Source organism: Phyllostomus discolor, chromosome 3 (genome assembly GCF_004126475.2).
Source record: "Phyllostomus discolor isolate MPI-MPIP mPhyDis1 chromosome 3, mPhyDis1.pri.v3, whole genome shotgun sequence".
NCBI lineage: Eukaryota > Metazoa > Chordata > Mammalia > Chiroptera > Phyllostomidae > Phyllostomus > Phyllostomus discolor.
The window spans coordinates 190274621-190346709 of record NC_040905.2 but is presented as its reverse complement, the minus strand read 5'-3'; the positions used below and the strand labels follow the sequence as shown (position 1 = coordinate 190346709).

Below are 72089 nucleotides of genomic sequence, written 5' to 3'. Positions count from 1 at the left end.
GGTAATTGTAAATAATGCTGCAATGAACATAGGGGTGCTTATGTTCTTTCAAATTAGTGTTTTGGGTTCCTTCAGATAATTTCTCAGAAGTGGGATCACTAGGTCAAAAGGTAGATCTATAATTTTTTGAGGTATCTCCACACTGCTTTCCACAGTGGCTGCACCAATCTCCATTCCCACCAAGAGTGCAAAAGGGTTCCCCTTTCTCCACATCCTCACCAGAACTTGTTGTTTGTTGATTTATTAATGATAGCCATTGTGACAGATGTGAGAAGACATCTCATTGTGGTTTTAATTTGCATGTTTCTGATTATTAGTGATATTGAGCATCTTTTCATATGTCTATTGGCCATCTCTACATCCTTTTTGGAGAAGTGTCTATTCAAGTCCTTTGCCCATTTTTTAATTGGATTTTTGGCTTTATTTGGTTTTGAGTTTTATAAGTTCTTTATCAATTTTGGATATTAACCCCTTATCAAGATGTATCAATGAATATGTTCTCCCATTTTGTGGGTTGTCTTTTTATTTTGTTGATTATTTCCTTTGCTGGGCAAAAACTTTTTAATTTGATGTTGTCCCATTTGTTTATTTTTTCTTTTGTTTCCCTTGCCTGGGGAGATATCTGATAAAATATTGTTACGAGCTATGTCTGAGATTTTACTGTCTATGGTTTTTTCTAGGATTTTTATAGTTTAGTGCCTAACATTTAAGTCTTTAATCCAATACTTTTAGTCTGATTTTGGAATTGACATCATCTCCCTTTGCCACATTTCATTTGTTAGAAGCAAGTCACTAGGTCAAGGTCACATGCAAAAGAGAGGATTACACAAGAGCATGAGGAGGCAATAATCATTAGGAGTCATTTCAAAAGCTGCCTACCATAGACACTTAAACTGTCTTAAAAGGAGTGAAAAAAATGGCTGTGAAAATATTTAACATAGAAGGTGTTTCTTCTTAATGTTTAGTGTTATTAGTCCGCAAGGTATAGTTTATGCTCTGATCTCTAATTTGAATTCCTGCTCTAGCAAATGATCTGCTTCTCCCATATTATTTAATAATTGAAAGTTGGCTTGGTTCTGGCTGGTTTCACTCCTGGGAGTAGAGCCCTGCCAGGCTATTGACCACCAAGCACTAAGGTTGATGCAATTATTTCTAATGTCAGGCGTTGTAGGCTCTGCTTGCCTGGACATAGAGAGCTCTTTTGCTTGATTCCCTATTACTGTCTTATTTATTGGTTTTTGTCACTGGTTCTGTCCAGAGTTACCTGTTTCCTGAGCCGCTGGGGACCACACCTTATCTGTTATATCATTCCTATGGCCAGCCTTCTGTGCAAGTACCAGACTTGACAGAGGACCTGCTCTTCCCTAATTAAATGTGTGTTCTGTGGGTTGGGAGGCTTATTATGCAGTCCTCTATCCCCCCCTATGCTTGACCAGGGCTCCAGAATTAGACCATCATGGTTTGTGAAAAAGTGTATGACCACAGTATTTTTAATACTTCAGATATACAGGTATAGAATGATTCAGTGAGATTATTGCATATGCTCACACACTGTGGAAACAGGAATAAATGTGAGCATTTAAGGAAAAAAAAACTTGGTTAAAAATTCCTATGAAGTTGGAGAGATTATTTAGCAAAGGAAAATATTCATAATGAGTAACAGTTTTTCTGAGAAGACTAAATTCAGCATCCTGTGCTATTGGAACTTTGTCATTCTTAAGGTCACTTTCATTAACCCTGCTCTCTTTTGGGCATGCTCGGCCATTGTTCTCCCCAGCAGGACAGGAATTTGTAACGTGCGATTGCTTATGAAGAGTCAGTCCCGTAATTGGACCTTTATGTGCATGCGGAGCTCCTTTTCCCACTGGCAGTTAGTTGTTCAAGCATAACCTTCTTTGAGTTTAAGCTCTATCCAAATTGTAGAGCTTCCTTTGGTTTGTTAAATGATTACAATAATTTTAATAATGCCCTCCAGTCCTAGCTCAAATTTCATACCCCTGTTTCACATAAACCAAAAGCAAATTCCTGATTCTTTAGTAATAAATGACAAGGGTCTAAACTTTGGCAAGGCTTTAATAATGTTTACAAGGAGATTCTCTACTTCTGCTACTCATTGCTTGTTTTTGCCTTTCTGGACTTAGTAGTTCAAGGGTTACAGAAATGATATTTCCAGGCTTGAGGGGTACATATGATGAAGTCATGAAAAACTGAATCCTACTACAACCCTTTCCACCTCTCAAGAATCCAAGTCAAATCATTCCAGTACACAAGGATACAGTTACCAAACAACACATAAAAGTAGAAAGAAAAAGTAGAAGAAAAGAGTACCATCCAACATTTTCTTCATAGGCAAAACACTGTGTCTGCCTCCCCAGACAGTGGTAGGCAGATTTGTAAATTGGCCCTTAAAATTCCCACTCCCTCCCCAATTCACCCCTTGCCTGCTCCAGAGTACACACCCTGTTTAATCTTCTCCGCTTGAGTGTGCACGTAGCACGCGAAGATGACTGATGTCACTTCTGTGATTAGATTACATGGTACGGCGAGGGTGAAGGAATTTTAACTTATATGATTAAGGCCTTTAATCAGTTGACTTTATGATAATCAAGAGAGAGATTATCATAGTTGAAACAGATTCTCTCTCTCTCTGTCTATCTTGCTGGCTTTGATGAAGGAAGATGCCATGACCCCTACAGCTGCAATAAACGATGCCAACAACACAGGAACTTGGACGAGGGCCTCTAGCCCGGAACCTCAGATGAGACTACAGCCCCAGCTGACATTCTGATTTCAGGTTTGTGAGATCCTGAGCAGAAGATTCAATTAAGCTATGCTTAGACACTTAATCCATAGAAACTGAGGTAATAAATGTGTGTTGTTTTAAGCCACTAAAGTTGTGGTAATTTGTTAGGCAGCAATAGATAACTAATACAGATTTCGATACCTGGGAGTGAGATGCTGCTGTAAGAAATATAGAATATGTGGGATGGGTGAAGGCTAGAATAATTTTGAAGAGCATGACAGAGAATACATAAATGACCTTGAACAGATAGACTGTCAGAAGAACTATGGACCATAGGAATGCTGCCAGTGAGGGTTTAAAAAAAGCGAGGAACCCGTTTTTGTGTTAGTATACAGCTGATGTATTATAGATTTTACACTTGAAACAATGCAATCTTATCAACCAATGTCACCCCAATACATTTAATTAAAATATAAAAAAAAGAAACTTGGAAAAAAAGAGATTCTTGTGATATAGTGGCAGAAAACTTAGCCAACTTTCCTTCTGCAATTATGACAAATAGAACTGGTAAAAAGTAAAATTGGTTATGTAGCTAAAAGATTTCTAAACAAAGAGTTGGAGCTGCTGCCCGGCCTATTCCTGCTGCTGACAGTACCTTGTGAGAGGGGAGATAAATTTAGGGGGCCACTGTGATACAAAAGCAGCCAGGACTAGATAATTCAGAAAATTCTCAGCCTTTTTGGATGACAAAAGTCAGAGATGGCAGCTGGACTTGCAGCAGAGGAAAAGGTTGAGTGTGTGCGACTGTACCACCTTTTGCTAAAACTTCTGAAAGATCGAAAGGTCAAAATATTCAGCTACACAAAGGGCCCTTGTATTGAAATTGTGTGCCTTGAAGATCCCCTCAATCAAATAGGGGGACGCTGTGAAATTGAAGAGCATTTAACCCTCGGGGATCTTAGCAGGAGTGAAAGAGAGAAGGAATTATCTCGAAAAGATCTGTGGGTGTGGCTTTTGTTAAATGGAGTGAAAATCCACGCATGATCCTTAAAGTGCGAGAAAACACTTGTTTGCCAGCAGAAACACTGTCCGCTTGGACCAGAAGGGGCAGAGAGTATAAAATCAAAGGAGACTGTCAGAATGCCAGGATTCTACTGGAAGCAAGCAGTTAATAAAACTACTCAGCTGAAAACGTGTTCTTCTGTATAAAAGGAATCATGACCCGATGGGCAGAACCCAGAGCCCCAGGGGTGGAACTGAAAGCCATGGAAAATAATGTGCAGGCTTTGCAAACTAATCGAGGAACTCTGGCTGGATTTCAGAACTGCCAGGGACCAGTGACTCTGTTCTCCTCTTCATTTTCCCCCTTTTTAAGCTGGAATGTTTAGCTATTATCCTGTGCCTGTCTCACCACTGTACACTCACCAGTGAGGGTTGATTACTTGTCTCTTCAGTTCTACAAGTATGCAGATGGAAAGGGATGGAGCCCCAGATATGGTACCTAAGAGATAATATCTGGGAGCCTCAAGTTCACCTGCATTTATATGATGAGACTTCTGGACTTGGAGCCGATGCTGAAATGGGATGAGACACCTAGGGATCTTTAAAACAGGTGAATGTATTTTACACGTATAAGAAATGTGAATCATTGGGGCTGGAGTTTGGGCTGTTGTAGGCAAATTCTAAAATGGGTCCCAAGATTCCTATCCCCTTGGTATAAAAGTTTTATGTAATACTCTCTTTTAAATGTGGGCAGGGCCTGTGATTATAATGAATGTCATTCTCATTATTAGGTTACATTCTACAGTGAAGGTTATAGTTTTTTGCAGATGAAATTAATTGATTTGAAATTAATCTGAAGGAAGGGTATCTTGGGTGGGCCTGACCTAATCAGGTTGTGACAGGACAATAAAGAGCTAGAAAATTCCTGGGCAAGTAGAATAGAGAAACTGAAATAAGAAAATTAAACAAGGCCAAACAGTTTGAGCAGCTTACAACCAGCTAGTGTATCACAAGACCTTCTCTCCCCTAACCAAGGACATTCTAGAGCAAATGGTTCATACCTCTCCTCCTTAACTAGAGAATACAGGGCTTAAATCTCCCTGGTCTGGAAAACAGAGAACAGAGATCCAGTTAATGCCATTCTGCCAGCTAAACCCAAGGACAGATGAAGTCGGGGGAAGAAATAACAAAAACCTATGAAAGGCCAGACAATTCCAAGATAAAAGTAAAACAGTATAAGCAGTCCAAAGAATATTCTCGAACCCCCATATATGCTCATTTTGATGCATCAGCCAATGAATATTCTGCTGAAACCCTCCCATAAGATTCTCACCCATGGAGAAAGATAAAAAGCCCTCAGGACCAAGACTCAGTGTAGGCTCACTGTAGAGCATGGCCATGCACATTCCTGAGCATGAACCTTTTATTTCCTCCCAAACTCTCAGGGTCCTAAGGAGACTTGCACCCAGGCAAGCAGCAGGCAGCAGCAGCTTGGCTCAGGTTTACCCCTCATCCAGTCTCCAGGGCGCCCTTTGTCTCTGACTTTCTGGTAAGCAATGACAGCCCCACCTTGGCTCCCTTCTGTTTCTGTGACCTTCCCTTTCCAGTGAGCTGCCAGCAGCCCCACCTTGGCTCACTCCTTTCCTATAGCTTCTCTAGGGAGCCAAAGTAGAGCACCGCCTAGGCTCTCTCCTGTTGCATCTTTTATCCCAAGTCCTTCCTCTGTTTCACTGTCTCAGCCTTAATAAACACAATCTCAGAATCTCTTGGGCTTGTGTTGCGAAATCTTTCCTACACAAAGTAAAGAACCCACCCACTACCAGCTGGACTGGGGAAGACCTGCTCTGGGCCAATTCCTGTCTGATAACAAGGTGATCCTTTTAAAAGAGGGTCTAGAGGTCAGAGAGCTTTCCTGTGGGCCTTAAAGAAGTAAGATACTATATGTGAGAGAACAAGTGAAAGAGCTATGTAGCAAGGACCTGAGGCTGGGCTCAAGTTGCTGAGAGCTGCCTCAGCTAATAGCAAGAAGATGGGGCCTCGGTTTCACAACTGAAAGAAACTAAATTCTGCCAACAAACACATGAATTTGAAAGAGTGCCTTGAGCTCCATGAAGGAACGCAGACTGGCCAGCACCTTGATGACAGCCTTGTAAGACCTTAGCAGAAGATCCATTTAGGCTGTGTCTGAACTCCTGACTCGTGGAAATTGTGACGTTATATACATACAAGGTCTGTCCAGAGCATATCCAGCCATGTAATATGAAAAATACAGACATTTATTGAAGAAGATACAAGATATAAGAAACATTGTACACAGGACAATGGTGCTTCAGTCCCCTTCAAAGTAGGCACCTTGGGACCTCACACAGTTCTCCCAGTTGCCATCAGCTGCCCCATTCATGTTTTCCTGAATCTCATCAATAGTCTGAAATCTCTTCCCTTTTAAAGGTGATTTCAGTTTCGGGAAAAGTCAGAAGTCACAGCGTGCCAAATCTGAGCAGTAACGGGGCTGAGTCAGCCTGGGTGATTAGGTGTTATGCCCAAAGACTCTGCAAGAGACGTGATGCATGAGTGGGTGTGCTATCGTGATGATGCTGCCAGTCACCAGTTGCCCATAGCTGCGGCCTCCTGAATCATCCAGATAGTTTCCACAGGGGAATGTTTGAGCTTAACACAAAATTTGATGCAGATTCATTGCTTTCCTCACTCAGTCATTTTGAATGTGACAGCCACACAATCACACTCAACAGTGTCTACCGCTTCCAATGACTAGTTCAGTGAACTGTAATTGTTCACGCATGTGTATTCTAGTCCACTCTCCTTGGCTACCAGGTTACATGGATGTCATGAAAACTATTCTCATTAGATTAACAGTGGTTGGACTTTTCCCAGACAGACTTCATTATGTTGTTTTAATCTCCTATATTTGTGGTAATACATTGCACAGTAGTAGACAACTCATTCTATATTAATCAGGATTCGGCTAGAGAAGCAGATGCAGTAGGATATACCTTATGCAATTGTGGGAGGTGGCAAAGCAAATCTGTAATCCAGAGGACAGATAGGCAGGAAGGAAAAACCAAGAGTCCTCTATCAGATATATGCATTGAAAATGTTTTCTCTCATTCTGTGGCTTGTCTTTACTTTCTTTTTTTTTTATGTTGATATTTTTAATCCTCACCTAAAGGTATGTTCACGAATTTGAAGGAGAGAGAGAGAAAGATGATTGACCACCTCCAGTATGCGCCCTGCTGGGGATCAAACCCGCAACCTAGGTATGTGCCTGACTGGAAATCTGTTGTGTTTTTTCTAATGTGCTTTTTGTGCTCTATTTATGATATCTTTGCCTGGTTCAGTGCAATGAAGATAGACACACAGATTTCTTTAAAAAAACTTTATTATTTCACCATTCATATTTTGGTATATGTTTTATTTGGTTCAGTTATGAAGTAGTGGACATATTCATAGTTTTCCAGATAGATATTCGATTTATCTGACACTGTTAATAAGGTTTTAAAAATTATTCTGAAGTGGTATGTTTGTCATAAATTATTAGTTGTATATGTGTGTGTTCCTATAGTTTCTATAATGTTCCATGAGTCTATTTATCTTTGTGAAGTATCACACTGTCTTAATTACCAGGGTTTGGTAATGTATCTTCTTAGTGTATATTCTCTGGCTCTGTTATTATAAAGATCACCTTGGTTATCATTGGCCCTTTGCATTTTCATGGCAATTTTAAACTTAGCTTGTCAACTTCGACAGCTTTATATTGCTGCCTCCATGAAAGTGGTGTATCTGTTTGTTTGGCTACTTATTCAATTCTCTCAGTGTTTTGTAATTTCTAGAATTGTCTTATACATCATGTTTTTAGATTTATTTTTGGGTATGTTTTTGGTGTGACTATAACTGGTAGTACCATTTAAAAATTTTGTTTTTTTCTATTGTTTTATTATTTACATATAGTTCCAGAATATAGTTATATACCTTTACCTGAATCAGTGCCCTTGCTAAATTCAGTGATTACTTCTAATAGTTTAACTAGAGTTTCTTTTGGACCTGCTACAAAACTATGCATGTACTGTGTGCAGTAAGTCAACTGCATTCAAAGATACTAAAAATCAGGGAACAATTGAGCCTCCATGGTTATTTTGATTTACTTTTCTTTGGTTTGGAAGGGGAGGGCGCATAAGTGCAGATAAAGTTAAAATTATTATAAGAAAATAACACAATGCTATGCCAATAAAGTAAAATCCAGAAGAAAAAACTCAGAGGATATTGTAGAAAACATATGTCTTACAAATTGGCTCAAGAATTTTTGGTAGCTTGCCAGGTATGAGTTGCCTCAGTAGAATTGTAGGTTTGGTGGAGGATTTGAACAAAAAGGAGAAAGGACTCATGGACATGGACAAGAGTCTGGGGATTGAGGGAGGGATGGGGGGAGTATAAGGGTGTTAAATGGTAATGGAAAAAATACAATAAATTTTTTTTAAAAAGACACATTATGCACTAAAATTTTTCCATTCCTAGGAAGCCCAGTTCCCTGATCTCAACACTTCCTTTGTTACAGAGCAACATGATATTTCTTGCTCCTACCCCTCCACTTCCCAATCTGAAGTACATAAATATATATGTAGCATACTTAGGGGCAGGCCCTTTTTCACCGCCATGTTGGTATGGCAGAGGTAGATATGTCTAGCTTCAGGTGTGGGCAATGTAACTATAAAGACTTACACGCCCTCTACTACTTCTCTAAATTTTCACCTGATAAACTAAATTTTGTATGTGCATTACATATAGAGGTGGTAGATTTAGCAAATATACATATAGGGCTGCCAGTTAAATATGAATTTTAGATATATTTTCAGGTAAATCACCAATATGTGTATTTTACTATAAGTATGCCCATGCAAAATTTTACATATATGTCCTAAAAAATTTGTTTTTTGCCTGAAATTTAAATTTTACTGGGAATCCTATATTTTATTTCACCCCCTCAACTGCATAGCTTTAGTAGTGTGTCTTCAGCCCTTTATAGGACACTATACTGTATACCCTCTTTCTTCCTTTCAACTCTATATATTTGTGTTTCATTTAGTTTTGATTGATAGGCTAGTTAAGTTATTTTTTAAATACATGTTTTGCCATATTTTCAAATTTCTATCCCTGGATTTAATTACTTGTATTGTTTTTAGATTGTCTACTTCTTTTCTACCTGCTCCATTAATTCCTTTCTTTTTCTTTTCCTCCCTGTGGTTCATTAGTTGTTTTGTTTCTTACATCTATATTTGCAGGCTTAATTCATTTAAATTTTTTTTCAGTAATAAAGGTATATCCTGTCTCATCATATATTTACATATTCATTTTAGTTAGGTTTAATAGTTTTTGGACTCATTTTCTCTAAAATATTTTATTTTTGCAGTTTTACTCTCCTTTTTCCCCAGTTGGATCCTGAGATTAATTTTAAAGGAAATGATGATCATATTTAATATTTATCCTATTTTAAAACACAATCTATAGAGATAACTTAATTTGCTATTACTTATATAATTATCATTATTATGATATCTGTGCCTTGGATTATGATATATGATATTATAATCCTATCTATGCCTTGGATTGTAAATACTATTATAAAAATTCCCTGTCTTTGGTAAATATTCTTCAGAGTAGATGATCTTCTAGTCACCTTTTAAGCATTTCCAAGGCTAGACTTCATAAACTCCTTCGGCATTTCTAAATTAATACATACCTCTTAATGGTACTGTCTCCGGTACCATCTTTTGCCTTCAAGTATATTCCTCAAATTACCAATTAGTCTTTGCTTATTGCCTAAATATTAAGTGAAAAACAGAAAACCTGTGAGGTTGGTTGTCCTTGTATAAGTCAATCTTTTTTCTTCTGTTTTTTTTTCTTTCGTGTTTTCATATTGCATACAACTTTACTGTTTTCACAGCTCTTTAGCCTCAATTCATGATCACAGAAGGACCTGTAGTTTTCAGATAACTGAATCAAGGTTAAATAAGAGTATGGAGTCTGCCCAAAGCATTCCAGTAATTAATACATTACTGGCAATGGTGGCTATGACAGCTCATGTCATTCTTTAAGGAGTTAGTTCTTTGAGCAATATTCAATAACAACAATAGAACTATTTCTCAGAAACAAACGATTGGGAACAACACTTGACAAATTCATGGCTTAACTTTTTCTTTTTCCTCCCCTCCCCTCCCCTCCCCTCCCCTTTCCTTCTTCCCTTTCCTTTCCTTTTTTTTCCTTTTCTTTCCCTTTATTTAACTAGACTGCTGTACTTAACATTAAATCCTCTCCTGTGCTCCCAGCTAGTACTGCAAACACCGCTAATTGGGCAGACTAAAGTGTGAAACTAAATATGTATGTTGTCATTTTACTCAACAGTTTCTGGAAAATGTATTGCAGGTAAATCAGCAGGCGTTAGCAAAGCTCCCGAGAAAGTACACATGAGTATATTTAGCCTCGTGATGGATATGTTTCCCTGCCGGAGCAAAACAAGCATCTGACTTTTGTAGCCATTACTGAAGCAGCATAGATTAGTCATTCTGAAAACAAATGGGATTTCTCCCCTATGCAATTTTGAATGTTTTGATTGACTTTTGGGTAATAGCCTTCTCGATTCCTTTGAAGAATTTTTCATCTTCAACATTGTGTTCCACTCTCTTTGTCTTAAGAGCAATACCAAATATCTCCTATAGATAATTCCAAAATATAGTTTTAAATGCTTTTTGTTATATAAATTATATAGTAAGAACATGTGAAATATGTATCTAATAGCCAATAAATAAATAAGCATATTTTATTCATGTTGTGTTTCATTCTGGAGTTTCAGTGAGATAGATTGGACATCAGGCAACTAGATATTAAAAAAAAAAAAAGAAAAACTCATCAAGCTATGATATCTACTTATGTGACAAGATTTTCTGTTCCAAAGCTTTATAACAATGACCAATTTTCAATTAAAAAACATCACTGATTAATGTTTAACTTAGAACAGACCCAAGTGAATGACAGTGCAAGCTTTCTCTGTGTGACAATCTTGATTTATTTTCCATTCTTTTCTGCCCTACTCTGCCTCCTGTGAGGACACATTTTATAAAAGGCAGCATCCAGGCTCTCTTGACTTCTCACACACATTGACAGAAGATTGGAAGGCAAGGAAAGAGAGAGACTGGGTATCTATTTCCCTTGTTCCTTCCTCACCAGATTACAGTTTTGTCAGTACTCATGTGCCCTCCCAGACTGGGGCTCACGGTCTCTTCCCCTTGCCTGGGCAGCCATAAAGGTGTTAATGTTTCATAAAGTTGCTAATGTCTGAGCACTTTGTCATTCCTCATTGGTTCCCTTCCCCTCTCCACACATCTATAAATTATCCTTTCATTATATTTTCTTTAATTAAAATTTTGAAAGTGAAATCTGTTTTCTGAGAAAGTTCTGATAGAGAATATAATTGGTAGTTATGCCCAACACAAGAATCAAACCGTCAAAATGGGATTCTGCTTTTGTAACATATAAACTGGCTGACTAAATGGACAATCTTGACACTGGTAATTGATGTCATGCAGTAGCAACGAATATTTTAATAGTCACTATTTGTGGCATTAGAGAAGGAGTCAATAAGGCCAAGCCATCGAGAAGGCAATGACAAAGTGGCATTTTAGAGTTTGTGTTTCCTGTGTGCTGCATATGGTAGTTTCGTATTTTTGTCTCAATAAAAAGATGACAATGGAATCTGAATGGCCAAAATGGTGGGCCATACTGGCCCATCCCCATTTTCTTTTTTACCTAAATAGATTTTATTTGACCTCTTTTTCCACTGTCCTGTGCTTTAGGAAGCTGGCTTCTACAGACTGTATTTCTAGATAGCTTTGCTTTCTGTCTATTATTTGGGTTGTTTTCTCCCTCACCCATTATTCATCTCTGTAAACTGTCCTTTCACTGAACTCTCTTAAATTAAACTATTTTTTAAAAGATTTTATTTATTTATTTTTACCGAGGGGGAGGAAGGGAGAAAGAGAGAGAAAGAAGCATTAATTGGTTGCCTCATGCACGCCCTCAACCAGGGGGACCTGGCTGGCAGCCCGGGCATGTGCCTTGACGGGAAATGAACTGGTGACCTTTCAGTCCACAAAGAGATGCCCAACCCCCTGAACCACACCAGTCAGGGCTAATTAAACTCTTTAATGTGCTGTTCCTGCTATGACCCTAACTGATAAGGCAAATACCCTAAACTACAGATAGAAGCATTGGATTTTTGTTTTTGACTTTGCAATTTGTAACCTACACTATATTAAGAGACAGGGAGCCTGAAGTCATGTACCTCTACTCCATCTGTTTTTATTCCCTATGGATTAAGTATGATCAAGTGGGAGACAGAGCCACACTGGTACCGTTGAAAATACTGCCTGCAAGGACCTCTGAAAGGGGCAAAGATAGCCACATAGAACGTAGGGTGTATTTGAAAGACGACAGCAATGAAACCAACACGAAAAATAGGGTCTGAGTATGCAAAATGGAAGACGCAGATCGTGGGAAGTGCAGTCAGTTTTCCTGGCTGGGCAACTAGGAATCTAGGAACTGAGAAAGAGCCATATGTTTCTGCTTTGCCCAGGGGGTGCACCTGCTCTGCCCAGCGGGTCCATAACTGACTTGAAAGAGCAAAGAAAGTAAGAACTTCATGGCTGCTGTGAAGGTTAATTTTATGTGTCGATTTGAATAGGCCCGTGGTACCCAGATATCTGGCCAAACGCCAGTCTTGACATCCCTGTGAAGGTATCTTTTAGATGAGATTCACATTTAAATGAGTAGAGTTTGAATAAAGCTGATTACCTTCCACAGCATGGGTAGGCCACATCTAAACAGTTGAAGGCCTTAATAGAAAAGCACTGTGATCTCCTAGAAAGAGGGAATTCTGCCTTCAGACCAATTCAGCCTCTAGCTGCAATATTGGCTCTTCTGTGGGCTTCTAGCCTGCTGGACTGTCCTGCAATTTTTAGACTTGCTAATCTCCAAAATAGAGTAAACAATTCCTTAAAATTTCTCTCTAAGTATACACGTCCTATTGGTTCTTTTTCTCTGGAAAAACCTGACTAATACAACCTCCTAACCTGTCCTCTTTTCTTCACCTCACCATGAATAGGTTGCAAAATGAATATGTAAATTGGTTTTTAGTTAGCAGGAGGAGCTGAAGGAGTGGACTCATCAGGAATAAAGGAAAGACCACCCTCACTTTCTCCGGCTTCTCTCCAATGAAAGGACCCAAGTGATGGCAAGGAGATTTCCTTTAAATCAGCTTTGATTAATAATGCACATTGACATTTTCATAAACCTTCTTATTAGAGTAAAATGCACATAAAGAAAAATGTTCCAATTTTTTTCCTATTACAAATTTATACAGTTTGCTTAATTTTCACAAATGGAATACATCTCTGCAATCAGCACCTAAATCAAAAAACAGAACATTAGAATACTCAGAAATAAATTTAAGGGCCAAAACAAATAAAATAAATTTCCTGTCTGAGTATATCCTGTAATTCCTAATTGTTTAATGAAAAGTGTGGAGTTAATATTTCCTTCTGATTCTTCCTAATGCGAAGGCAACAAAGTTCGTGTGCAAGTGTGTGTACTCAACTATAAAAGGCTAGCATTTAACTGAAGAATTTGATTTTATGCCATAGGTCTTTTCTGATAATATATTATATATATTCAAATTTATAATGTTCAAAGAAAATTCAAATATCCTTTGTCATCGTTTTACTAAACTCACAGATTCCTTTAATTAATAGCTACCATTTTTTTCTGTCAAACAAAACATTGTCACTTCAGCAAAGGAACTACAGTAAATTTAATGCATCAATTCAGTGAGTCAAAATTTATTTTTCTGATTTTTATTGAATTAGTCTAGTTGCTGGAATGTCTTGCTATCATGTAGAAACACTCTCTAAATTTATGGATCAAGCTTTCTTTTTCCTATCCTAGGTAGGATTTAATAATAGCTCATATGTTGCTTTGTTTTGGTGTAATGTAATAATTAAAGTAATTAAAGAAAAATCACCTTTTCAAAGGAGAGAACACTTATAATCCATCATAAATGAGTGGTAAGGGTCTACTTTTATTAACAAGTTCCTATAATTAATTGTTTAATCCATGAATGGATTAAACAAATTGAATTTCATGTCTACAAATATCTCATGCTTAGGAAAAATTTTCTAATAAATTTCTGCATATGTTTAAAAACTCTGGCCAAGTTCTGGGCTATGATTTTTCATTAAATTTAAGCCTTATAAATAGATGGCAACAAATGAATCTGTAAATTGCCTATTCTAGTTAGCATAGCTCCAGGCACACTAGGACGTTTATTAAATATTGTTTGGTGATTTCAACCTGGAAATGAGGAAATGAATAATATATAACTCAGTAATTGGTGGCTTTAATATTTTTAGAGAGAATAAATAAATTGAGTAATAAAAATAGTTAGCATTTGTATGTTATTGTGCAAATGTTTATGGGACACTTTCATATTTTCCAGTCCATTGTCTATTATTATTAATACACCATTTTACAGATGAAGAAACAGGCTCAGCAAGATATTATAATTTTAGGATCCATGCTCTGTCCACATTATTATAAATGGGAAAGTTTTATTTTAATTAGACATACCAATTGTTGTTTCCATGGCAGCAGAGCAAAGAGACCGATCCCTCAGCTATAAAGGCTTCAGGATCAGAAAGGAAAACAATTCCTAGCTTACAGCATTGAATTTGCCCATTTCCAAATAAAATAAACATGCTATTTATACTAAATGTGATTTGAGAATTTAATGCTAGTATTAAATAAATTCTAGTTTACTTACAAATTCCAGGAAAAAGAAAATGCGTTATATACAATTGGTCTGAGATTCATTATTCTGATTTTTTTGTGCCCAGCTGAAATGGTCTGGATGTTTAATGGGGTTGACTTAGAAATGAGAATTTGCACAATTAGATCCCTAACTTAGCAACATGGGTTTACTAACTTTCTTACACCAGTTCCGGCTTATGTCTGGTTCTTGAAAAATACAGACCATTATGTTTTTAAACATATAATTCTTTCAACTACCAAGTATACAGTTCTTTTAACTAAGTTACAGGATGACAAAGTACTGTGGTGTTCTGTGGAATTCTCTACATTGAAATTTTATTGTAAAGTACATCTTTTAAGGATATTAGGTATTTTGCTAACCTGTATGCTACACTGTCAAAAAGGAAAACAGTATAATTAGCAAAAATAATAAAACACTCTAGCAAAGTGACATTCATAAAATATACAAATATCCCTATATATATATATATATATATATATATATATACAAATAAGAATTATGGAATATAATGGAAAACTGATTGCCTCTATAAATTTATAAGAACCATGGCAGTCATAAATTGGTAAAACATAAATTTAATTAGTAAAATCTGAGGCCTCAGTGAAGACAGTTACTAGATTATAAGAAGCAACAACAATTACATTTGAATAATTGTAGAACCATATTCACTTTGGAAGGATATGGTTCTATAATTTATTTATTTCTTGCATTAGTATGTTGGTTTATTTCAACTTAAAACAAACACCAGTGATTCCAAGCCATCCAGAGAAAAAATTGAGTGAGAATCACCATAACCAAGAATATTTTTTAAAGTAAGCAGATTAGTGTGATACTGACATAAATTATTCAAGTTACCTTAAGTTTAATAACAGACTAGACAACTCAAAACCATATCTTCATCTACATAGGATTCTGCATTTGGCAAAGGAGGCATTTCATAAGAATGAGAAAAAGAAGAACTCAATACTAGCTTAAACAAATATTTGAGAAAAAATCTAATTAGAGAATAATTTCTTATCAATACTTCCAGATAAAGCGTTAATACATTTAAAAGGGAATCGTAACATTTCTTTATTTCTTTATAAATGTCAATATGTAACTGACCTTTCAGATATAGATTAAATATGAGACCAATGTAAAAGATTGATTATTTCTGTCTCCATACAGTTTAATGTACTTTTATTATCAAAAGCCCCTGATTCTTGGAAATTGGTGCTGAGCACATGCTTGTGAATCTTTTCTTTTCTAGACTCCTGCTAAGTTGACTAGACCAATGATGGTCAATCAACAGAACAGGAAGGAATCTCTCCAACACACCTATGTTTTCTGTTTTCTGGAAAGGCTCAGCTTTCTCAGGAAACTCACTCTTGGGGATCATGCTATATAGACTTTTATTTGTATGAAAAAGGAGTAAACAACACTGCAAAGAAATAAGCAATGGCAACAGCAAAGAACTCATCGACTGAGAAGGAGATCATACTCATCATCCAGGATAAGCGTGTTTCATTACAACAGACTTAATGGAAGGAACAAGGAAATGAGAGAGGGCTTAAGGTGAATAAACAACAAAATAATATTTCTAATGCATAATCCCTATGGGCCTAGGAAGATAACAGGAAAAGTAGAGTAACATTAGCTACAGATCCATTCTTCATTTTTTCCCACCCCACCTTACCCGTGCCACTTTAATTTAAACAATCAAATTTTCAAGGGTTAAAACTGAAATTTTAGGTATTCAACAATTAAAGTCCTTTCTCTCCCAGAGAACAAAATGAAACACAGAAACAACTTTCAGATAGAAAGATATTCATTTCCTTAGCAACAGTTACTTTTATTACTGTCACACTTTACATATTACATTCAACATTTTCTTTAGAGTCCTCCAGAGTCCTGTGAATGTAAAGCTAGAGGATGAAACAAACAAACAAACAAAAAACCACAACAGATATGCAGATTTTAAATGATCCCGAAGACATCTGTTTAGTGTGTTTCCAATCAATGCAGTACCCGAGGAATAATGTAGTACAATGTTTCTCAAACTAGAGTGTACCTCAAAATCACCCAGTAAGCTGGTCAAAACACAGATTGCTACAGTTTCTGAGTCTACTGGTTTTGGGTTGGGTCAAGACTATGTCTTTCCAAAAATATCCTAGATGATATAGAAGATGCTGGTCCACAGATCACACTTTGTGAGCCACTGAAGGAGAGGCTGCTCTGGAGGCAACACTGGTAAGCTAAACACCTAATTCCATTCCTTAAGGGTGCAGCAAAATAGTCTATTTGATACCAGATCTATTTGAACCTCATTTTCTCATTTGTGAAAAGGGGAAATTAATGCCTATAACAAAGTGTTGTTATGAGATTTAAGTTAGACTAACACATATTAAAACACTTAAAAGAGTATTCAAAAAGGACAATTATGCAATAATATTACTTCTTCCTGAAAATCCCAATGTTTTGCATTTTGTTTTGTATTTAGGTGTGTTGATTTTCTTTTACATTCCATTTATTAATGATTTCCTCATGATGCATTTTAACCATGAAACAAAGTAAATACTGTAATTAAAATATTACCAAAATCTTTTCCAAGTTCAGGAAGCCAAACTTTTTTAAGGTTTCATTTATTTATTTTTAGAGAGAGGGGAAGGGAGGGAGAGAGGGAGAGAAACATCAATGTGCGCCCCCTACTGGGGATCTGGCCCGCAACTCAGGCAAGTGCCCTGACTGGGAATCAAACCAGTGACCCTTTGGCACACAGAATGGTACTTGATCTATTGAGACACAGCAGCCAGGACAACAACTTTAACTATTTTAGGGTTGTTTTTCAAGAGGGGAACAAATTTGAAGAGTTGAGTTTTATCATAGTTGTTAAATCTGGAATACATGTAGAATATTGGATCAATTCCAGAGTCTATTTCCTCCATTTTCACCACCAACTAAAACATATAAATTATTATTTTTCTATTATTCTGAGAATCATTTTTATTTTTAATTTTCCCATCAAATTTAAAAAATATTGAATTTATGGGGGTGATATTGGTTAATAAAACTATATAGGTTTTAAGTGTAAAATTCTACAATATGTCATCTGTATATCACACTATTTATCCACCACTCAATTAAAAAATGGGCAAAGGACCTAAATAGACACTTCTCCAAAGAGGACATCCAAATGGCCAATAGACATATGAAAAGATGCTCAATGTCACTAAACATCAGAGAAATGCAAATTATAATCATAACAAGGTATCACCTTGCACCTGTCAGATTGGCTATCATCAACACATTAACAAGTGTTGAGGATGTAGAGAAAAGGAAACCCTCATTTCCCACTGCTGGTGGGAATGCCGATTGGTGCAGTCACTGTGGAAAGCATTATGGAGTTACCTCAAAAAATTAAAAATGGAACTGTGGTATAACCCAGCAATTCCACTTCTGGGAATATAACTGAAGAAACCCAAAACAATAATTCAAAAGAACATATGCACCCCTATGTTCACTGCAGCATTACTTACAATAGCCAAGATTCAGGAGCAGCCTAAGGGCCCATTGGTAGACCAGTGAATTAAAAAGCTGTGGTACATTTACACAGTGGAAAATTACTCAGCCCAAAACAAGAAAAGAAAAAGAATATCTGAGTAGCATTTTAAAATTGATTATTTTAATACATAGAGAAAAAAATAAAAACAATCAGGTTTTGCAATTTTATAAATTAGCAGACTTATAGATATAAAAGAGGGTTTATTTAGGGATTTACACAAAGCTATATTTATTTATTTTTTTGTTATTTAATTTATTGGGGGTACCCAGGTTAATAAAATTATATAGGTTTCAGGTGTACAATTCTTAATTCATCACCTGTACATTTTATTGTGTGTTCACCACCCAAGTCATGTCTCTATCACCAACAGAGCTGTGTGTTTAAACTGCTATTACTTTTATTTAATAATTAATGCATGTTTATTTAGAAAACAGAAAATGATATTCACAGAGACATCTTTCTATTCATTATTAACATATAGTTTATGTCTTCATGGATGTTTCTCTCTCTCTGTTTTTCTTTTTCATGTGTATACTGAGAACATACAGAAAAGAGAGAGGCAGACACTCGTACCTTCTCAGACTGGGGTCAGTTAGAATTAGTAATTTTTGAACTTCTGGCAAGATGGAGGAATAGGTGGACGCACCGTATCTCCTCGCACAACCAAGAACAGAACCACAATAATTTACAACAATGATTTGCAGTCATAATATCAGAACTGTCAGAGGATTTATCTAAATGGAAGTCGGACAGCCAAGAAGTTGAAGTAGACCCGTACATCCAGACTGGTAGGGGACGACGAGCCGAGCTGGCGCGGGTCGCAGGCGCGCGTAGGTCGGGGGAAATTTGGCGCAAAATCGGCGCGACAGCCATCCGGGACGCGAGACTGCAGCGGTGATCCCTGAGTACGCAAGCAGCGGCTGGGGGAATCAGTGGGGCAGCGATTGTGGACCAGGGCAGAGCTCACGGCCCAGAAGCCCAGGGAAGTGTCTGGCTCCAGGAGAACGGAACGATCACCATTGATCCCTCCTGTCCCCGCTCCTGCCCCTGCCCCCACATATAACGTCACAATCTAGCAACTGGGGCGCCCAGCCCCAGTGAACACCTAAGGCTCCGCCCCCCACTGTAACAAGAGCGACCAGACTGGAGAAAAAATAAATAAGTAAAATAATAGGAGAGATAGGGAAAGACATAAGATATGTTTCCAGCAGAACAGATCAGTCCCCCAGGACTCATCCTTTTGAGTGACTAAGAAATAGCCAATCTATCAGATGCACAGTTCAAAACACTGGTGATCAGGAAGCTCACGGAACTGGTTGATTTTGGATCCAAATTACATGAAAAAGTGCAGATTACCATAAAAGGGATGCAGGAAGACATACGGAGGAGAGCCAATTGTGAAAGGAAGGAATCTGAGTCTCAAAACAACATAGTGGACCAGAAGGAAGATAGAATTAACCAAGCAGGAGAGCATGATGAAATAAGAATTCAAAAAATCGAAGAAAAGCTTAAGACCATCAAGGACACCTTTAAACATTCCAACATCCGAATTATAGGGGTACCAGAAGGGGAGGACCAACAAGTGGAAAAGTTATTTGAACAAATAATAAAGGAGAACTTCCCCAAACTGGCAAAGGGAACAGTCTTCCAAGAAATCCAAGGAGCGCACAGAGCCCCAAAGAAGTTGGACCCAAGAAGAAACACACCAAGGCACATCATAATTACATTAGCCAAGGTAAAAATGAAGGAGAGAAGCCTAGAAGCAGCAAGAGATAAGGGGACAGTAACCTACAAAGGAGTTCCCATCAGACTGTCAGCTGATTTCTCCAAAGAGACCTTACAGGCAAGAAGGGGCTGGAAAGAAATATTCCAAGTCATGAAAGACAAGGACCTACATCCCAGATTGCTCTATCCAGCAAAGCTCTCATTTAGAATGGAAGAGAAGATAAAGTGCTTTTCAGATAAGGTCAAATTAAAGGAGTTCATCATCACCAAGCCCTTACTTTATGAAATGCTAAAGGGACTTATCTAAGAAAAGAAGATAAAGAAAAGACATGTATAGTAAAAGGACAGCAAACTCACAATTATTAACAACCACACCTAAAGCAAAACCAAAAGAAACTAAGTAAACAACTAGAATACGAACAGAACCACAGAAATAGAGGGCACAAGGTGGGGGCTAGCAGTAGGGGTGGGAGGAGGAGAGAGGGGGAAAAGGTATAGAGAATAAGTAGCATAGAATGTAGGTTGAAAATAGATAGGGGGAGGGCAAGAATAGTACGGGAAATGTAGAAGCTAAAGAACTCACAAGTATGACACATGGACATGGACTAAAGGGGGGGAATGTGGGTGGGAGAGGGGGCACAGGGTGGAGGGGAGTGAAGGGGGAAATGGGACAACTGTAATAGCATAATCAATAAAATATATTAATAAAAAAAGAATTAGTAATTTTGAAAAAGTCACTTTATTCAGGGAATCATAAAAATACATTATTTATTTCAAATTAGGTTCAGACCTACCTGTTCATTGATCTGGTCACCCTTTGATGTAGGGCCAAGCAAGGAACACTCATGACATTAAAGTGGACTGAGTGAAATTTTATTCTGTTATTCCATAAGCTTCACTCCTAGAATCCCAATTTTAGGTTTTAAGACAAAGTAGAAAGTAAATAATTTATAAAGTAACATGAGTGTAGAATCCTTCTACATTTCTATAATTTTTTTCTAATCCGTCAAAGATGTCTGTATACTTGTTTACAGTATAATTTTTCATTACATTTACTTGGGACTTTGCAAAACATTCAACTTAGAACTTAGAGAAACTGAAAATTTTTACATTAATATTTTATCAGATTACATAAATCTTGTTAAAAAGTATGTCATCACAATAAAAAGTACCTGACAAAAACTGTTACAAGCAAACACAAGGAGCTATAGGTGGCCTGACCTGGTAGGTGCAGAAAGGCACTAAATACTCCTTTTGCTACATTAAATATGATGTTATCTTTAAACCTGATCACCAATGGGCAGAGAAATTAATATATCAAAAACAATTTATGCCTACTGTCATTTACTGTACTACAATCCCTTCTCTTTTACAATTTCTAATTTTGATTAATTGTCCTTGTTTATGCATTGCTGAGTAACTTTCAGAATGTGTGTGGATGGCATGCTTTTCAATGTCTCATATATCTGAGAATATTCTCTTTTTTTAAGATTTTTATTTATTTATTTTTAGAGAGGGAAAGGAGGGAGAAAGAGAGAGAGAGAGAGAGAGAGAGAGAGAGAGAAACATCAATGTGCGGTTGCTGGGGGTCATGGACTGCAACCCAGGCATGTACCCTGACTGGGAATCGAACCAGCGACACTTTGGTTCGCAGCCCGTGCTCAATCCACTGAGCTACGCCAGCCAGGGCTTAGAGAATATTCTCTTGATGTACTTGTGCACGAAGGTTAAATTGGCTCTGTGGTACCAAATAAATACCTTTATTTATTTTAAAAACCTTTCCTTTTTTAGATCTATGGAAAATTGTTATCTTTTGACTTGGAGTATTGCTATGGATATATTTCAAGATACACATACATTTCTTCATAGATATTCTAATCTCTCGTATTGGACTATTATAAATAGTTGAAATAGAGATGCATTCATATGCATAAATACATCCTTATGTTTATTTATGTATAATTTGTTTAAATCAACAAGTATGTCTAAGTGTTGCAATGTTTAATTAATCCTGCCATGTGCTGAGTATGGATGCTCATTTTCTGAGAGATGATATACTAAACTGCTTTAGAGCACAGATTGCAGAGTCTGACAGCCTCCAGTCTTATCCTGTCTCTACCATGTAGCAACTATGATCTAAGGCCGTTGATCTCTTGGTGTTTTGGTTTTCTTGTCTGTACATGGCATGACCAAGTCTTATTACATGAATATTAAATTGTCTTCTATTTAAAAAAATGTTTGCAATCATAACAGTAGAATCTGTTATGAACAGAATGTCACCCAAATGCTGTAAATATCAATGAATTTAAATCAAAATATATGCAGATAAAACAATTAAAGAATGAGATGTGTTATAAAATGTAAAAAATAGTGAGCTTGCTTGGAAAATATTAGAGGATATCTCCAAAAGCTCCACTAAAACATGGAAGAGTCAGTGACTAAAATGTTGAGGGACATTTGTATGTCCCCTTTGGGGAAGTCTCCATTCAAGTCCTTCGCCCACTTTTAAATTGGGTTGTTTGTCTTCCTGGTGTTGAGTTGTATAAGTTTTTTTATATCCTTTGGAAGTTAACCCCTTATCAGATACACCACTGGTGAATGTGTTCTCCCATTAAGCAGGTACTCTTTGTGTGTGCAGGGCTTTTTAGTTTCATGTAGTCCCATTTATTTAGTTTTCCTTTGTTTTCCTTGCTCTAGGAGATATATCAGCAAAAACTATTGCTATGTGTGATATTTGAGATTTTACTGTCTATGTTTTCTTCTAAGATTTTTATGGTTTTGCAGCTTACATTTAAGTCTTTTACCCATTTTGAGTTTATTCTTTATACATTTTTTATCCTCATGCAAGGAAGTTTTTTCATTGCTTTTAGAGGAAGGGAGAGAGAAACACTGATGCGTGAGAGAGCATTGATTGTTTGCCTCCCATAGATGCCCAGACCAGGAATCCTATGCACCACGACAGGGGGTGAAGCCAAAAGCCTAGGAATGTACTCTGACTGGGAATTGAATCTGCAACCTTTCAGTTACAGGATGATACTCCAATCAACTGAGCCTCATTGGCCAGGGCTCGAGTTTATTCTTCTGTGTGATGTAAGTTGGTGGTCTGTTTTCTTTTCTTTTCTTTTTTTTTGCATGTAGTCCAATTTTCCCAGCACCATTTATTAAAGAGACTGTTTTTACTCCATTGTGTGCTCTTGCCTCCTCTGTCAAATTATTAATTGACCATAAAGGTGTGGGTTGCTTTCTAGCCTCTGTTTGCCAGTACCAGGCTGTTGTGATTACAGTGGTTTGTAGCATAGTTTGATATCCAGTATTGCAATCCTTCTAACTTTGTTCTTCTTTCTTAAGACTGCAATAAAAAATGACTAAAATAAAGCCTTTAACTAAAAAAAGAAAAAATGCTTGTGGAATATGAAACAGTTAGTGGAAGTTCTCCACACAGTTTCCGATTTTATAGTATAATATGGGATGTCAGACTTCACGGAGTATACACATAGTTACACATTACATAATTATTATATATAATATATAGTTAATATGATATATTTTTAATGTTTACATTTTATATTTACCACATTTAAAAATAATTTAATATTTCTCTGAATTCCATATTAACTGCCAGACATCATTCTTCACTTTTAAAAATTTGTTTTGTTAATCTCTTAGTGGGAATATCCTGGGTTTATATTAAATGATTATTATTGTGTTTCTTTTGCGTCACTCTTAATAGACAATTTTAAATCAAAGATTATTGAGTTTGGGAATAAAAGAAGATTAAACACAGAGGCAGTTTGTCTTTTTAGAACAGGAATGCAAAAATATCAATTCTGTCATGATCAGAACGCATCGTGTTATCAGATGTTTAGCAACTTCCTACATTGACATTACCCTCTGAATCTAAGGGCATAGCAGTTTTCCTCTTGATTTAGTTAATTTTCTATTGATTCTCCCTCTTTTTAAAAAAAAATCCCATTCCTAGTTGGCAAGTTAGAAGTAGGAAAATAGGAAGAGGAAAGCTAAGAATAACTCCACCTTTTAACTAGGTCTTGGGTCATGTTTAATTTAGACAGGTCAAGAAAAGGAACTGCTTCATAGATGGCAAGATAACAGCTGTCAATGCTCAAAAAAATAAAATAAAATAAAAGAAGATAACTTGATGTGTGGGTCACCAGCCAGCAGTGATCATGGAACGTTGCGGATGGCTCGTTGAAACATGAGAAAAACATACACAGAGACAACCAGGTCCTGTGGGGGAATAGGAACAGCAGGGCCACTCCTCACATGAGGAGTGCCTTGGCCACCCTCTCTCCTGGAGGGCGCCATGGCCACCCTCCTTGGTGGGGAGAGCGCGCCGTTCCCCCTCCAGAGAGGCTTTTTATTGGTTTCATTTGCATAAGAATTCAGGTAAAAGCTCATTACTCATTGCTAGGAAGTAAGGATCAAACAATAGAAAACAAGGAAGTCTGAGGGCCTATTTTGAGTCAGCGTCAAACAGCTGTAAAACTTTTAAGAAACAAACTAACTTCCTCCTTGGACCCTTGTCATTCAACTGAGAGCATTCTAAACAAAGAAGGTTTCACAGGAATTTACCTGTTCTTTCTTAGACCTGATCACCCGGGGACCCGGGTCATTGTTTCAGGCTTAGGTGGAGCAAGGGAACTAAGGCAACAAAGAGATAAGGAGATTTTCTCCCAGACAAGGAGGACTCAGGCTATGTCAAAGCCAAGGGGTGAGGGTCCATCACCCCTTTTGCTGTAGCCCGCAAAGTCCTTCCTTGGGGGCCTCCCATGTGATCGTGCCTGTCTTAGATTGTTCCCCCCTTGGGGAATCTTACCCGTCTTTGGCTAACCGTCCAAGCTTGGGGGTTCAATTATGAATGAAGCAGCAGAAGCAGCGCTCCTGCCAGGGAGATAAGCTTCTGTCTCCTTGCTGGCTTACGGTTCCAAGGGCATTCCCTTAGCCTTAACCTAGGCAGGGGTTACAGCTGCTGATACCAGTCAGGGCAGTTCCCAACAATAACTATTGCATGAGTCACAGAATTTCAAAACAAAATTGATCTGAGGTGTAATCATTGAGTAGTCTTACTTAAGATACTTTGAATATTTATTGTTAACTGACTATAGTTACCATACATATGACTTACTAGCAAGTATGGGAATTGGTTTTATTTGTTAAATTATCTTACTAAGGTTGATGTATTATTTTGAAGTTTTCTACCCATTTTCTTTGAATTCAGTTGTTGTGGAAAATCCACCCACACACGGGGAGATAACGAAGCACAAACTTTATTACCTGGGGGCCCAGAGGGGGTGGTTAACATCCAAATCCTCTGAGCACTGATCCTCACTTTCCTGGGGTTTAAATAGCCCTGGGCTTCCTACCTATGTGGTGAAGCAAGGTTACAGAAGCTGAATGTGGAAGTTAGGTCTAGCTACCTTATATGAGAGACAAAGAGAAAACGCAGGAGAAATTTGCAGAAGCTACAGAGCACAGGAGCTTATCATGGGAGTCAGTGTACGACCTTGAGTAACTGGCTGTTGCTTTGGTTACGACTGGTCAGCTTCTACAGTCCTGTGTGAAATTTTGCAAGTGTTACAGTTACAGAGCATAAGAAACTTTCGGAGTTTTCTTTTCCTGCCACATTCAGTCTTGCTGCTTCATCAAATATCTTTCATTAATCTTACCTGTAGTTTTCTTTGTCCACTATCTCATTCCTCATTCTCCATTCATGGATATTCACATAAGTTTTAGCTATCTCAACTATATTTTTATATTAAGTGTTTTGAGTTCTTCCTTTCTGAAAATTATATGTACCCACCTCTTGACTGACTGATGACACATTTTTCAGTGAAACTTTTACTTTTTCAAATTATGAATTGTTAATAGGATTTAAGTAAATTGTCTTCTATTATATTATTGATATAAATGAGATTTTACAGTTAGCTCTTGATGACTGATTTTTATCTGTTCTCCTCTGCATTGTGTCTAGAAATCAAGGAGAAACTAGGAACAGTGCCAAACACATTCCAGAAATTTTTGACAAGATATCTCTGGCTTCAACATTCCATAGGTTAGCTCAGGGTGGCAGTAAATAAAAAAGCACTGGGTACTTCTATTCAAGTAATAATATTCAAGTAATATTTCTTGCAGCCTTACCCAGTTTCTTCAGTCTTCCAAGTCAGCTCTATTTGTATTTTGATTTACTTTCTAAGCAGTTTATTTTGATATATTGTTTCACAAAATCACACTTTCTTGAATTTCATTGAAAATAAATAAAAAATTCCTAAAATGTACTATTTATTTGTTTGTTTGTTTGTTTTGTTGTACAAGTACAGTTGTCTCCATTCCCCCCCACCACTCTCCCCTGCCCCTACTCATCCCCACCTCTCACCCTCAATCCTATCCCCTTTTGGCTCTGTCCATGTGTCCTTTATACACGTTCCTTGATGACCCTTCCCCTTTTCCCCCTGTTATCCCCTCCCCCTCCCCTCTGGTTACTGTCAGTTTGTTCTTTATTTTAATGTCTCTGGTTATATTTTGCTTGCTTGTTTGTTTTGTTCACTAGGTCCCACTAATAGGTGAGATCATATGGTATTTGTGTTTCACTGTCTGGCTTATTTCACCTAGCTCTCTAGGTGAACTAATGCTCTCGTCTTACTACTGTGGTAATCTACATGCCCTCCCCACACCGTAGTTTAAGTCTCTGCAGTGGAAAATTATTTCACAGGCTTATGTTTTGTTACGGTAATTTTTATTATATTTGTTCATAGACTACACAGCAATTGAATTTCTACATCTCATTTATATCAATAAACAGAATGAATGATGTTTTTCTGGTTCCCCTAATTGTAAACATTTTGCTATTAGAACTTTGTTTCAGTTTTTAAGCAGGGGAAATTTAGAAAGGTGGTAAAGTTGAATATTCACAGCTACTAACCATTTGGTACCCTTTATCTAATCTCCTCTTACTGAAACAAGAAGAGACATCCTGATACTTCTGCCTAGTTGTCTAATTATATACAGAGAAATATCTTTCTATATTATTTCAGAAGCTCTGAAGGAGAATTTTTTTTAAACAAAGGCTATCACATACAAATGTAATGAGAGCCACAAAAAAGCCACATATGTAATCAAAAATGTTTTAGTAACCACACTTAAAAAAGAAATAAAGCAGGTTAAGTTAGTATTAACAATATATTTTACTTTACTCAATACATCTAAAATATGTACTTACTCAATATTAAATACTTTGAAGGGATTTTTACTTTTTATAAAAATACAAGCTCCTCATGATCTGGTGTGTATTTTATACTTAAAACTCAAGTTGGACTAGCCACAATTCAAGTGCTTAAATGCACGTATGGTCAGTGGCTACCATACTGGGTGGTGAAGCTTTAAAACCTTACTAGGGAGAATGTATAAAGTATAGAATCCAAAGCATACTTCTCTCTCAGGTGTTCTATTTATATTCCAGGAAATAATTCATTATTACTTGGCTTCATCTGCTTTAACTGAGTTGTAACCATTGGATAACATAGACTTCAAATCCATATAGAGTGCTTTTCACAGGGAGGTGGTGTTGGCAGGTGGGGGGGCTGCTGCATTGTAAGGTAGAAAGTAAGTTAAAGCAAAACAATCCAAAACGGAATAAAATAAACAAGGAAACTTTTGGTCAGGGATGCATGGATCTCTCCCTCTGCTATCATAGGTGTGAATAGAAATGTCTTACCATGTTTTCCCCGAAAGTGTTTGCTCTGCTTCAGGACTCCATCCTTTGGTTAGTGAACACTTCTCTTTGGTACTGGCAGACAATTACTCAAGGCACTCACTTCCTAATGCTGTTGCAACTGTGTGTTTCCATCCATTGTTTTTGCGAGTAGCTTGATAGGAAAATGGGAGAAGATAAACAGAAACTGCTACAAAAACACCATTATCACCTGAAAGGGTCTGCCAGAATGCTTAAAAAATCAGAAAAGTTATTTTACCGTACAAAAGATGACTTGTTGAAATATTTATTTTCATGTCCCTTCAAGTTCAGTGACAATGTGATGATGATCTTTGCCACCTCCTCCTTTATCCTGAACAAATATTTAACCCTCTGCTCAACTTGTAAGTCGTATGCTAACCAGCATTATTGGGTAGGCCTATAATACTAACTTCTATGTTTTTTATTAATTTTAACCATCTTGTTCATTTTATTTTTATTATGTTTCTCCATAGAGACATGATCTGCAGGGAATTTTTTTTTCTCAATAAAATGCATGAATATGCAACAAAAAAGTAATTAATTCAATGAATTAATCATACCATTATGTTTGGTAGTCTGGCATGTTATATCATTTCTTTGATGTGAACCACCACTGGGAACAATCTATCTTATCTGTCATTGCAATGAATTTTATTAAAAATTAAAAGTCTCCAATCTGTAATAAAGCTAAAAGATCAAGGACATGTCTAATAATATTTTATTCACATTGCAGCTGTTCTCTGGCCTTTAAATACCTGCTTACTAGTGTGCCATTTTGAGATAACAAATCCCATATTAGATTCAAATCTCTGCAGAGAAGCAACTCAGAAATAATACCTCGTGCTTAAGCCTTTTGTTGTCAGATATTCAAAAGCAAGATCTTTTCTCAATGGCTACAATGATACATTTAACAAGATGACCGTAAGTAACACTCTACAAAAATATTAAGCAGCATTTAGCGGACATAAAACAAAGTACAAAATTGTACATATTAGGTCTCTCATAAAAGCCTGGAGAAGTCTACTCTAGTTGACATCACAAGACAAGACAAGATTAACTTAAAACCCTGACTTGAAGGAAAAAGGTGCTACAGAGAGCTTTCTCTGAGTTTCAAATGTGCCTGTTCATGGGGTGATCCCCAGAGAAAGCTAAAAAAGTATACCACCAGCTGGCTCTGTTTCAGGTGTCTTTTTAGTATAAGTTAATTCCTTATAAGTCACAATGTTTTAGGGTGCAGGAGTATTCATTAATTCAACAAAGCAATTTGCTGAGTTGTTCCCTGGAGATATGTAAGTAAAGCATAATCTCTACTTCAAAGAGTTCACAGTCTAGTGAGGAAGGTAGACAAATGACAGAACATTTTCAATAGAATGTATACGTACAAATAATGTTATTTTCAAAAATTCACAATTGAATTTTCCATTAAAACTTGGCAGTCATTGAATGCTTTCCTTGGGCTAAGTACTGTAAGTGACATTCTTTACATGTTATCTCAATAAATGCTGTGTGGTTGGTACTACTGCTGCCATTTCACATATGAGCAAACAGAATTTTGAACAGTTTAAGCAAGTTGCTCAGGTGACACAGCTAGTGAAATAATAGAGTTGGGGCATAAATCAAATTTTACGATTCTGCTGGTAATGAGCCTGTTACTTTTTTCTACACTTTCTCTCAGTGTTAGGTAGACCAACTGCAGGAGAAGCACCTGCCTGGCCAAAAAGTCAGAAATGATTCCTGCAGGAGATGTAATACAAACTGAATCTTGAAAGATGGAGCAGGAGTTATTTACCTGAAACAGCAGAGATGAGTGTTGTTGGCAGATAGGTCTTAAAGCCTGACATACGTGGTGGAGGGAAAGTGTAAGGAATGTGAACAGGAGGAGAATGGGGGAATGAGGAGGGGATGCATCTGTGAAGCAGGCCATCTACAGAAAACACATATCATCTAGGACAAAGGGAAACTTCACATTTTTAAATAAGAGGGATTGATCTAATAATATCTAAATTTTCACTTTTTATATAATAACCTTTTTCTTACCATTCTTTTTTATTTTTGTTTTTATTTTTATTAAGTTTATTGGGGTGACATTGGTTAATAAATTATGTAGCCATCAAGTGTACATTTCTATGACACATGGTCTGTATATTGCATTGTGTGCCCACCACCCAAAGTCACATCATCTTCTGTCACCATGTATTTGGCCCCTCTTAACCCTTTACTACCCACCACCCTGCACCCCTTACCTCTCTTACCACCATATTATTGTCTGTCTATGAGTTTTGGTTTGTTTTTCTTGCTTGTTTATTTCTTACTTGAAGTTTTATATTCCACCTATGAGTGATATCATATGGTTCTGAACTTTTTCTGAATTGCTTATTTTGCTTAGCAAGATATTCTCAAGGTCCATCCATGTTGTTGCAAATGGCAGTATTTCATTTTTCTTATGGCTGAGTAGTATTCCATAGTATATATGTAACATTTCTTCTTTAGCCCAATTGTTATCAAAGGGCATTTCAGTTGTGTCCATGTTTTGGCCACTGTGAACAATGTCACAATGAACATAGAAGCACATATATGTGTATCTTTGCAAATAAATGTTTTCAAATTTTTCAGGTAGACACTCAGAAGAGTTTCTGAGTCATATGGTTACCTCTTTTCTTAATTTTTTGAGGAACCTGCATAATGCTTTCCATTGTGGCTATACCAGTTTTCATTCTGACCAGCAGTGAGTGAGGATTCCTTTTTCTCTGCAATGTCTCCAATGCTTGTTATTACTCATTGATAGTAGCCATTCTAACAGGTGATACCACATTGCAGTTTTGATCTGCATTTAGCTAATAGCTAGTGAAGTTGTTGTCATATATATGTTGTCATTTGTATGTCTTTTGGGAGAAGTGTCTCTTCTCTGCCTATTTTTTCATTGGCTTGTTTGTTTGTTTGGTGTTGAGTTATATGGGTTCCTTATATATTTGGGATATTAACACCTTGTCGGAGCTGTTGTGTGCAAACATCTTTTCCCATTTGGTTGATTGCCTTTTTGTTTCACTGGCCCACAGATTTAGTACCTGTGTTTTTTTCTATGTAGTTTAGTGTGTCAGATCTTATATTTAGGTCTTTGATCCATTTTGAGTTACTTTTTGTACATGAGACAAACTGTAGTCTGGCTTAATTCTTTCACATGTGGCTTTCTAATTTTCATACCACTATTTACAGAATTTTCATTTTGACTCATATGATACAGGTTAAATTTATAGAGAGAAGTTATGCAACAATTATAGGAATAGAGATCTGATGTGATGAGCATTTGACTTAGGTTAGAACAATTGAGAGGTAAGAGTTGGCCAATCTTTTTCAGAAGATTGAGGACAAAATCAGCCTCTGAGCAAAACTGAATAGAAAATAAATAGGAGAGTTAGTATTGAGGATGCTTTCAGAATTGAATAGCAAAGTGAAAATCAAATAAGCTTAGGTCTGAATTCATCATCTACTAGTTGGTAAATTAGAATGAATGCTCAGATCTTAAATGATGGGTGCACAGATAGGTAAGAAGGCAAAAGAAAAATGCAATTTGCTTAAGAATAATATAGGTGAAGAATTCATGGTGAAAGAAGAAAAACAATAGACAGGGAAGTTTCTATAAAGCTAAATTTATCTGTCCTACAGGAATTGCTTTTATTCTCTAGAAATATTCTTCCTATTACTCTATATTTTACCATTAACACATTATTTCTTTTATGAAATTATAATAACAATAGATAGTGATTGAGACTGTTTTCATAGTTTCAACATCCTCACCAACACTTGTTATTTGTTGATTTATTGATGATAGTCATTCTGAGAGGTGTGAGGTGATACCATGTTATGGTTTTAATTCAAATTTCTGTGATGATTAATGATGTTGGACATCTTTTCATATGTGTTTTGTCATTGGTACACTCTTTGGAGCAGTGTCTGTTCAGGTCCTTTGCCCATTTTTTAACTACATTGTTTTTCTTTGTTTTCCTTTTTTTGCTATTGGGTTTTGCAAGTTCTGTTCTCAGTCTCAGTTCCTTTATCTATTCTGGAAATGTCTTATCAGTGGAATATTATAATAGGTGCTTTTGGTGTCCACTCATATATTTTGTTTGCTTTTATCTGAAATAGCATTTCATTTATTTCAAAGGGAAATTCCAGGTGGATTAGAGATTATAAATTAAAAAAAGAAGAAGAAGAAACCTCTTACTCAGTGTGGCCCCAGGGGCAGAAGCCAGTCAGGACCACTCCAAAGAATTCAAGAGGGGGGAAGACTCCCAAGCTCATTTTATTAGGCCAGCATGATCCTAATAATAAGCCAGATAAAGGCACTGCAAAGAAAGAATATTATAGGCCAATTATCCCTGATAAACATAGGTACAAAATCCTCAAAAAAATACCAGCAAACTGAATCCAGCAATACATTAAAGACATACACAGTGATCAAGTGGTCAAGTGGGATTTATTCCTGGTATGTAAGGTTGGTACAACATCTGCAAATCAATTAACATCATATACCACATAAAATGAAGGACAAAAATTATATGATCATATCAGTAGGTGCAGAAAGAGTATTTGACAAAATCTAGCACCCATTCATGATAAAAAAAAACTTTCAGCAAAGTGAGAAAGGAGGGAACATATGTGCACGAAATAAAGGCCTTATATGACAAACCTACAGCCAACATCATAATCAATGAACAAAATCTGCAGGCATCTCCCGTCAGTTAGGGGAAGAGGCAGGGATGTCCACTTTCACCACTCTTATCCAACATAGTAGTGGAATTCCTAGCCACAACAATCAGACAAAAATAGGAAATTAAAGGCATCTAAATTGGAAAGGAAAAAAGTAAAACTGTCATTATTTGCAGATGACATGATATTGCACAGAGAGAATCCTAAAGATTCTACCTAGAAACTACTGAAGCTGATAAATGGATTCAACAAAGTATCAGGATGCAAAATTAATATCCATGTTTATATGCCAATAATGAACTACTGGAAAGGGAAACTGAGAAAGGCATCCCACTTACAACTGAATAAAAAAATACCTAGGAATAGAGTTAACCAAGGATGTAAAATACAAGTCTCAGAAAATTAAAAGACATTGAAGATAGAAATGTAAGAAAATATAAATAAGTGGATATATATACCATGTTTAGGGATAGGAAGAATTAACACTATTGAAATGTCTATGCTACCCAAAACAGTCTATAGATTCAATAATTCCTATCAAGATTTAAATGACATAGTTCACAGAACTAGAACAAGTATTTCAAATATTTATATGGAACCACAAAAGGTCCCCCATGGCAACAGTGATCCTGAGAGAGAACATAGAAGAACCATGCTACCTAATATCAACTTATACTATAAGGCTGTAGTAATCAAAACAGCATGGTACTGGTATAAAAACAGACACATAGATCAACAGAACAGAAAAGAGAACCCAGAAATAAATCCACACCTACAGAGTCAATTAATTTTTGGCAGAGGAAGCCAGCACATACAATGGGCTAATGGCAGTTTATTCAATAAATAGTGCTTGGAAAATTGGACACATGCAGAAAAATGAAACTAGACCACCTTCAAGAATACATTCTGAATACATTCAAGTTGATTAAAGAATTAAATCTTAGCCCGCAAACCATACAAATCCTAGAAGAAAACATAGGCAGTAAAATCTCGGACAGTGCTTGTAACAATATTTTACCTGGTATATTTCCTCAGGTAAGGGAGGCAAAAGAAAAAAAAAATAAACAAATGGGATTACATGAAACTAGAAGGTTTTTGCACAGCAAAGGAAACCATTGACAAAATAAGAAGGCAATCCACAGAATGTGAGAACATATTTGCCAATAAATCTGTTATGGAGTTCATGTCCAAAATTTATTTTTAAAAATGTACAAAACTCAATACCAACAAAACATACAACCCAATTAAAAAATGGGCAGAGAACCTAAATAGACACTTCTCCAAAGAGAACATACTGGTGGCCAACAGATGTATAAAAAGATGGTTAAAATCACTATCATCAGAGAAATGAAAATTAAAACCATAATGAGATACTATCTCACACCTGGCAGAATGGCTATCGTCAATGTATCAATATACAAGTCATGGTGAGGTTGTGGAGAAAGTGGAACACCTTCTCTCTGTTGGTAGGGTTGCAGATTGGTGCAGTCACTGTGGAAAGAAGTATGGAGATACCTCAAAGGATCCATGAATCTTAAAGTCTGGGAATCTGGCTCTAATCTCAATTATAGAGAATTTTTTTAAGTTGGTGGGAAAAATTCACTTTTTCCAGTCTGTATTATAGTACCAGAAGATCTCTCTCTCTCTCTCTCTCTCTCTCTCTCTCTCTCTCTCTCTCTCTCACACACACACACACACACACACTTTACAAAGGATTATTTGACTGCACAAAAAAATTCTAAAGATGAGTACAATTATGATAGTTAGTTATTACTATTTCTAAGCAGGAACAGTCTGAATCTCAAGCTGGTGTATGTCTCTTTTTCAGGGCTTCAAACAAACCTGACCCAAATAAGTATCATGTAAGTCGTAGGCTGTTAGTGTGGGAAGGACTCCGGTTAAAGGTTTATGAGCAGAAAAAAGCAGATGTTGTCTAATAGCACCTGTTCAAGAAACAGTCTCGGCAAAACCCTGCAGCCTTTGTGCTGCACCTGCTGAAAGGAGCATCTGGAGGCGCTACCTTTTTCAGATGCAGGTTGGCATTTATGACAGGGTAACTTACATCTTTATAATATATAAGATCAATGACATTTCATTTTGTATAAGTTCTATCTTTTAGAGGAACTTACCACATCTTTTATAGGCTATTTTCTGATCATGTTTTCAAATTAAACTTGTCACTATCTAGTAATAAATGGTTAATGAATTTAATAAGAGTCCAGAGAAATGTTCTAGGGTATTATGTTCATCTATACAATTTGTGTGCAAAAACCTGCCTAACTCAGATCCCAGAATGCTTCTGCCCCAACCTGATAATAATGGCAGTGATGTCAGAGTCAAATCTATTGCTATGGATGGCTCCAGACCTGTCCTTATTGTGGTCTTGTTATGGCCTGTGAAACCTGAGTGCTAACCATGCCTTTAGGGGCTGAGAAGACCTGGATGATTTGGAGTCTCAAAGACAATGACTACAGCTGAGATACAAAAGCAGCAGAAAATAAACTACCCATGCATCATGGACACTGGGGATGTGGCCTTCTTGAAAAACGAAACAAATACTGAAAATTACCAATGTGCTCTTTAGGCTTACCTAGGAGGTTGGGATTATTATCCTTACTGAGTTATCTACACCAATGCTCCTTACTGTGCGGTTCTGAGACAGCAGCATCTGCCTCATTTATAATTTTGTGAGAAATGCAGAATCCGAATCTGTGTTTTAACAAAATCTCCAAGCGATTCCCATAAATATTGAAGTTGGAGAGTCACTTTTTATCACACCTTTTCCATCTTCTGCATTCCAGCTCACATTAGTTTCCTTAATCCTGCAAACTAGGGCTGTACGCTCTTTGACAGAATTCTACTCTCATCCTCTGACTCAGGCATTTTTTCCTTAAAAGACAGAGTGGGCAATATGTGTTAAGGAAGGCTTAGCTCTGATTACACCTCATTTTTTTCTTATCCTTCCCAAGCAAGCCTTAATTAGCCCATCATTATAGCTCGATTTTCATTCTGGTAATGTTTGCTGAGTAATACCCATCTTTACATAAGCACGGATTTACTGACTCAAGGAATTTAGTTCCATAAGCATTTATACCAAGTTCTGTCTAACATCTCTGCTAGGAGATATCCTCAGCTATGTCTGGGATCGTGTTCTAAGCATTTTGTCCTTGGTTGCACAGAGTGTCACATTACTAAAACTTTTCTGGGGTCTGCTTCAGGCGTACTAATAATTTGCTAAGTCTCAGAAGGTAATTTGTTGATTTGTCACAGTTATCTTGTTTGTGACCCCCTGCCACCTTAGCAGAACATTATTAGTAGAATTAATTTCCTGCCAGGGCTATGTATCTGCTCTGGAATCCTTTGTTGGAGGGAGGATCCTATCTATTTTAACTCTTCTGAAGCCTTAAACATAATGAATATGAATTATGACATGATTGTCAACTCTCACACTCCAGCTCTGAGTTGGGTCTGCCTTAGTGGGTCCTTCTGTCCCAGATTGTTCCTTAAAAGTAGTCCATACCACCTCCTTCTCTTCCTTTCCTACCACCAAGGAGAGTTGCAGTAGGGATGATTAGGACAATCCCTGCAGATCTCTTGTGTCATATACAGTTTTTCAAGCAGAATTTTACTATTAAGAGCCCCATTATTTGCTTTAATGAAGCCTGGCTCTTCCTTCTCTGCCAGATAGCTGTTTTGTATACAGCTCTTTGCAAAAGCCTCATACATTTTTTAACACGGGAGGAAGATTTTTCTTTTATTCTGTTGGTTAAAATGAGATGTGTGTACACTACAGGTGTTTCCAGTCTATAGATTTCTCATTTGATTGCTGTTCAGCAGCCTGTTGTACATGTACACCATGCAGCTTTTGCTGTTTTAATACTGTAAATAGCTTCTAAGCCTTGAGTGGCTCCTTGGCAGTCTTTTTTACTGCTCTACATGATGGTCCTGTTATCATTGTACATCTCTGTGGTATGGTCTAGCCATCATTTTCTGGCAATGCAGTTGCTGAGAGTATCCCTAGTTTCAGATGGTATCTCGGGGTTTGCTCCATTGTTTACCTACAATGGAAGTCTGTGCTGCAGGAGTTCTTTCTCAGGAGGTATGTTAAATACACATGTCTGAATAGTCCCAATAGCTTGATCAAAGACTTCCAATTCTCTTCCTGAAAAAGTTTTGATTGTAAAAGAATGTTTTCATCAATTGATAACGCTTTCACGCCAGCTTTAAGGGTTCTTCTTCATTCCTCATATTTAGGAGCATTTTGGAGCTAATTGCTCTCAGCAACAATAAATACAGCCAGGCTTTCCCTCTGGAACTTCCATCCAAAGATACCTGGGATAAAGGCTGTAATGTTTGCCTAAGAAAAGCCTCTAAAACCTTCTTTTGATTTTTTAAGAGGTTATTCAGTGAACTAACACAATCGATATTGTGCAAATGTAGACTTTCCTTCACCTTTCCTTCACCTTTCATCCAATAATTTAGCAGCCATTTGTGAGGATAAAATCTTGGATCAAATCTTAGGTAGTAATTTAGTCTTAAATGCAGATGGATTTAGCATTAAAATTTAAAACAATACCGGACAACTGCCATTTGTAACTCATATATTAACTGGGTTCACCCTGTCTTTCAAGATTCCAATAAAACTGGAAAACTTCTGTTTCTGCTTAGAATGTATGTATGCATAAAGACACAGCAGAATATTGCTCTTATTCTTTTGCTTAGATAGAGTAGGAAAATCTATAAAATCACAGTTTAAAAAAATGTATCAGAGAAATGAGGCCACAAAGAAACCTAATAAACTAGAATTCAGAAAGTGACAAGTTCCTCTTAGGATAAAACGGTGTCGTACTGCATTTATCATTGATGAAGAGGCAGGGTAGGTATGCTGCTATAGTTGAGGTAAGAAGATAAAAGCTGAACTTTTTAAAAGACTCGAGTGGTATGCCGGCATGTCTGTGAAGAATCTGCATGCTCCAAACACTCTTTCTCGTGGGCCTTAAAAAAACACACATTGAAGATGAAGGCAGGAGAACTGAAATAGTCTCTGAGGCATATGTGTGCCAGATGGGCTGAAGTAGGTGCAAATACTACAGAACTACACAAATACTCCGAGTATTTGAGAGACGATGCAGTGGCAGCTACCTGTTGTTGAAGAAGGGGGAGGACAGGTGACTGACTGAAAGAGACTCCCCAGTGAGGTCTGGGCACACAGTGTCTGTGAAGCCTGCCTGCAATGGACAGGAACCATACAGGCATCTCACTCTGATGCTGAGTAGGTAGCAGGGGCCATGCCTGGCTGGAGAGTGGCAGGAGAGCTGAGAGAGAACTCCTGGAATCATGGGTGCATGGGGCTCACTAAAACCTAAGGACAGACAAGAGCAATGAGAAAGCCTACAAGCATCTTGACTTTTAAACTGAGTATACGGCTGCCAGACTTCTGTGGCTTTGGGAGAGCCAGAAAGCTGATTGAGACATTCCTCAAGTGCAGGCACAGGGGACACGTGGTCAGCAGAATAATGGTCTCCCAAAGATGTCCAAGTCCTAACATTTAGAACCTGTGAATATGTTACCTTGACAGCAAAGGGAACTTTGCAGATGTGATTAGGTTAAAGATAGTGAAATAGGAAGATTACCCTGGATTATCCAGCTATATAAAAGTCATTAAAAGGGTCTCTGTAAGTGCAAGAGGCAGGCAGGAGAGGCAGTAAACTAGATAAAAAGGAGGGGGAGGGAAATGTGATAATGGAGGCAGAGCTATGGACTGATGCAATCACTGAGTTTAAACACAAAAGGGATGCAGGTGGCCCCTAGAAATTCGAAAGAACGAGGAAACAGATTCTCCCTTAGCGCTTCAATAAGACATAGAGATCTGTGGACACCTTCATTTTAGTCCAGTGGCACATATTTCAGAATTATAACCTCCAGAACTGTAACATAATAAATCTCTGTTGTTTTGAGCCCCTGAATTTCTGGTAGTTTGTTAAAGCAAGAATAGTGAAGTATGATAAGGCCTGCTAAGGTCTGAGAGCATAAGAGTTTAGAAAAGTCTTCCAGGCAGCCCTTACAACACACTGAGAATGAAGGCAATAGCTGCCTATTGCTGGGAGGGAGAGGATGTTCAAGGTAACAGATAGTGATCTCCTTGAGTTGCAAGTACACAGAGTCTACTAAAGGTTGAGCGAAAGACAGGAGAAATGAAAACCTTCACAGCATCCAGAACCCAAGCCCTGCTAGGAGGGAAGTTTTGAGTCTGCTCTAAAATAATTTGAAGTCTGTAGTAAATTAAACCTCACTAAATCTACCACAAAGCCCAATCCTAGCTCAGTACAGACCAGATTGAATCACCTCTTCCAACCATCAGATTACTGCCTTATAGAAAAACAGGCACACTGGATTCTGAGCAAAAATCTTATTTACTTTAACTTTTAATGTTATATCACATATAATTTGGGCATTAAATTTAAAAAATGAGAAATACAAAGAAGCAAGAAATATGATGTTTTGTCAAGAGACAAAAAATCAATATAGACAGACTCAGAGATGGCCAAATATTAGAATTATCATATAAGTACTATGATAATCTAGCTATAATAAATATATTAAAGGATCTAGTAGAAACAATGGACAACATGCATAGAAAGAGAGATAAAAAATGTTAAAAATAAGAAATATAACATCGAAAATGAAGGATTTTTGGATGGGCTTATCAATGGCCTAAATAGTCGGGGAATAATTAGTGAACTTGAAGGCAGGTCAATAGAAGTGATCTGAACTGAAAACAAAGAAATAAATGAGTAACAAATAAACAGTGCATCAGATTGCAGAGAAACTGTGTAGCAGCCTAGTGTGCATGTAATTATATTTCTAGAAGTAGATAAGAGATAATAAAACAAAGTAATTATTTTAGTGCATATTGGCTATGAATTTTTCAAAACTGATTAAAATCTTAGCCATATATTCAAGAGGCTTAAAAAACACCAAATTGGGATAAATACAAAGACAACCATACCTAGAAACATAATAGACAAAGTGCTACAAATGAAGAAGACACAATGTTACAAGCAGTCAGAGTAAAAACATATAGTACATAAAGGAACACCAGTATGAGATATGGCTGATTTCTAATCAGAAAGAAGCAGAGGCCAGAAGACAACAAAAGAGCATCTTGATGTGTTAAAAGAAAACAGCAACCCCCCCCCCCCCCCCATCAACCTAGAATTCCATATGTAGCAGAACAGGCTTCAAAATTGAGGCAATATAAAGACAGCTTTAGACTAACGATAACTGATTTTGTCACTAGGGATGTACACTACAAAACATGCTTAAGAACTCCTTAAGCCAAAAGGAAATTACACAGCTAGAAACCAGGAATTTTACACAGGAATGGAGAACCTTATGAAGGATAAATGTTATAGGATATAGAGGATCTTTATTAAAAAAATCTTTTCTGTCTGTATAAATATCTCTTTAAAGATTATTAATGGTTTAAAGTAAGAATACTATGAATATAATGTAGATTTTATAGTGTATATAAAATACATGACAATAAGGTCTCAAAGGGTGGGAGGATAACACTTGAAACTTTACTATTATAATATTCTTACATTGTTTACAAAGAGGTGAAATATTTCTTAAGACAGCAAGTGATAATTTAAAGGAACATATTAGAATCTGTAGAGCAAGCACTAGACAGATCACACAAAATAGGGTAACTACAAAGTTAAGAGGAGATAAAATATTGTTCTAAAAGACAATTCCTCAAAATAGTTAGGAAAAGAAACAAAAATCATGACCAATAGAAATTAAACTCCAACAGGATGGACTTAAGCCTAAACACAGGAACACCTACATTAAATGCAAATGGATTAAGTACCTTACCTAAGAGGCCAACTGTCCAACTTGAGAAGAAGACAAGGCCCTACTATATGCTATTTATTTACAGGAAACATATTTTATAAATACTGATAGGTTCCAAGTTAAATATGGATATATATATTTAAGTTGGCACAAACTCCAATGACATGGGCTGAGTTCCTCTAAATCTACCGAGGGATATTTTGGAGGGTATGTCTTCTCTTATCCTCTCTGATTTCAAATTCCTGTATCTGTGGAATTAGTTCAGCTTATTGGATTCTATCACTCACCACGTGCTGTCACCTTCTAGCACTATGCTGTTCTATGCTGAATAAAATCCTGACTACACATCAAATCAATGTCATAGAAGGCAACAGAAAGGAGTTTTTCCAAAAAAAGAGGAGTGGTTATCAGCGTGGAACGCTGTCCACAGGCGGTTAGTGAAGCGTGCATGTTGGACAGAGTCACAGAAGACAGTCGCTAATTTTGGGGATGGTATGGGCAGAAACTGAATGTCATAAAATTTTTAACTGCACTTGAACCTTAGTGGTTTTTACTATTTTTAGATCACCTTTAATTGTTCAATCTGTAAGATACCTTTTGCTTTGGCATTACTCACCATACAAGGTTATTCTTCACAGTAAGTCAACAGTTTCCCCTAAAAAAGATTCAACTCCAGTGCTGTCAGGTCTTTAAAAGGAGGGAGAGGAGGAGCCCTCTGAGGTGACCACGTGCCTGCAAGGCCACGGAAGCAGTGGTGAGGCGGGTGGGAGATGGCTGTGGGAGGGGTTACAGCATGCGCCAGAGCCAAGGAAATGAGGACTGGGGTGGTGGCAGGACAGCTGTGGAGGGGGTGGAGGTGGGGCCAAGAGAAACAGCAGGGCGCTTGACAAGTGAGGAGGTCAGTGGGGTGGGCCCGCCAGAGTCTGTGTGCTGTGGATGAGGCAAACAAACTCACATGGACTACTGAGTCCTGTGGAGAAAAAGGAACGGCTCAGCCACTCTCTCAAGAGGAGAGCATGTGACCCTTGCCTGGACAAGCTTTTATTGCTTTCCAGTAGCATTACATCAAAGAAGGTTCTCATTATTTCTAGATTTAGGTAAGTGATTACTTCTTACAGATAACAAAAAAAAAAGTTGCAAATGCAAGGGAATGATAAAAATGATTGATTTGGTTACATTTCATCTTTGGGACATCTTAGCACAGACTGTAGGGAGTTCCTTCAGAGATAAACATTAAACATCTGCAGTCTTAGCTCAGGGTGAGGGAGTTTTAGCAAAAGCAAGCCTCAAAGCAGCCTAGGTACACTGCCGGCCTGGTTCCCCGTGGGAAAGCCGATCTGTGGGCCTCACATTTGATTGGTTTTCTGGATGGATGCTGGGCTACATTTGCCACTGCCATGCTGATCGGTTCCCTATAGATAAGCAAGTAAATAGATTGAGAATAATAGGGGTCAGGAAAGGATTTATAGATATAGAAAAAATCTTGTGGTTTTTAACTGGAATTGGAGGTAGAATCATGAAAAGATATTTTTCAGTAATAGTCAGAGATAGATTTGGAAATACAGAGATGCATATATCAATTCTACCTGCCGAGAAGGCCTGGAAGCAGTGGTGTCTCAGTGGCAGTGGGCACACTGAGTCTGAGATCTCTGTTCAGAAGTACTAGCCTGAAAGAACCAGGGTTCCTTAGAAATTTGGATGATTCTAGGACTGGTCAGAGAAAGAATAAGGTGAGCTTAAAGCATATTGTGCCCGAAACAAGCAAATGCTGAAAGAAGATGAGAATATGCCAAAAAAGTCACAGGAACCATCTTGGAAGATATTAATTACACTGACAAAATCTGGAAAATTTTTACCATCAAAATTTGCTTTTGTATTTACCAGCCATAACAGTGGTAATATATTCTGGAGTCGTTAGTGGATATACTAAGGCTGGAGAATGGGTTTGATGAGGAACAGGATATTGATATAATCTTACAGTATCACCCCACAACATACTTAATTGAATAATGAAACCAAGTTACCCTATGGTAGAGAAAGTTGACAGGCAACACCTTTAGCAAGCGATTCAAATCCAGCCTAACAAGTGATGGCATGGGTCACCATGATGTGCCACCAAGGTGATGCTCTGAGAAAAGCATGTCACTTCCACAGTGTTCCAGCCCAGGGTACCTGGTCTGAGACTGGTCATGAAGAAGCATCAGATGGACCCTGGTTGATGGTAATCTTAACAGAATAAAATGCCTGTATTCTTTCTGACTGCCTGCATTACGAAAGACAAGGAGAGGCTCAGGAACTGTTTGTGATTAAAGGAGACTGGGGAGACGAGACAACTTAATGCAATTCAGAATCCTGGTTTGTTTCCTGGACCAAAAAGGAAAAGGAGGCATTGTTGACAGTTGGGGTTCTCAAATTGGGTTCTGGGGTCTGGGCAGAAGCATGCAATATGAGGGGGGACTGAAAAAAACAAAATTTATTTATTAAAAGTTGTGTATTTATTCTTACATCAGTCACCTTCAGAGTACTCTCCATTTGATGCAATCCACCTAATTGAGTTTTTTTTTTTTTCCACTGCTGAGCCCAGTTTTTGAACTTATTGATTTTGAGGCCTTTTAGAACTTCTGCTGTTTTTTGTTTCACCTCTCCCACATCAGAGAATATTTCCCTTTGAGGACTTTTCCATCAGGGGAAACAAAAAAAGTGGCTCGGGGCAAGATTGGGTGAATAGGGAGGGTGGGGAACAACAGTCTTGCTGTTTTTAATCGAAAACTGCTAACACTTAGCACGGTGTGGGCAGGTTTGCTCCAAATCACCCGTCATGAGATGGGCAAATACATTGAGAGAATCTTCAGAAACATTTTGCCGAACCCAAATGCAGCCTCTCACAAAAATACCAGCTGGTACACTGACACAGATCGGTTCCTAGAACACCTGCCTAGTGGGGGAAGCCTGGACTATGAGGGGCCCACCCTCCAGAAAAAATTCTGGGTTTTTTTTGGGTCCCCCCCTCCATACATGTTGATTTTCTGATTGGGAGAGTTAAAGAGATGTTATATATGAGTGTTCTTGTTTGGAGAAAATGCATATTGGCATGTTTGGAAATAATGGGCACCATGCCAGTGGCTTGATAATAGGTACAGAGAGAGAGGGGAGAGAGGGAAATATTAAAAATTAGGGAAACTAGGCATATGGGAAAGTTTTCACAGTTCTCGAAAGATTTGCAATTTTCTAAAAGTTTGAAATTAAATCAAAATAGATTATAAAAATAAATAAATACAATAACTTCCTACATGATTAAAAATAACTTCCATGAGTTTTATTTATTAGTACTAAATTTGTTGGGATAAAGTACTCAAAGTCAGGATAGAGAAACCACACAGTTTTATATAACAAAATCAATCAATCAACTATGATAAAATGGATTACTAGTAAATATTGCTTTCCATTAAACAAGTTGCTAGGCAGTAAACTAAAGATAAGTATAATTATATTTAAAATATGAAGTATCTCTTTCTAGCTTTTGGGCTTTTTGATCAAAATTATACTTTAGAAATAGTTGTTACTAGAATTAAATAATTAACATTTAAAATATAGAAGACGTGGCCTGAAGTTTACCCCAAATACCTGAAATGTAAGACAATGTGTCCCAATGACTTAGCACTGGAGTTAGTTTCTGCCTCCGTGTGAATTATTTTACTTGTAAATTAATCAACCAATTCAATAGAAGTGGAAGAAACAGTTATACTCTTAATAAAAACAGATGAAAATTAATGGACTCCACCAAACCAAGTTGTTTGCTACATGATGCTAATTAATAGTGTGACAGACATTTCTCCCCATTAGACTGATCAAATTTAAGGACAGCTCTGAAATGTCGCCACCATCTTCATACTTATTTTTCTGCTAAACTCATGAGGAACTGGGTAAAGGAGTTACAAAATGAGCAATATTAGATAAGATTAGAAAGTCTTTAAAGAAAAATATGAAAGGTAAAACATTCTAGGTCAATTGAAAAAAGAAGAAATGAGACCTAGCAGCTGTCTAGTATTTGAAATAAATGAAATTAAACTAAACCTTGGGTTTGTGTGTTAGGGAAACATGAAACTCAGTGACAATCATATTTCCCCCCCAAAAAAACCAACAAATCAAAACCAAACAATATGAAGCCCATTATTAAAGTAAAGATAAAAACAAGCACTCGATTTTCAAAATGATTCATTAGAAGTACCAGTTATGATTTTGAAAAATACATGAGGTACATCGTTCATAGCACTTTTAGATTATTTCAGTTAAAGCAGAGAAAGTGGCAAGAATGCAGAAGTGATGAAAGTATGACCAAGACTTTTTATGTAAAAAAGAGAAAGAAAATATTTCTTGTTCTGAGACTAGGGGGAAATAATTGACAGAAAAATCCCAATACTTCAGCTAAAAATTAGGCATTGATGCCCTGTAGCATCATTCAATATAATGTATAACATTTACTATATGAAAATGATACAATTGATTCAAAAGTATAAAGCATGTGTACTAAGTTATTTTTAAAATAATGGTTATTAACTGGTAATGGTTCAACAACACCCTCTGATCCCTGGCCATTTTGAGAATCACACCTATAATTGAGCTTCAGCAGAGTGCTGCTTTAATTAATTGAACTGATTGTCACAGAACAGTGAGTGGTGCTAAGAATATAATCCACAGACTAGCAGTATCATTGCCATTACCTGGGACCCAGTTAGGATGAAAATTCCTAGGTCCTACCTCAGATTGCTTAAATCAGAAACTCTATGAATGGAGCCAGCAATTCATGGTTTGACAAGCCTTCTCGGTGATTCTGATGCACTCTCAAGTTTGAGAACCACTATGGGAAAGTGACTTGTTTCTTTTTGAACTTCTCTAGGACTGTGGAGGAAATAAGTGTGGCTGGACATTTTTTTGAAAATATCTCTTGCTCATGTGAATTCATAGGTAATTATTAATATTTCTGTTGAAGGTCTCTCTTGCTTGAAAACACGTGCCCTTTATTTGGCATGTCCTGCTCAGCTTTCCTAGGAATTCCTATTATTTTGTTGGACAAAGTTAGAGCAAAAAAAAAAAAAAATTAAATAAGACTGATGGAGAACAAACATTAAAGTTTACAGATTATGCATCAAGGCTAAAAGTCTTAAAAATCTCATTAACATTGTCTGACTCAGTAATTTCAAAATGGAGAGAAAAGGGCGAGGCTTTTATTCCTAGACGTCAGGGTGGGTTTTTTGTTTTGTTTTTGTTTTTGTTATTGTCTGCTATTCCTAACACATGCCTCGAGTATTAGTTTTTGACCACTATGGCATGCCTCATAAAATACACTGGGTTCCCCCAGCAAGCTGCTTTCCTGCTTCCTGGCACCATCATATTCCATCCATCATGTTCTCACCATTTCCTTACTTTGCTTCTTCCCATGCAGCTTATGTAAAACTACCTACAATGTGCCAGTTATCATAGTGCACAAAACATACTTGGCCCTCCCTCTAGTGGAAATGTAGTGAATAAATAATTCCAGCAGTTACCCTGGTTACCCATTCCTTTGCAGAGGGCAATGATCAACTAATACCTAACATTTATAAGGAGCTTGTTTGGTATCAGGCAATGCCCTAAAAATTTTACTTCCAATTGCAAAATTAAAAGGACAGTATAGGACTTGATAAAGAAATAAACAAGATAAGAAAGTGAAACAAAGAATTTTCTAAAAAGAGAGGATAGTACAGAATGCTATCTCCGTACATTTATGAGATCAGTAGAGCAATAATTGCTTATATCAATATAATAATTTTTACCTTGAGCTATATTTGAAACACAGATGTAGTAGGGAAAACCGAACAAGTAGGTATATAAAGGATTTTTCCACATATTATAGTCATATATGAATGTAATAAAGAACTATAAAATATACAACACAAAAAGGAAAATATCAATACTATTTCACTGACTTTAAAATAAGTTAAATATCAAGTCAGTTTTCTGTATCTAAAAACTTCACTCCCAAACATTTTTATTTTCCTTTTTCCATATGCTTATTTTATAGATACTTTGTTTAGAAAGATAATATTTCATACCAATTGCTTGGATATCCTCCTTTTCTCTTTGAATCCTTTTACAGACCATGATGTACCTTAGTTTTATATTAAATAAACTATTCTATCCCTAGTGAATATTTAAAATATGGTGTTTTCTTTTTTCTTTTTTTTTTTAAAGAGTCCTCAGTTTTTTGTTTTTTAAGATTTTATTTATTTATTTTTAGAGAGGGAAGGGAGGGAGACAGAGAGAGAGAGAAACATCAATGTGCAGTTGCTGGGGGTTATGGCCTGCAACCTAGGCATGTGCCCTGGCTGGGAATCGAACCTGTGACACTTTGGTTCGCAACCTGTGCTCAATCCACTGAGCTACACCAGCCAGGGTGGTGTTTTCTTAAAAAAATAATTTTTTCCATAGTGCTCCAGAATCCATTTTTTTTTCTGTATTAATGTCCTGGCCCTATCACTTACTAACTGTGTGATGTTAGAAAAGTAACTTGACCACTTTTTGTATGAGTTCCTTCATCTATAAAATGGGGGAAATAGTAGTTCAGTTCTCACTTATTGTTAACTATTATTATCATTATATTATTATCAGAAATGAGTATGTCTGTAGCCTCAACTAGTAATTGCCTTCATATTATAGTTAATTTAATGAACTTTTTTTTCTATTTTTGAATGAGGGCTATAAGCATCTTTACATGTCTGCAGATAAAATTGCACTCCTGATGATGTATAGTTAAAAGTTTATTAAGTTATAGTTTACTTTAAAACAGTTGAGTAAGTTTATACTCAACAGTCTAGCCATCACTGCCTTGACCCTGGGCCTGTTTCCCCAGCTCTGTGTAGCTAGGGTTCTCATGTCCCTTCCAATAGGCTGCCCAATCAGCTGAGACTTGAAATTTAGTTCTGAGCAATGGGGTGGATGAGCTACTCTAAGACTTCCATTTGCCTCCTTCCCACTACAAAGTCTGCGTCATGCCAACCAAAACGAGAACTTCAAAACAATCAAACTTTTACCCCTGTTGAAGTCTGAATAACCGGGAAGCTCCAAATTTGAAGTCCATCCCCAAGGATGTGCCTCTGCATAAATTCTTTCTCCTTAGTTCTAGCCCAGTTACTCCGGCTACAAATACACAAAAGAATGTTAAAAATGGAAGTATACATTTAAATATCACCAGAGACCCACACACTAAAAGACATGTTGTTCTTTGTTTATGTCAGTTAAATTCATCAGGGTCAGAAACTTGCTGGAAGCCTGGAGTCTTTAGCAAAATTCCCTCCAATGGAGTATCACCCAGATGACCAGATTTCTAAAACTAACTTTTGCTTGAATTTTCTACTGTCTTCTTAAGTCTTTTCTTTAAAATTTTATTTTAATTGTTGTTGCAGTACAATTTTCTATCTTTTATTTCCATCCCAGCCCACCCACCCAGCCCTCCCCTTCTCCCTCCCATTTCCACCCACCCCTAGTTTTTATCCATGTGTCCTTTATACTTGTTCCTGTAAACCCTTCCCCTTTTTCCCTGAAATTCCCCTGAAATTCCCTCTCCTCGCCCCTCTGAACACTGTCAGTCTGTTCTCTATTTCAGTGTCTTTGGTGAAGTCTTTTTAATTGAATAACTGTGTCAGTGAAGTTACGGGATGTTAGATTTAAACGACTCCCAACATCAAGAATGGTCATGATTTTTTTCTTTCTTTCTTAAGGACGTATCATTTGCTCGGTGTTTGGGCACTTGGCCAAGGACGTGTATCTGTAGTGTGTAACTAGGGCATGTCCCTATCTCCACCTGTGCTACCAACTAAGCTACTGACTTCGTGTTGCCAAGAACATACCCTGTTGTATACATCAAGTCAAAAATGTTGTCACAGTCAGTGCCTTCAACGCTTCTCATACTTCATGTATCTAATGGCCCAGTGGCATCAACACACTTAATTTGTACCATTTTGTATAATGGCATGCAGCAACAGGGAATTAGAGGGTAATATTATTCTTGCTGTACAAATCAGACTACACTAACTTCTGAAGTATGATTTTAATGTAGTTATTTCAAAACAATGTGCAAGGATTCCAGAATTGAAAAACACCCTCATTTGCTGATGAAACACCTGGAATATAATGATAGTAAGAAAATCGCCTCTGGTTCCTGGAGATTTAGCAGGAACAAGCTGAGCTTACACCCAGCAGGGACTCAACGAAGGCTTGTTCAGTGCTGGAATGAGCACTAGTCTCAGCTTAAGTTATGGTGCTCTCTGAAGAACATGAGCCATCTGTGTCTTCTGGGCATGGTCTTAGCAAGCACAGTGGCAATCCCTGCATATAATTGTAGTTTAAGGGGTGTAGGAAAGGAAAATTTCCACTTTGAATTAAAGAGCATGAGTCCCTGTTAAGCAATCAGAGTGTATGTCAAGCATTCACAGAAATTTAAATCATGGCTTATTTTAACTTAGAGGAAGAACTGAAATCTCAGCCAAAGAGAATTATAACAGGCAACTACTCTGGGAAACTTTGTTGGCAAAGGCTAGATGAAGATGTACACAGATCAAAGAGAAGTTCACACGGATTCTTAGCCTTTGGGAGATGTAAAAATACTTTTTGGGGGAGTCAAAATTATAAGAGTTGAAAGTATATAAAAATAATACAATAAAATGATAATATTAAATTGTCACTAATAGTAATGTAACAATGTAACACATGGAAAGCAACTTACTTAAATAATCAGATAAAGTGTTTTATAACTATTACCCTAGTAAACTTCAAAAAGATACATATATAGTATTAGAAATAGAAATATAAACTTTGAAAAGAATTATAGTATTGTGGGCCATAACATGTATATCATTATATATAATCATTCACAACTCTTTGATTAAATTCAAGAAATGAAACATTATGTGCCTAGTTACAGTCTTTGTAGCATTTTCCATGCTTGCAAAACATAGATGATTTAATGTCTAACCTTAAAAAATTACTTATAAGTGTATTACAGAACCACTCAATTAAATGTTATGCAATGATTACATTATAAGTGAATTTATTGGAGTCATATTGGTTAATAAAATCATATGTTTCAGGTGTGCAACTGTATAATACAACATCTGTATATTGTGTTATGTGTTCGCAACCCCAAACTGAGTCACGTTCCACCACCATTTATCCCCCCTTTACCTTCTTCTACTTCTCATCACCCCCTTTCACTCTGGTAATCACTATACTATTGCCTGTGTCTATGAGGGTTTGTTTGTTTGTTTGTTTTGGCTTAATTCCTTCACCTTTATCACCCAGCCCCCAACCCACTTCCCTACTCACAGCAGTCAGTCTGTTCTCTGTATCTGTGAGTCTGTTTTTATTTTGTTTAATATATTTTGTTCATTAGATTCCACATATAAGTGAAATCATATGGAACTTGTGTTTCTCTAACTGGTTTATTTCACTTAGCATAATGCTCCCCAGATCCAACCACGCCATCACAAAAGGTAAACTTTTCTTTTTTCATGGCTGAGTAGTATCCCATTGTGTAAATGTACCACAGTTTTTTTATCTACTCGTCTACTGATGGGCACTTGGGCTGCTTCCAAATCTTGGCTACAGTAAATAATGCTGCCATGAATGTAGGAGTGCATATATTCTTTAGAATTAGTGTTTTGGGTTTCTTTGGATATATTCCCAGAGTTGAGATCACTGGGTCATAAGGTAGTTCTATTTTTTATTATTTGATGTAATTCCATACCGCTTTACATAGTGGCTGTACTAGTCTCCATTCCTACCAACAGTGCATGAGCATTCCCTTTTCTTCAGTTATTGATGATAGCTATTGTGACAGATGTGAGGCGATATTTCATTGTGGTTTTAATTTGCATCTTTCTGATGATTACTGATGTTGAGCATTTTTTCATATGTGTATTAGCCATCTGTATGTCCTCTTTGGAGAAGTGTTCATTTAGGTCCTTTGGCCATTTTTTAATTGTGTTGTTTGTTTCTTTAGGGTTGAGTTTTCATAAATTCTTTATAAATTTTGTATATTTACCACTTATCTGATGTGCCATTGGTGAAAAACTTTTCCCAGCAAAGGAAACTATAAACAAAATAAAAAGAGAACCCACTGAATGGGATTACATTTTAATTTTACAGGCTATGTAAGAACATGCACATATCCTTATAATGATAGGTAAAAATAATACATAAAATACATACACTAATTAAAGGGATATCAATTATGTATGTGTATAGACAAAGACTAAACAAGATTATGCAAAAATATAATTAGTACATAAACAGAAAATTATTTACTTTTTGTTAGGTATCTTTTTATAATATTTTTCAGATAACATTGCTACAATAAAATTTATATGTGTAAATAGATTGGTACTATATTTTCAATATTGTTCATGAGATTTTCAAGTAGCTTCTAACACTTATAATTGTCTGTATCAATTCTTTCCATTTGGCCAAAAGGGAAGTTGTACTTAATTCTCAAATTTATAGTAAAGCTGGGTTTCACATGTGAAAAAAGAACATATATGTTAATATATTTATATGTGTAATTATATATTTTTTTGCCAAATAATAAATTCAGGCTACATATTATCGCTCTTCTTCTTTTTTCAGAGCAATAAGGTTTAGAAATATTTTAATTCAGAGATTTCAAGTGTTGCTTTATTGAGTCTCATGTTTGACATCCTTGCTATAATTCAACTCTGTATTATAGCAAGTGATTCTCTATAACATCCCTGGAGACTCAATTACTTGGTGCTTTGTATGTATCTGGGCAAGTTGGAGTAACTTCTAATATAACAGGGACATATTTTGGGGGAATATTTAAAAAATATCATTATATATAGATATCACAGTAAATATCTTCTGAATCCACCAATGCTTGATTAAAAATAATACATTTAAAATACATTAACATAAAAATAGTATTTTGCACTAGAAATGTGAAAACTTGTTCATGTATCCACAGCCTTTTAGGAAAAAGTATAAAACCTCAATCCTCTCTTCCATCTGTTATACTCAATTATATGGTATGAAATATATTAAAATTCAAGGGAATATTATGAGCCCTTGACATTTCTGGAAAACACAAGTTAGGAAGCTTTGTTATTTTTTTTTTATTACTTTAATTTGAAAAATGTATTGGAAGCATGGTAGAGGAAAATCACAAGTAGGCCAAGAACAAATGTACAACACAAAAATAAAACAAGATAAAAAGAGGAGAATGAAGATAATTATCAAAAATTCTATGCTAAAGGTAATTCAATTGAATTATTTTTAAGCCCAATTTTGTTATAGTGAATAGAACATAAAAGAGACTATGATGGATTTCTGAACTCTAATTTTTAAAACAAATTCATGTGGTCAAACATGTTACTACTTCTCATCTTGTGAAATAATTTATTGCAGGTTTTATGCCATCTGATCCTTGCCTATTTTAGTAAATAGTAACTAGCTCCTGGATCCCTTCCTTTCTATCACAGGACAAATTCAACCCATTAGCAAGTCCTTTAAGGCCTACTTTCAAAATATACCCACAATCTGACTATTCCTGACTGCTTTCAAAGTTACTGTCTTGTTCCCAGACACCATCTCTTCACTGGATTATTTCCATAATATTTTAACTCGTCTTCCTTCTTTTGCACTAGCTCCTTTGCAATTTATTTTCAACACAGTCCAAGAGTGATTCTATTAAGCCCAGAGATTATCGCACTCCTCAGAAAACCTCTGATGCTGATATGAGGAAAGGATTATAAGGCTCTACATAATTAGGCCCCTACTACTTACTTACTTCCACTGTTTATTTTGATTGTATTCCTCTAACTGTACTGAAGATTATACAGTTCCTCAAAAACCCTGGGCATTTTCACACCTCCAGAGTTTTGTTCTTCCTGTGCCCTTTGCTTGGCATGCTGTCCTCCCAAGAGGTGCATGTCCCGCTCACTGCTAGATCTCTCCTTAGAAGCCACCACAGATAGCACCAAGCACTTTCATGACCATTATTGTAAAAATCACACTCCTCTCTGGAGTTTGTATTCTCTTTCCCAGCTCTATTTTCCTTCCTGAGCCTTGATTACTATATGCTTTATGTGCAAATGTAGTGAGTTGTTTATGTGTGGTAGGCTGAGAATGAGGAGAAACAGGAGAAATAAATACACGGATTACTCCCTAGCCTGGTGCTCTGCCGTTCTGAGGTAGTAGCTAAATGGGTTTCAAGTGGAAAGAGAGCCTGATCTTCCACATTTCTTACCGGTGAATACTTTAAAGTCATCTTAAATAAAACTCTCATCGCCACTCCCTTGATTATGCAGAGAGGGCCTGGGGGTGGGGGTACCACTGTGTTTTACATATCAGGCAGCACCTTGCCATATGGAACTCATACTTCCTGAGCACACCTGTGTTGTCTTAGGTCATGTTTATGGATCTCTTAACACCTTTAGCTTTTACTCTCCAGCAGCTGAGTTCCCGCCTCCCCTCATTTCCTTTCCTTTTCTCTTTTCCTTTTAAAACAATAATAGCCCCTTTCCTTTTCAGAACACATGAACTGTATCCTGCAGACTGAAATCTCTTAGCCTCTTTCTTACCATGGCTGGAAGGGCTCTCAACCTCTCCAGAGTTTGGCTCTGCATATTCAGAATCATTAGGTGAGCTTCCTGATCTGTTCTTCTGAACCACACTTGTGCTGTGCTGACAGGGAAAGTGAAATCATTTTCTGCTTTTGGTTAAACCGTTGCCTGTTCTCCATTATGGATATTATTGTGGCCTTTGGGATGGACAGAACCTTATTTTCTTACCACTTTTCTCTGATGGGCAAGAGGCTGCTAAGATGAATTATTATAGCTTCTGATTATATACAGTAAAGTGCCAAAGATTCACAGGTTTTTGTAGATAGGAATTATTTTTCCAGTGGCCTGTTAGTTTGAGTGTATCTTGAGGAGTTGCAAAATATATAGCAAGACCCTCTCCAAGCTGAGTTTTGTTCAGCCTTAGAGGTGTCATATGCCTTTTCTGCTATATATCATTATGGAGACATTTTATAGCTACTGACCACTGCCATTGGTGCTCTCCTGAATGCCAAAAAATAGGGGCTTTAAATTATAAATGCAACCCTTGGTAATGCCGATTGAATGGAATACATTTCATACATTTCAGAATATAATATATTTCTATAAATTTTCTTGGTTTGAGTATCCTTTTAGAGTGATAAAGAGGGGTTCTATAATTACCACTAATGTCATGTGAAAAATACCTATAGTAAGTGCCCTAAAAATCAATCCCTTTAGCGTAATCCTTGAGCTGCGTTTTCATGTGCCAATGTCATCATGTCAGGGCCTCTCAGAGGCCGAGAGAGGCCCAAGGAATTTCTGTTGTTGAGAACCTTAGTATACTAGAAAATAAAAGATACCTATAGCTAGAAAAAAATAACATTAATTATTCACATTTGCCAACTTAATTATTATATCCTATATAGTGAGAGTACTTATAGTTTATTCCCGCCAATAAGATAGTAATTAATGTCTAAAAGAAGCATCAAACTTGTGAACCTGATGTCCAGTATAAATGACCTGCTGACTTTATGTGATAAGGTCATTATTATGCATTATAGACATTTACATATATCTAAGGGATAGTATAAAAACATCTAATTGCTAAGTGAAATAAGCCAGTCGGTGAAAGACAAATACCGTAGTGTATGATCTCACTTATAAGAAAAATCTAATGAACAAAATAAACTAATGAGCAAAGTAGAACCAGAGGCATAGAATGATGAAACAGACTGACAGCTGTAAGAGGGGAGAAGGGAGGTGGGAACTAACTGAAAGAAGGTGAAGGTATTGTCAAAGAACATATATGAAGGACCCATGAACATGGACAACCATGAAGGGACTGATTATGGAAGTGGGGGGTGGGTTGGGTGGAAGGGAGAAAGGGAAAAAAGTGGGACAACTTTTAATAGCATAAACAATAGCATAAACAATACAATATTTAAAAAACATAATAGCATAAACAATACAATATTTAAAAACAAAACAAAAAACCCGTCTCTTCATAAGTGATTCTGACAATCCTGCAACAGAATGCTAGAGATTCTGAATGGGGTCAACTCTTACTATGCTTAAGAGTTAGATGATTTATTTACCTTCTCCTCTGGCCAGAGCTCTAATTTATCACAGTGCATTTTATTTCTCTGCCCACTGTGTTGCAATGATTGGCTGAGGATACCACATTCCAAGTGATACCCAATTGCCTACTTGACATCTCCATTTGAATCTCTAATAGGAATCTCAAAATTAACATGGCCAAAATAGAACTCCCCTTCCCAGCTTTTTTGAGGAATACTTGACAAGCAATATTGTATCATTTGAAATGTACAATATGATGATTTGACATATGTTTTGAAATACTTAACACAATCAAGTTACATAATTAACACATCTGTCGCCTCACACAGTTATCTATTATGTACATCTGTGGGGAGAATGCTTAAATTTACCCTTTTAGCAAATTTCAAGTGCAGGAGTGTCCAACCTGTGTCCTGAGGGCCACATGTGGCTCAGGATGGCTATGTGACCCAACACGAAATTGTAAATTTACTTAAAACATTATGAGATTTCTTTTGTGATTATGTGTCACAGTGTATTTAATGTGTGGCCCAAGACAACTCTTCTTCTTCCCATGTGGCTCAGAGATGCCAAAAGATTGGACACCCCTGCTACAGTAATAACTACAGTTGCCATGTTGTACATTAGATCTTCAAAACTTGTTCATCTTATAAATAAAAGTTCATATTTTTTTACCATCTCCCCATTTCTCCTCTTTCCCAGCCCCTGGAAACTACCATTCTACTGTGTTTCTATGAGTTTGACTTTTTTTGTCTTGACGGCTCCCATGTCAAACCTGTACTCCTCATCTCAACAAATAAGTGTTGCCATGTTCAAATTGTGAAAGCCAAAATCCTAAGCATCATCAGCAGAGGTATTTTTCTTAGTGCCTTTGTTGGCTTCTCCTCTACTTAAGTAAGGAATGTTCTACAACTAAAAGGCTCAGTTTTAGACCTTCCATAACACATCTGGAAGCCATCCTGAGCCTAAATATGTAGCCTAAATTTTTCTTAGGGAAATTCATCTGCTCCATGGCTTTATATTCAGTCTACACATCATCTATTTTTCTTTTCTTTCCTCCAAAACTGACATGCAAAGCATAAACAAATTCCCATGGCTCTACTTTCAAAACATGTTCCAAATCCATGTTTTCATTTTGCTTTCTCTGTGGCCAGCCTAATACATGCCTATGTTATCTCCTTGGAGGACTATTGCAATGACCTCCTAATTGGGCTCCCTGCTTCTACTCTTTCCCTAATAAAGTTTATTATTTTTATGGAAAAAAATTAAAAAACAAAATCAAGAAACCATAAGTGAGATTATATTCTCCTCAACCCCGTCTTAAAAGCCACCAGTGGCTTCCCATTACAATTATAATAAAATCCAAAGTCTTTATATTTACTTACAAAGTTCCATATGATATGATCTCTGCCAACTTTGCTGATCTAGTTTCTTACCACTTTCCTCTTCGCCCTCTAACTTTAGACATAATGGCCTTCTTCTTCTTTTTTAAAGATTTTAGATTACTTTATTGTTGCTCAGTTATAGTTGTCTGCATTTTCTCCCCACCCCAGCCAAACCCACCTCCCCCCCTTGCTTCCACCCTCCGTTTTTGTTGTTGTTGTTAAACATGGTAAACCTGATCCTTATCTGCACTCACTGCTTCCACTACCAGAAATGCTGACTCTAGATGGAGAAGACTGTCCTCTCCCAGCCAATGCAAAATCACTCACCTTTGTCCATGTCTAGTCACTATACATATAGTATAACACTGTTTTATTTTCTTCACATCACTCTCTCAATTGTCTTGTCTCTTGTCTGTCAATACACTTTAAGAATTTAGTATAAGTTCAGGTACTTTGTATGTCTTACTCATCCACCTACAGACTCCACAACAGGGCCTGGCATCAGGTAGGCACTCAATGCTTAATTTTCAGTGAATTAATGTCTGTATCTACTGGTCCTGCATCCTCACATTCTTTATAAAAGACTGAAAAGCTATTTACTCTTTTCATTTCTAGGGTATGACTTCAATGTGTATATAACAGATATCACTACTCGTTTCATGTCAAACATCTCCACTTTTTCAGTTTAGCATTTCAAAGAGTGACATTTAGATGTTTCCCCATCACCCTCATGGGCTCCAGGCCACCTGTTTGGGGGTTTGTAAGCACCACGGGCCTTGTGGTAGAGTCGTGTATGGAGCCTATCTGCAGGGAGAGTGCTATTACTGATGAAGCCACATTTTCGTGAGGAAGAAAAAGAAAAATCAACTAAGTGCAGACACTGGAGATTTTCTCTCTCTTCTGAAAGGGGGAGGCAGGCTCTGAGAATTTAGCTTCTACATGTCTTCTGGAAACTTGAACAATCCCATCTGCCCTGTTTTTTTAACTAGGTTGAGACATCTAATTCTTCCAATATAACCCTAGCACAATTTACCCTGCATAAGCTCCCAGGCATCCAAGGACCCTCCCCCCACTTTATTTAAAATTCCTAACCCTACCCTAGTGATCTCTTGAGTTCTCATTCACTTTATTCCTATTTCAGGGAGGAAAACAACAACAAAACAATGGAAAAACTACTAAACAATCAACTCAAGGGGACCCCACTGTCCCCTTGTTTCTTTTATAAGCAACCTTGTTAGCCCATTAAATTCACAGCCAAGAGTCATTAAAACATAGTTCCTCTTTCTTCAAGGTTAGATTGCAGGAATAGTTCCACAGGTGAAAGGGACACCTTCGCATAGGGTCTTTTAATGCAGCAATATAAAAACAAACTAGTTTTATTAAAACAGTCATTGTTACATATTTCAGACATATTAAAATAGCCTGAAAATTGATGTTATTAGGTTTAGTAAAATCCTTCCCCCTCAGTGTTGATGAAGAGGTGGACAAAAGCAGCAGAGAGGAAAGAAAATTTAGCCCTGCTCCCGTAGGGAGTTGCTTAGCCAAGTGATTCTTAAAGAGTGTAAAGAAGCCCATCTTGTTCCATCGGGGAAGTTGCAGAACTGGCACTGGATGGTGTCAGCTGGTTTGTACAAAGTGAGATTTATATGAGATTAAAAACTCTGACCCACAGGAAGCCCTGAAGCAGCACATTTAAAATGACCCTACATTCCTAATTCAGATGATGAGTGTGACCAAGGCAAAACAGACAGATCAGCAGTTCCCTACTCTCTTGGTTTCCCTGAGGGTTTCCATAAATGAGACTGGCCCTTTTAGAAATGTATTCTGACTGGGGCATGATGCTGCAGCATGATATCATAGTAAACAGGCTGGCCTCTTTTCCAGGGGCTTATTTTAATGATAATGCTGCACGGGAAAGGCCATACAGAACATAATCCCCTAAGAAGTTGAATCAAGGTGTGGTATTAAGACACTTTTATGCAGGGTCTCACTGATTTTTAAACCTTTCCTACAATTTTTTGAAGGCAAAGGAAACCTAAGAATAATATAAATTACTTGTCCTCAATTGTAATCACATACAGAGATTTGGAAAGATGGTTTTGTACGAGAGCTCATCTTCATCCCTTCTTAGATAATCAAAGCCAAGTCCTTCAACTTTGCTGAGTTCCAGTTGTCATAGCTATAATGGGGATGATAGTAATAATAATTCCATGCACACTTGGTGTGAGAATTAAACATTACATAAAATCTCTTCGCAAACTCTAAATCATCTTACAACTGTCACTCATTATTTTTACTTCTGTTATCACTCCTGGCATCCTGTAAGTAGAGGATTTAGTGCCTATGTTCTCAGTATGTGGTCTGCAATGTGTACTATCATCCAGAGAACACCACAGAATTTCAGTCTCAGGGTGGAAATGGTTTTGAGCATCATCTAGTCAAAGCACTCATGCAGTGCTTCAATCTTCTCAATCACCCACTTGAATCTCTTTAGTGACAAGGAGCTCACAATTTCAGAATAATTTGTCAGATGGGCTATTGGAAGGGCCACCTTCATCCCGAGCTGCAATTGATCTCCCCCATCTCACATTCAGTCATTTTCGTAGTACTCCTGCGGTTCATTTATTGCCTGTCTGTTTTACATTAATCTTTACAATATATTTCCTTTTCAGGGTATATTAGTAGTTAATTCATAATTTATAATTGTAGAATATAATAATTACTTTAAATTCATACTTCCAGACCACATTAGCAATATTTGTTATGGAAAACTGAATAGAAGAGTGGTGCCTTGCAGTGTATTTTACCCATTACGGGTGTTGTCAGGGGGCGCTGGGGAGGTTTGCACATAATAGGTAGTTACAAGATACACTCAGGAATTGCATAAACCTAAGGTTTAGGAAAGCATCGCCTTAATGCAAAGAATTCTACTCTGGGAACGAGAATTCTGTCACAGTAATAGCTGACAAGACAATGAGGTGAAAAAAAGGGCTATAGGAGATCCTAGTATTTCTTCATTTTATTTGTACAAAGATACTAGCCTCCTGGTGAAATTGTGTTGGTATATTTCACTGAATAGCTAATTTTGTAACTTGAAAACAATCATCTTTGGAAATCTTAACTTCCATCTTATAAATTGGAGTGATAGTGGTCCGTTGAAGTGATTATTAAAACCTAAGTTATATAGGTGAACTAACTTACTTTGAGATATCATAATGTACATCAGATTATATACACAAAAACAATTAATAATTATAATTATAAATTTATAAATATTTATTTCCCAGGGAATTTCTTTCACATTAAAAATAGAATCTAAATTTCCATTTTCATATGTCACAAGGTATTCATATCTTATAAGTGAGGAAAAAGAAACTAAAAATGGTTAAGTTGCTTAGCTCACATGGGTACTTAGTGATGGAGCTGTCAATCAAACCAATGACTATGTAATGTCAAAATCATTACCTACTGCTTTCTGTGCAAGAATATGTATACATATTTGATTTTTGATAACCTTATTTTATATGGTCTGTGCACGCAGACTGTTTTATTTTCTTATTTCTGAGGTCCAATTTACCTTTATTTGGAAGTGAAGACCTAACTATAGGATAAATTATTTCTAACACATCTTTATTAACAATACAAAGGACTCTTTTATCAAAGCTCCTGATACTGTTCTTCAAGATGGGGACAGGAAGCCCTGGCTGGCATAGCTCAGTGGATTGAGCGTGGGCTGCAGGTTCGATTCCCAGTGAGAGTACATGCCTGGGTTGCAGGCCATGACCCCCAGCAACCACACATTGATGTTTCTCTCTCTCTCTCTTTCTGCTTCCCTTCCCTCTCTAAAAATAAATAAATAAAATCTTTAAAAAAAAGATGGGGACAGGGAAATGATCAAAACAAACAAATTAAATTTTATAGTCCAGGACAAAGACAAAGAGGAGCTTTTTGAAAGCACAGTGCATTCCATTTCTACTGATTTATTTGAACTATACCAAACCTAACTTTAAAAATAAAAACACCTCATATATTTCAAAGACAAATAATTTAGTCTATTTATTCTCACCCCGAGTCAAATTTTAGAGAAAGAATGATTTATGCCTTTTATGTCTTGCCCAGCTCACTATTGTTTATTAGGTAGATAAATAAAACATTCTATTCTAAAGACATTACATTATCGAGGTGTCATTTAGTGGCTCTTCTTTTCAACAATCAATGAATGTACAGTACCAAAAATTATAAATATATTAAAATTGAATTCTATGCTTTACCTTGAGGCTGAGTTAGTATGTAAAACCCAAAGCAGAAGATACTTCAAAGTAAATTTGAAATAAATAGCTTTGCATGAATCATATACTACATATATGGTGTATCATTTTTCATTTCATTTTACTCACCTATGTGCACAGTACACTATTTTGAAGTGTGAGCAACAAAAATAAATTAATAGAAGAATTGAATACTATAACATTTTATCGCTAACTATTATAAATACAGTCCATCTGTTCTTTTCTGTGTTAAATATACTCTTATTTTGAATGCAGGCACACAGAGGAAAATAAATTGTCTGTTCCCATCACCATTTTACTTCTGGGCTTTTTCTGTTTGTTTCAAAAGAGTCTCAGATATGTGACTTCTGACTCCATTCTTTCTACAATAAAATGCTAAATCTGGTTTAGTGTGATATTAAGGATCTGGAAGTACAACCACATTTTCTCAAATACCTATTAAATTCAGCCAACAGCAACTTATCATTAAATGCTTCAAAATAAGAATGAAGTCAGATTCAGAATGCATAAGCATCTTGTGTGTATAGCAAGTCTTAAATATAATATAAATATTGATAAGAGAGTAATACAAACCAAGCTGTTTCTAGTCAGGCAACCTTTAGCAAACACCCCATTTCCCATCTCTCAAACCATTAATTTTGAATATTTGCATGGAGAGTATTCCTTCAGTATTATGAAATTTAACTAATTTAATTTATATGAAGGAATTTGATGATATGTGTATTCCAAGTTGCATGATTTACTTAAATTCAATTTAAAAACCCAATCTGCATTATTAAATGCAAACCAGTAAACATACGAAGTATTTTAATCAATGAATAAATACAGAAACATGTAATTAGATCCAAATATGTTACAAATTATACTGTAAATCTAACCATATATTGAAATTCCAATTTGAAATATATATTATTATTCATAAAATTAAATTTTCTCAGAAAAAACCTTATTTTTGAATAGCACAAAATAACTTTTATTGTGTCAAAATATTGTGTAAAATAATTTTGGAAACATGTATTTTCCTATACAAATTAGAAAATAAGAAGAATTCATAAGGGGGTTTAAAAGATACATACATGTATATATAAACTGTATATTTTGAATGGCTTGTTGAACACCAGGCCCTTCATTTTAAAATCTTATGTGTTCTGATCATAAAAACAATTTACGTTGATTGTAAAACATAGATATGGAAGAGTTAAGAAGAAAGAGAAAAATCAACCTGTATTCAATCACAATTAACTTTTCAAGCATCCAGTCTGTTTCCTAGTTTGAGATTGAGATAACCAATTTTTTTCATTTAAAATATAAATTTATGTCATATGTTCTGCTCTCCTTAATCAAAACACAAGCCTTTTCTCAAGTTACTGGAAAACACTTCATAAGCATAATTTAATGTTTGCTTATGTTCCATCAACTGAAATATTTCTCAAAGTGTTATCCACGGACAATCTGCAACAAATTTTTCTGGAAGTACCTGAAACAAAAATCATGGAATAGGGGCTCAGTAGTGTGCATTTCAAACACTTTGTCCAGATGACTTTATATATTCAATTTTGTGAAGCCACAATTAATTAAATGCACAATGATTTGTTTAACTGTTTTCTCAATATTTTAGAGACAGGTTGTTTCCAATACTTTTTATCATAAATAATGGCATAATTCAAATATATCACATACCATAAAATGCACCCATTTAAATGTATTTTGTTATATTTACAGTGTTGTGCCATTACCACTACTTAATCTTGGAATTTCACAACCCTCTAAGGAACTCCTTACACATTAGGAAGGAAACCACCTATTTACTATGCATCTCTGTAGGTTTGCTTTTCCTGGATGTCTCATAGAAATAGAATCAGTCTGTGGTATTTTATGACTTGCTTCTTTTACTTAGCATGTTTTTAAGGTTAATAAAAGTTCTAATGAGTCTCATGCTTTTTCCTTTTTAATTATGAAATCCTATTCTATTTCATTGTTATACAACCTTTTGTTTATTGATTCATCAGTTGATGGATATTTGGCTTATTTCCATTTGTTGGATATTATCAATAATACATGAACATATTTGTGCATGCTTTTCTGTGGGCACATATTTAAAGTTCTGTTAGATTATATACCTAGAAATAGTAGTGTTTAATCATATAGTATTTCTACATTTCACATATTGATGAAATACCAAATAGTTTTCCAAAGTGGCTGTACCATTTTGTGCTTCTATCATTAAAGTAGGAAGATTTTCATTTCTTCACATCATCTCCATCATTTGCTCTGTCTGTAGTTTTGGGTTTAGCCACCCCAAGAAGTATGAAGTGGTATCTCATTTTGGTTTTGACTTACACTTTCCTATTAAACAATTATGTAAGCATATTTTCATGTGTTTATTGGTCATTTATATATTTTCTTTAGAGAAAAGTGATTCAACTTTTTTGACTAATTAAAAATATTGGCTTATCTTCATTTTTTGAGTTGTAAGACTCCTTTTCCTGTTCTGGGTATTGAATCCCTCATGAGATATGTTTCTCAATGTTTTCTTCCATTCTGTATGTTGTCTCTTAACTTTTTGATGGTTTCATTTGCAGCTCAAAAGGTTTTCATTTTGATGTAGTCTGATACAGGATCCAGCAGAAGTAACGCCTACTTGAGTGTGGTGGGTAGGGTAACAATATGAGTGTATTAATTTATAGCTTTAATTTGAATATTTCACCTAAAATGTCATGTGGTATGCTTGAGTGTGATATTGTTATGTTACAGAATTCCATGCTTATGATTTTGTAATAAAATATTTTGTAATAAAAGGGGAGTTATTTGTGCTGAATCCTATATATCTATTTTTTCTTTTGTCATTTGTGCTTTTGGTATCATGATGTGTATACAAGTTGATGTCATTTGAAAATAGAGATAGCTTTATATCTTCCCTTCCAATCTGTATGCCTTTTATTTCTTTTACTTATCTAATTTCCCTAAGGACAACTTACAGTACAATTTTAAATAGAGGTGGTGAGGAGATATGTTTTGCTCTGAGTTTTTCATACGTGTCCTTTATCAGATTAGGAAATTCTCTTCTGTTTCTACTTCAAGTGTTCTTATCTGGGGACACTGTAGACAAGGGTTCTATCCACATCAAATGAAATAAATATGTAGACCTATGCTTCATTTTACACATATAGTGCATTACGCTGATTGATTTTCATATGTTAAACCTGTCTTGCATTCTTGTAATAAATCCTACTTGATTATTGTGCATAATTCATTTTATAAGTTGCTGAATTTGACTCACTAGCATTCTGTTGAGGATTCTTGCAGCTATGTTCCTATTGAATTGGATTCTAGTTTTCTTTTTTTTTCTTTTTTATTTATTTGATGTGTCTGGTTTTATTATCAAAATAATACCACTTCATATGATGGCTTGACAAATACTCTCTCTCTTTCTCAATTAAGAGGAGTCTGAAGAATTGGGATTAATTCTTCTTTAAAAGTTTGTGGAATTTACCAATAAACCATCAGGCCAGAGGTTTTCTTCATGGAAAGTTTTTAGTTACTAATTTGAAGTAAATATTTATTACAGTTTTATTTCTTTTTGAATGAGTTTCAGTAGTTTTGCCTTTCCAGGAGTTTGTTCATTTCATCTAAGTTGCTTTGTTGGAATACCATTATTTATAGAATTCCCTCGTAATCCTTTCAATTTCTGTAAGGTCAGTAGTGCGGTCAACTCTTTCATTCTTGGTTTTACTGATATGACTCTTCTTAATTTTTCCTAGTCATTTTAGCTAAGGTTTTATCAGTTGATCTTTTCAAATAAGTGACTCTTAATTTCATTGATTTTTTTTCTGTTCCTTCTTTACACTCTATTAATTTCTGCTCTAATCTTTATCTTTTCCTCCCTTTAGTTTATTTTGATTTAGTTTCCTCTTCTTTTTCTCTCATTTCCTCAGTAGAAAAATAGGTAATCTATTTGAGCTTTCTTCTTTTTAATATCAGCACTTATGGCTATAAATTACCTCCTAAGCCCTTGCTTTGGCTACAAGTTTTAATTTTATGTTGTGTTTTGTTTTTCATTACTACCAAAGTCTTCTTTATTTTTTTCTTGTGATTTCTCCCTTGACTTTTTACTTATTTAGCAGTGTATTGTTTAATTGTCACATATTTGTGACTTTCCCGAATTTTCTTCTGTTGTTGACTTCTAATTCAATTCCATTGTGGTAAAAGGAAATACTTTGTATGTTTTCAATCCTTTCACTTTTACTGAGGCTTGTTTCATGGCTTCACATACGGTCTATACTAGAAACACTTTCCATGTGCACTTGAATGTGTATTCTGCTGTTAGATGTAATACCTTCTGTGTCTATTTAGTTGGTTTGTAGTGTTATTCACATCACCTATTCACCAGCCCTCTGGCTATTCTATCAAATATTAAAAGTCTATGTTATACATTCCAGCTGTTGTTGAATTATCTATTTTTCCCTTCAATTATGTCAGTTTTTGCTTCACATATTTTGCTTCTGTTGTTAAGTACATGCATATTTACAACCCTTATAAATTTCTCATGGATAACCCACTTTATTATTAAAATCCCCCTCTTTATTTCAAGCAACAGTTTTTGTACTAAAGTATATATATTTTTCCAATATTAGTATAGCTATTCCAGGCTACTGTTCGCAATATACCTTTCTTTAATAAATATTTTATTTATTTATTTGTAGAGAGAGGGGAAGGGAGGGAGAAAGAGAGGGAGAGAAACATCAGTGTGTGGTTGCCTCTAGCACACCCTCCACTGGGGACCTGGCCTGCAACCCAGGCACGTGCACTGACTGAGAATTGAACCAGCGACCCTTTGGTTCACTGGCAGGCACTCAATCCACTGAGCCACACCAGCTGGGGGCATGATATACTTTTTAAAAATCTTTTCCTTTTTAATCTACTTCTATGTATGAATCCAAACTTTTTTATAGACAATGCATAATTTGGTTCATGTTTTTTTTATCAGTCAAGCTTAACCATTTTATTGAAGTATTTAATTCTTTTGCATTTAATTTAATCACTGATACAATAGGACTGGCATCTGCTATTCTGATATTTCTTTTCTATACATCTTTTGTCTTTATTCATTCTTGCTCCATTATTGCCTTTATTTATGTTAAATTGATATTTTATAGTATGTTATTTTTATTCTCTTATTGTTCCTTTCACTATATTTTAAATTATTTTCTAATGGTCATTGTGAGGGCTACAATTAATTTAAGATAAAACAATACAGCTCAGATTAATATTGATTTAATTTCATTAGTACATATAGTATTTGATTTACTATAGTATTCTCTTATTTTTCTTTGTGCTATTACAGTCATTCAAATTATATAATTATACAGTATAAATCATTCAACACAATTTTATAATTGTTTTATGTAACTAACCACTTAAATGAGATAGAGTAAGAAATCAAATTTATTAGTATTTTATTTTATATTTACCTTTATAGTTACTTTTGCCAGTGCTCTGTATTTTTGCATGTAGATCCAAATTACATCTACTCTCATCTTTTTTTAGCCTGAATTATTCCTTTTGGTGTATCATGTAAGGCAAGTCTCCCGGCAATAAACTGTCTCAGGTTTTGTTTAAATGGAAATGTCAAATTTATTTATTTATTTGTTTAATTTATTTACTTATTTTTATTCAGTTACAGTGGTCTCAACTTTTTCCCCATCGCTCACCCCTACCCCATCTCCCCCGACTCCCACAGTCAATCCCCCCCACCATTGTCCGTGCCCATGAATCCTCTATTCATGTTCCTTTGCTGCCCTCTCCCCTTCTTTTCCCTGTTATCCCCCGGCTCCTCCCCTCTTGTCTCTGTTGGTTTGTTCTTTATTTCCAAGTCTCTGGTTCTATTTTGATCATTTGTTTTGTTGGTTAGGTTCTACTTACATTATATCATTAACAGCCTCAATAATGAGCACTTATAGGCACCACCCAATTCCTACTTTTATTTGCTTGACAGCACACCCTTTCTTTTTAAAGCTACTCCTCATTCATTCCTATCAGTGATTCTTTTGGATGTTGCCAACTGTACTCCCCGTTTCCCTTGAGCGCAGGGGGTGAGTCTGACTAGGTCTTATATTGCTGCTTGAGGAATATTTATATGGGTAAAATTTAAAACCAAGGTAGTTTTAAACATGACCAACACCTCAGAAAGAGAGAAAGGATATATGCCAGTTATATGAAATATTGAGTAGAATGCTCTGTGCATACATATTAATGAGAGAAACATAATTCAAAAACTGATTTGAACCACTTTTCCCAGAAAAAGCCTTAGACAGAGCTGGAAGGACTGTGGTTTGTGTAAAAGCTAAGTAGGAATGGTGAAGAGGTAAATTGGTCAAGAATATTCAGACATATACATTTATCATCCATATGTCTGTTAGGGATGTGAGAGCAGCGCTGTCAATAAAAATGTGGGGTAAGTATGTGTCCAAAGGAAGCCTGGTAATACTGAGAGTAGGAGTGCGATATAGGTGCATTCCTTTTATCCCAAGACTACATCAGCTATGGGAAAAACCAAATGCCTGAACTCTGACCAGAGAGTTAAATGTTTTCTGAGCCACACTACTGTCGTCCTCCTTTATTATGAGGATTCTATGACCCGGCATAAATTTTTGTACTTCCAATGTTGTCGAGTGTTTCCAGCCCTACTAATGTCTCTGACACTTAAAGCCTGCTGCTCTGACTGCCCTCATTCAAGATCACGGTTCTTCCTGCCTGTGGTATCAAGAAGCTATTCTCCTGTGGCTGATCTCTCTTTAATAAAAAATTTTGGTGGGTTGTTTTTAAAGTCATTTAAAATCTTTAGGGTTTCTTGAAAATCAGCTTGGAAGTTTGAGCTTTATATACCATGTTTAAGGTTGTTATTTCCCAGAGGCTGAACCTTAACTTGCTGTGTTGTTCTTTCTATTACACTCTATTTAAGTGGACTGACACAGTGTTTTGAAATTATGACACTTTTCATTTCTCTCTTAAATGAACAATTAATATTCTATTAGGTGCTAGTGATATGCACCAATATTTCCTGTTCATTATTTTTCAGGGCACATGACGGGACTGTACTTTGGCATCTTTCAGGTTGTGATCATGTGATTTTTTTGGCCAATAAAATGTAAGCAGGAGTATAATTTGCATCTTTTTTAGGTGAAAGTACTTAAGGATCAAGGCACAATTCTCTGCCTCTTTCTTTCTCATGTAGTGGCCATGAAGCAGTTACAGATAATGGAACCTGAATCTTTGTTCAGAAATAGTCACATAAAAAAAAAAAAAAACAACAACAACTGACCTCCGTTGTTTTAAGCCACTGAGGTTTTGGAATAATTTTTACTGCAGCAAAATCTGGCATAACCTAATTATAGAGACAAATCTTCAAAATTATTTATACATATATATTTATTGATTAAAAAATATAAAGAGTATCCACAATACATGACATTGAGCACAGACTGATTAAACAGTAATCATGTAAGCTGCCCTTGCCAAGGGACTATTCAATGGTACACATACGAGGTGTCATAGTGCTCTACTTTGTGGCAATTCATTTTTGTCACAGACTCCAACAATTCTTATCACAACACCCTGCCTATTGTGCCAGCATTCAGAATGCTGGCTGCAGCACAGACAACTTGGTTGCCAATGACATAAAACACAGGCTGCATAAACTAGAGATACAGACTAGAAACGTCATGCACACACTTGGCATTTTGAAGGAATCAAAACTTCCATGAAGAAGATACAGAGGTAGACTTCAACAAGGTGACTTGGCAAAGAATAAGGCCTCAGTAATTAGTACCCTGAAGCAAATTGCCTTTCAGTGAAGACAAAAGAAGACAAGACAAATGCAGGTTTCATACCAGTAACCATACAAATTGATAGAACAATCTAAATTATACTCAGATTTAGACTTTTGTCTCATTTGTTAAGGCTTTTCACAAATTCTTTAGTAATAAAGCAGATGTAAGATGAGATCAGTATTAAACATCTTTTTTTTGTTGTTGTTTTTATTGTGGTAAGACATGAGATGTCTCCTCATAAAAATTTTTAGGTGCACAATATATTATTGTTAACTATAGGCACATAGATGTATAGCAGATCTCTAGAAATGATTTATCTTTCATAAGTGAAACTCTATACTCTGAATAGCAGTTCTACACTTTCCATTCCTCTTAACCCTTGGCAACATAGACTATTCTACTCTGTTTCTATGTGTCTGACTATTTTACATGCCTAGTATATTTACATGTATAAGTGGTATCATACAGTATTCATTCTCCTGTGACTGTCTTGTTTCACTTAGCAAAATGTCCTCAATTTTCATCCATGGTGTCATATGCGACAAGATTTCCTTCTTTTTAAATTCTGGATAATATCCCAGTGTGTGTATATATCACTGGGATGTATTTCTTCTTCTATTTATCCAACAATGGACATTTAGATTGTTTCCACATTTTGACTATTGTGATGATGCAATAAACAGAGAATTCAAATACCTATTCAAGATCCTGATTTAAATTCTTTTGGATACACATGCAGAAGTGAGATGGCTAAATCATATGGTATTTCTTTTTTTTTTTATTTTCTGAGGAACCTACATGACTGTTTTTCATAGTGGTTATACTATTTCATGTTCCCACCATCATTATACAAGGGTTCAATTTTCCATATTTTCACCAAATTTATCTTTTTTTGTGATGGCCATTTGTATAGGAGTGAGGTAATGTCTTATGGTTTTGATTTGCATTTCCCTGATGATTAGTGGTTTTAAGCATCTTTTCATATAGCAGGTAGTGTTTGTAACTCTCATTGTTCTGTAGGCTTATAATATAGTCAGCACAAGATTTTTCTAACAGTAAGTTGTGAGTTATTGATATGTATGAACTAGAGTGGAGTCCTGGTTTCCAGGATTCACCAGAGTTTTTTTACCTGTAAATATGAGAATGATATGTTATTACAAAATAGTTACTATACATGTTATACTGTGTATTTAGGTTGAAAGCACATGCTGTACTTTTTAGTACCACCGGTCTTAATCAAAGACTTATTTTGTGAAATGTGGGAAATTAAGTTCAGAATGCCTAATTGATCTGCCTTTATTGATTTCTTGGCGCCAGATGCTAAACATTTCTTTTTATATTTTTCTAGGCTCTTTATGTTTTTTTACTACCTAGATATTTTAAATATGCTTTTACTGCACATAGAGTTATGATTTTGTTCTGTAGCACAGTGTCAACCTACTTTTGAAGTTATTGTTAAGTAATTTGGAGTCTGCTGAAATACAAAGCTTGGCAGAATTTTCTCAATCTCATCCTCGAAAGATAGTTTCCTAAGTAAGTACATTGAATCATCTAATTAAAAAATTTATGCAAATTACCTTTCCTTTCAATTTTAAAGATGTGTTTCTACAATTAAATCTCAAAAAAATAACTTAATGAACAGCCTTTTTCAAACAATTCACTCATATTCTACAACTCAATTACAATTAAAACTGTGTATCTTAAAAAGGTGTAAATTATTTTATGCAAATATTATATTTGTATTCAATGTACTGTGTCCCACAGAACATTTAATTAAAGTAAATCTTAATGAAATACACATTAGTAGTAAATTGAAGCATATTTGAAAAATCTAGATTTGCAACTAGAGTTAAAAACAACTTTATAATATTTCATTTTATCTGCTAAGATTAATATTCTTTAACTTTCAAACTTATTTGAACCTATGTTAAAAATTTGATTTAATAGCTCTAAGGATCTGTTTCAGAGGTAAGTTGCACATGCTTCAAAACATGGGAAGCAAGCATGTTGAGGTTGAACACTTCTTAATTAAATGCTGAGGTTGGTTGGAAATTGGGCTTGCATTAGCCATGCTGCTCCATTTACCCCACCACTCCTGAAATAGTTTCTGCTTTTAAGACCACCCTTCACTCCTCAAGCTTTCAAATCTCAATCTGATACTATTTATTTGATTGATCTAGAACCTATCCTTTCCACATAATCTTATTTCATTCCTTTCTTTTGTACTTTCAACTTTCTTTTAAACTGCAAAAAATGCCCAGGTGTACATTTTACTAAAATCTCTTTATCAAGTTTCTTATTCTTTCTCCTGCATCTCCAATTAAACTACTTGAAAGTAGGTACAAATAGTTGATACAAATAGTCATTGACATTTTTTACTCCAATTTATGAAATAGTTTCATTGTACTAACTATAATAATTAAAAAAATCCAAATTCATACAAAATCATGTGATTGAAAAATCCAAAGACTTCTTCATTTCAGATTCTTTCTAATCCTTTCTAAGTCATCCAAACCACTTAATAATTCCTTCTTGAAAGTATGCACCTTTGGCTTAAACTTCATCATTCTATTTCCTTTCCTAAATACTTCCTACTTGATTGGTTCTTCTTCAATTTTCACCCTAAAATTGGAGATAATAAAAGGAGCATCCTCAGCCCTATTGAGTTTCTCTGTCCATTTTTGTATTCTGTGGGTCTTCTGTCACATTACTATGGCCTCAACACCTTCTTCATAGAATTGATGTAAACAATTAGATGGATATTTGAGTGTATGTGTATATATATACATATATATATACACACACAAACATATTTATAGAAGGTATCTAGCCATGTAATATGAAAAGTAGAGACATTTATTGAAGAAGATACAGGATAAAGGAAACACTGTACATAGGACAATGACACCTCAGTCCCCTTCAAAATAGGCACCTTGGGACCTCACATAGTTCTCCCAGCATCTCTTCCATTGTTTAAAACACTCTGCAAATCCTTTGTTGGAATCGCCATCAACTGCCCTGTCATATTTTCCTGAATCTCATCGATGGTCTGAAATCTCTTCCTTTCAAAGGTGGTTTTAGTTTTGGGAAAAGCTAGAAGTTGTGGGCCACCAAATCTGGGCTGTAAGGAGGTGGAGTCACCCGGGTGATTTGATGTTTTGCCATAATACTCCTCACACGACGTGATGGAGACAGTGGCTCCAGATTACTTCTCTTGTCTCTCACCTGCCATTCCCACAGATGCACCTTTTGCTCTAGTCATAATATATTATTCACACAACCTCACAGACCTTTTATGTGGTTTACATATAGCTATACTGTAACCCATTTAGTGCCCTCTGCTAAATATGCTTTTTCCCATTTCCTTTATTCTTTCTGAAATCTTCTTTGCCCAAATCACTGCTTAAGAATCTTCAGCGTGAGATAAGCAAGGTGGAAGTATCAAACTGCAAAGACACATGCACACGTGCATATTGAGACTCTGTGCTTTCAGACGTTGTTTATGATGTTTCTGGTTGGATATATTTTAAAAATTAAATGTGGTTAATTTATAATTTTGTTTCATTATGGCTTTTGCTTTTTTTTCTTATTTAATAAAGGCTTCCTAATCCCAGGTATAGACATATCTATATATAATTTTTACTAATAATTTTATAGACTACAATTATTTAAAAAGAGGCCTCAAATCTATATATTTTTCTTTAAGTGGCATTAATAGATAGATTAATTATATCCCTCCAGTTATAACAACAAAAGTTATCCTATCCCAATTCACTGGGTAACTTGAATAATTTGATTTGAAATAAATAATATTGCACCACATGTAAGTCAGTATTTTTCTAGATGTTTCATTTTGTTGCACTGATTTTATTCTTCATACCAACACCAAACTTATTTAAATATTATAGTTTTATATGGTTACATTTTGAAGAAAATTTATCATTTTCACATTGCTGCATTTTCTTGAGTATTATATATTTTAATTTCATGAAGATTTTTAGAATTACCTTTGTTAACATCCACAGAATCTGTATGCATATTTTTATTTGAAATACATTAAAGTTATAAACCAGTTAGATATTTTATTCACACACAGAGACATGTATACATGCAGATATGTATATATATACATTTATATGCTTTGCTTTGCAGTTTTCATTATACTCAATATTTAATTAACAATAAACTTAAATGTTGTTATGTGG

General features: G+C 36.0%; 1 long non-coding RNA gene across 1 annotated transcript; it reads right to left on the bottom strand.

Annotated features, from left to right (window-relative positions):
- Positions 1–30516: 30516 nt before the first annotated feature.
- On the bottom strand, positions 30517–40818 carry LOC118499358. Its single transcript, XR_004901871.1, has 3 exons — positions 40808–40818; positions 31274–31283; positions 30517–30694 (listed from the first exon to the last, which is right to left on the bottom strand). It is a non-coding gene; the product is annotated as an uncharacterized LOC118499358 (long non-coding RNA).
- Positions 40819–72089: the final 31271 nt, after the last annotated feature.